Source organism: Leucoraja erinacea, chromosome 35, assembly GCF_028641065.1.
Source record: "Leucoraja erinacea ecotype New England chromosome 35, Leri_hhj_1, whole genome shotgun sequence".
In the NCBI taxonomy this organism is placed as follows: Eukaryota; Metazoa; Chordata; class Chondrichthyes; order Rajiformes; family Rajidae; genus Leucoraja; species Leucoraja erinaceus.
Window position 1 is genome coordinate 3039491 of NC_073411.1, and position 72089 is coordinate 3111579.

A 72089-nucleotide genomic window follows, 5' to 3' on the forward strand; every position below is an offset into this window, starting at 1 on the left:
TCCAGGAGTTGTGAATCTGTGGAATTCTCTGCCACATAAGGCAGAGGAGGCCAATTCATTGGATGTATTCAATAGAGTTAGATATTAGGGTCAACAGAATCAAGGGATTTGGGGAGAAAGCAGGAACGGGGTACTGATTTTGGATGATCAGCCATGATCATATAGAATGGCGGTGCTGGCTTGAAGGGCTGACAGGCCTACACTGGCACCTATTTTCTATGTTTCTATACTGTGAGGCTGTCGAATGACCAAAGGCCTGAGTGGAGATATCTGGGCTGACATTCCAACACGGAGCTGGGTGAGGGCCACTTAGTTAGAGGACCTGCATTGGTTCAAATATTAAAACCGCCTGCTGGTATGAAAAGTTTCAATTATGTTGTTTTGAAGAGAACTTGGGCAAGGAAAGAAGGGGTGAAAACTAAATTGTAGATTAGTTTGAGTTTAGTTTCTTGTCACGCGTACCGAGGTACAGTGAAAAGCTTTTGTTGCGTGCTAACCAGTCAGCGGAAATACTATACATGATTACAATCGAGCCATTCTCAGTGTACAGAGACAGGATCAAGGGAACAATGTGAATAATGATCAGTGCAAGATAAATCCAGTACATCCGATCAAAGATAGTCCATGGGTGTCCAATGAGGTAGATAGTAGTTCAACACTGCTCTATGGTTGTGGTGGGATGGTTCAGTTGCCTGATAACAGCTGGGAAGAAACTGTCCCTGAATCTGGAGGTGTGTGCGTTTTCACACTTCTATACCTTTTGCCCGATGGGAGAGGGGAGAAGAGGGAGTGGCCCGGATGCGACTGGTCCTTGGTGATGCTGCTGGCCTTGCAGAGGCAGCGTGAGGGGTAGATGGAGCCAATGGAAGGGAGGTTACACAAAAAAGCTGGAGAAACTCAGCGGGTGCAGCAGCATCTATGGAGCGAAGGAAATAGGCAACGTTTCGGGCCGAAACCCTTCTTCAGACTGATCGGGGGCGGGGGTGGGTGGGGACAAGAAAGGGAAAAGGAGGAGTAGCCAGAAGGCTGGGGGATGGGAGGAGACAGCAGGGGGGCTGCGGAAGGGGAGGAGACAGCAAGGACTAACAAAATTGGGAGAATTAGATGTTCATGCCCCCGGGGTGCAGACTCCCCAAACGGAATATGAGGTGCTGCACCCGCTGAGTTTCTCCAGCTTTTTTGTGTAACCTTCGATTCTCCAGCATCTGCAGTTCCCTCTTAAACAATGGAAGGGAGGTTGGTTTGTGTGATGGTCTGGGCTGCGTCCACAATTCTCTGCATTTTTTCCCCCCCCCCCCATTATATATCTGACCAGGTTTTTAATGTGAAGCTTTGTGTCAGTTAGTGATTTGTTGACTGTCCCAACTTGTTATAAATTATCCACACATACCATGGTCAACAGTATGTTTGCCAAATGTAATAGAGATGTGGCTGGGAGTGAATAAACAAACTGCTTCAACAACAAGCCTGCCATCTCCCCCAGATGCTTGAAGTGGCCTTTTGGCACGTTGCTTCATTCCTCAGTGTATGTTATCTACCCGCTGGGTCAGTGAGATGGAAGGTCTGTGATCATCCGTGGGGATGAGGGAACTGCATTACGTTATACATTTGTATGAAGATAGGCACAGAATGCTGGAGTAACTCAGCGGGACAGGCAGCATCTCTGGAGAGAAGGAACGGGTGACGTTTCGGGTGGAGACCCTTAAGGGCGGTGGTTCTACCAGCGTCCAGCTACACCATCCAGAGTCTCGGCAAATTATGGGGGTCGGCAAATTATCTTTTGTGGGGAAACAGATTGAAAGAAATGTGCAGGAAGGAACTTCAGATGCTGGTTTACGCCGAAGATAGACACGAAATGCTGGAGTAACTCAACGCGCCAGACAGCATCTCTAGAGAGACGAGCCTCGACCGGAGACTCAACCCATTCCTTCCATCCACAGATGCTGCCTGTTCCGCTGAGTTACTCCAGCATTTTGTGTCCAAAATAGATGGAAAGAACGTCATAGCCAAAGCTGAGTATTAAATCGACTGCCCTCCCACTACGGCACCTGAGAGAAATATCGAAGATGACTGTCGATAGCAAAAGATTATTTCCTTCGCTCTGCAAGCCGGGAATATAGATTTTATATTATCTGTAAAATATCTAAACCAGACATAATGATTTGGGTTTTTTTTCACTCGGCGCCTTTGGATGTCAAACTCTGTAGCTGGATAGGGAGTGGGAGCCCGTACTATTAATAACTATTAAGATAGCAATGTTGGGTGTTGTGGACAAAATAATAAGAGCTCCAACCACCCACACCTCCCCCCCCCCCCCCCCTCCTGCCCCCCTCCCCCCATCTTTGCCCCCCTCCCCATCTCTGCCCCCCATCCTGCCCCCCATCCCCTCTCTGCCCCTTCCCCCTCTCTCCCTTCCCCCCATCCCTCCCCCTCTCTGCCCCCCTCCCTGCCCCCTCCCCCATCTATGCCCCTCTCCCCCCCCCTCCCTGCCCCCTCCCCCATCTCTGCCCCCCGTCCTGCCCCCCCCCCCATCTCTGCCCCTCTCCCCCATCCCTGCCCCCTTCCCCATCTCTGCCCCCCCTCCCCCATCTCTGCCCCCCCCCCCCCCCCCTCCCTGCCCCCTTCCCCCATCTCTGCTGCCCCCCATCCCTCACCTCTCCCCCCCTCCCCGCCCCCTCCCCCATCTCTGCCCCTCCCCCCCTCCCTGCCCCCCTCCCCATCTCTCCTCCCCTCCCCCCCCCCATCTCTGCCCCATCCCCATCTTCCAGTACAGTAGACCTCCCCTTAGCGTTGTATTGATTAGCGCGTTCCTGTATCGTTTTCATGCCTGCATTATGTAATTTCTTCTCAGTGGGAATGCAGAACTTGTGGACTGAAGGTGGGGGGGGGGGGGGGGGGGCGGTAGGGTATATTTCATTGCTGAACCAGTGGCTGAAAGCTAGCCTGGCTCTGAGAGGTCGAGTCCTTTTGATCCGTGTCAGAAAATGCTGCAACTTCTGAATTATATTATAAAATGAAGCACGTCTTTGCCAAGGGTACAATGTAAAGCAAAGATCGTAGAAGGCTTGCTCGAGTATCTTTGGTGTAAAGGGCTGTGTCCAGTTCTGTTCATTTGTTAGTCACTTATCTGGGAATATTGGCTCTGTAACTGGACAGACCAGCTGCATTCTACAACTGGAACTTACTGAACTGTGCTGTCTGTGTATTAACTACTTACATCGCAGTTTACCTACACTTCATAGTTTGATGGTGAGCAGCCCTCCGTCTCCATTCTAACCAACGCCAATCTTTAGTTTAGTTTAGGAAGGAACTTCAGATGCTGATTTACACTGAAGATAGACACAAAATGCTGGAGTAACTTAGCAGAACAGGCAGGATCTCTGGAGAGAAGGAATAGATGACGTTTCGGGTCGAAACCCAACATCTGAAGAAGGGTCTCGACCCTGAAGCATCACCCATTCCTTCTCTCCACAGATGCTGCCTGTCCCACTGAGTTACTCCAGCATTTTATGTCGATCTTTCATTTAGTTTGGTCTGGTTTAGTTCACTATTATCACGTGTATCAAGTACAGTGAAACGCAGTGTGCAGGTACAGGATAAAGTCTATCATGTTTAGTGCAAAGATAAAGGGGGATTTCAGTTTCGTTTTAATTTAGTGATACAGCTTTGAAATCGCCATTTGGCCCATCGAGTCCATGCCGACCATCAATCACACCTTCACACTGGTTCTATGTTATCCCACTTTCTCATCCACTCCCAACACACCAGGGACAATTTCACAATTAACATAAAACCCACATGTTTTTGGAACTTGGTAGCAAATCTGAGCACCCGCTGGAAACGCGTGCTTTCACGGAAGAACGTGCAAACTCCACACAGACAGCACCCGACGTCAGGATCGAACCGTCTCTGGCGCTGTGAGGCAGCTGCTCTATCAACTTTATGCTATAAATCCGCAGTAAACCTTCATTATAACAGACCATGGGGGGAGTGTCGGGGACTGGTGTCCGTTATTGCCTATTGTCCGCTATAACCAAGTAAGACATTGTCATTGTGTAAATAGTTGAAACAAACAACTGCAGTTGCCGTCTAGTGCACAAAGGACACCAAGTGCTGGAGTAACTCAGCAGGTCAGGCAGCATCTCTGGAGAACATGGACAGGTGGCGTTTCGGATCGAGACCCTTCGTCGGACTCTCGGTCTGGAACTGGGCTTGGAATCCAGGTGAGTCTGCCGGCCGTCGGTGGTCACGGCCCGCGGGCAGGTGAGGTGGCAGTGATGGCAGGTGCGGGCGGCCTGGAAACGGCAGCGATGAGCGGAGGGCAACGTTGATAGCAGTCGCCAGGCGCGCCCGCTACAACCGAAGTCCATTATAAAGAAGTCCGTTAAAAGAATGGTTTACTGCAGTTAATATATCTTGTATCCTAGGGCAGCTAGCCACAGGGTAAAAGCAGATGGCATTGCCTATTTATTTAATCTTTGTGCAACCCATGGAGTGGTAATTCTACTGGTCATAGAATCGTAGAGTCATAGGGCGTGGAAGCAGGCCCTTCGGCCCCAGTTGCCCACACCGGCCAACATATCCCATCTACACTAAAGACAGACACAAAATTATGGAGTGTCTCAGTGCGACTGGCAGCATCTCTGGAGAGAAGGAATGGGTGACGTTTTGGGTCAAGACCCTTCTTCAGGCTCTTCTTCAACCCATCTACACTAGTCCCACCTGCCAGTGCTTGGTCCATATCCCTCTAAACCTGTCCTATCCATGTACCTGTCTAAATATTTCTTAGTGCCTGCCTCAACGACTTCCTCCATTTCATCTTGGATCTTGGTCCTCCAAAAATATTCCAAATGGAATTTAAACTGGAGGTGGCGGAGGGTGGACTTAAGCAAAAAGGGTTCTTGCGGAAGAAGAGCTACCTTCAATTCAGTTGCGTCTGGTTGGGTAACTAAGCTAGGGTGAAGACTATTCCATGCTTTAATGGTGCGGGGGAAGAATGATTGCTGTATACATCTGTCTTGGTCGCTGATATCCGGCAGCTCTTTCCATACACCCACTACCCTTTGTGTGAATATGGTATTTAATAATTTTGCAAGTGTAAGTTTTTAGTTGTGTCTTTAGACTCAATAGATTGTGAGCTTTCCTCACACTTCCACTTTCCTGATATCTCTGGTACACTGAAGATGCAAAAGATATGTTTAATTTTGTTTAATTAATTGTCACGTGTACAGTGAAAAGCTTTTTGTTGTGTGCTAACCAGTCAGCAGAGAGATTATACATGATTATAATGAAGCCGTCCGCAGAGTACAGAAATATAACAGGGAGAATAATGTTTAGGCAAGATAAGGGCCTGTAAAATCCAATTAAAGATAGCCCGAGGATTTTCAATGAGGTAGATGGGAGGTCAGGACTGCTCTCTAGGTGTTGGTAGGCGGTTCAGTTGCCTGATCACAGCTGGGAAGAAACTGACTGACCAATACAAGGTCTAAAAATGCCAAGTTGGCAGTTTAATTGTCTTTAGACATAATTTCGCCTTTGAGTTACAGTGTGGAAACAGGCCCTTCAACCCACCGAGTCTGTGCCAAAGCCCCATACACTAACCTACACACATTAAGTTTTTTAAAACTTACCAAAACCAATTAGCGGATAAACCCGCATGTCACTGGAGTATAGGATGTAACCAGAGCACCAGGAGAAACCCCATGTGGTCACAGGGAGAATGTACAAACTCTGTACACACAGCACCCATAGTCAGGATCGAACCTGGGTCTCTGGCAATGTAAGGGAGCAACACTACCGCTGCGCCACCGTGCCGCTCCAAAGGCTGGGGAGAAAAGCTACCTGTCTGCATCCTGGCTAATGAAGGAGAATTACAGGGAGGGTGATGCTGGCAAATGTTTCGCTTCTGCCCTTATAATGCACCACAAGGGTTTCCTCTCCAGAGACCAGCGTGCAGGTGCAGCAGGCAGTGAGGAAAGCTAATGGAATGTTGGCCTTCATAACAAGAGGATTTCAGTATAGGAGTAAAGAGGTTCTTCTGCAGTTGTATAGGGCTCTGGTGAGACCACATCTGGAGTATTGTGTACAGTTTTGGTCTCCTAATTTGAGGAAGGACATCCTTGTGATTGAGGCAGTGCAGCGTAGGTTCACGAGATTGATCCCTGGGATGGCGGGACTGCCATATGAGGAAAGATTGAAAAGACTAGGCTTGTATTCACTGGAGTTTAGAAGGATGAGGGGCGATCTTATAGAAACATATACAATTATAAATGGACTGGACAAGCTAGATGCAGCAAAAATGTTCCCAATGTTGGGCGAGTCCAGAACCAGGGGCCACAGTCTTAGAATAAAGGGGAGGTCATTTAGGACCAAGGTGAGAAAAAGCTTTTTCTCCCAGAGAGTTGTGAATTTTGGGATTTCCCTGCCACAGAGGGCAGTGGAGGCCAAATCACTGAATGGATTTAAGAGAAAGTTAGATAGAGCTCTGGGGGCTAGTGGAGGCAAGGAATATGGGGAAAAGGCAGGCACAGATTATTGATAGGGGATGATCAGCCATGATCACAATGAATGGCGGTGCTGGCCCGAAGGGCCGAATGGCCTCCTCCTGCACATATTTTCTATGTTTTCTATGACCAAAGAGCATAAATTTAATGTGCGCGGGGCAAAGTTTAAAGGAGTTGTGCAGAGAAAGTTCTTTTTACATACGGTGTGTATCTGGAACATGCTGCCAGAGGTTGGTGGTGGAGACAGATATGATAGTGCTGTTTAAGAGACTTTTAGATATGCAAAAAAATTCACAAAGCACTGGAGTAGTTCAGCAGGCCCTCAGGCAGTATCTCTGGGAAGGAACTGCTGTTGTTGGTTTATCCAGAAGATATACACAGAATGCAGGAGTAACTCAGTGGGACAGGCAGCATCTCTGGAGAGAAGGAATAGGTGATGTTTTGGGTTGGAACCCCATTCAGACCGAAGAAGACTTCCAACCCAAATAGTCACCTATTCTTTTTCTCCAGAGATGCTGCCTGACCCATATAACCATATAACAATTACAGCACGGAAACAGGCCATCTCGGCCCTTCTAGTCCTTTCCCGTCCATATAACTATCCAGTTTATTTTTAAATGATAAAATCGAACCTGTCTCCACCACCTTCACTGGAAGCTCATTCCACACGGCTACCACTCTCTGAGTAAAGAAGTTCCCCCTCATGTTACCCCTAAACTTCTGTCCCTTAATTCTCAAGTCATGTCCTCTTGTTTGAATCTTCCCTACTCTCAGTGGGAAAAGCTTATCCACATCAACTCTGTCTATCCCTCTCATCATTTTAAAGACCCTCTATCAAGTCCCCCCATAACCTTCTGCGCTCCAAAGAATAAAGACCTAACTTGTTCAACCTTTCTCTGTAACTTAGTTGCTGAAACCCAGGCAACATTCTAGTAAATCTCCACTGTACTCTCCCTATTTTGTTGACAACCTTCCTATAATTTGGCGACCAAAATTGTACACCATACTCCAGAATTGGCCTCACCAATGCCTTGTACAATTTTAACATTCCATCCCAAATTCTATACTCAATGCTCTGATTTATAAAGGCCAGCACACCAAAAGCTTTATTTACCTCCCTATCTACATGAGATTCCACCTTCAGGGAACTGTGCACAGTTATTTTCAGATCCCTCTGTTCAACTGCATTCCTCAATTACATTCCTCAACTTACTACCATTTACCATGTACGTCCTATTTTGATTTGATTTGTCCTACCAAAATGTAGCACCTCACACTTGTCCGCATTAAACTCCATCTGCCATCTTTCAGCCCACTCTTCCAAATGGCCTAAATCTCTCTGTAGACTTTGAAAATCTACTTCATTATCCACAACACCCCCTATCTTAGTATCATCTGCATACTTACTAATCCAATTTACCACACCTTCATCCAGATCATTGATGTACATGACAAAGAACAGCGGACTCAACACAGATCCCTGTGGCACCCCACTAGTCACTGGCCTCCAACCTGACAAACAGCCATCCACCATTACTCTCTGGCATCTCCATTCAGCCACTGTTGAATCCATCTTGCTACTCCACCATTAATACCCAACAATTGAACCTTCTTAACCAACCTTCCATGAGGAACCTTGTCAACCCGCTGAGCTACTCCAGCATTTTATGTCTATCTTTAATATTTGTAGGGACATGGATGGGCAATGTTTCGGGTCAGGATCTTTCTTCAGGCGAATAATAGTGGGGGGGGGGGGGGGGAGAAGGCTGGTGAAGAGGGGTCGGGGGCAAAGCCTGTTAAGAGATAGGTGGATACAGTGAAGGTGGTTTTGATCAGCTGAAAGGGATATAAGTGGAACGGGTTGGTCTAAGGGGGGTGGGGTGTGGAAGCTGTGACTGTGAACCAGGGTGGGTCAGAAAGAGGGGGAAAGGGGGAGGGTATCTAAGTGCTCTAAACCACTTAAACAGAATACATGACACTCTGTAATCCAGCATCTGCAGTTCCTTTCAGATAGGGAATAGGGGGAAATGGATTGCACGCAAGCAGGAGGCTAACTTAACCTGGCACCGTGTTCAGCACGGACGTTGTGGGCTGAAATGGCCTGTTCCTGTGCCTTTAACCTAAACAGTACAGCACATGAACAGGCCCTTCGGTCCACAATGTCTCCACCACACATGGTGCCAAGACCAACTCTTATTTTTTCTTCCAATAACTTCTATATAAAATCGCCAGCCGATTCCACTCCCCGCCCAGAAGGGACAGTGATAATTGACTAATAACCAACAGATATACATTCTTTATTTATTTATTTGCCTCTGTACTCCACAGTTTGAGATGTGTAAGAGAATAAACCCCACATATGGTTAAAGTGCACATTGTCTGATTTTATTAAAGGCCATTTTTATACATTTTGGTTTCACCATGTAGATATTACAGCTGTTTTCACAGGTGTTTGTAATTGCTCAGGTGTGTTTAATTGTCTCCTTAATGCAGGTATAAGAAAGCTCTCAGCACCTAATCTTTCCTCCAGTCTTTCCATCACATTTGGAAACTTTTATTGCTGTCTATCAACATGAGGACCAAAGTTGTGCCAATGAAAGTCAAATAAGCCATTATGAGACTGAGAAACAAGAATAAAACTGTTGGAGACATCAGCCAAGCTTTAGGCTTACCAAAATCAACTGTTTGGAACATCATTAAGGAGAATGATGTGAGCTTACTAATCACAAAGGGACTGACAGGCCAAGGAAGACCTCCATAGCTGATGACAGAAGAAATCTAACTATAATAAAGAAAAAAATCCTCAAACACCTGTCCGACAGATCAGAAACACTCTTCAGGAGTCAGGTGTTGATTTGTCAATGACCACTGTCCACATGAGACTTCATGAACAGAAATACAGAGGTTAAACTGCAAGATGCAAACCACTGGTTAGCCACAAAAATAGGAGGCTGGGTTACAGTTTGCCAAGAAGTACTTAAAAGAACAACCACAATTCTGGAAAAAGGTCTTGTGGACAGATGAGATGAAGATTAACTTATATCAGAGTGATGGCAAGAGCAAAGTATGAAGGAGAGAAGGAACTGCCCAAGATCCAAAGCATGCCATTTCCAACACTTCCCTACCATTTCTTCACCTCACTATCTCCATCGCAGGTGATAGACTTCTGACCAACATCCACTATAAACCCACTGACTCCCATGGCTATCTAGACTACACTTCTTCCCACCCTGCTTCCTCTAAGGACTCCATCCCCTACTCCCAATTCCTCTGTCTACGCCTCATCTGCTCCCAGGATGAGGTTCCACACCAGGGCATCTGAAATGTCCTCATTCATCAGGGAACGTGGGTTCCCCTCCACTACTATAGATGAGGCTCACACCAGGGTCTTTTCAATACCCCGTAACACTGCTCTCTCTCCCCATCTCCCCACTCGTAACAAGGGCAGAGTTTCCCTAGTCCTCACCTTTCACCCCACTAGCCGTCACATACAACAAATATTCCTCCGTCATTTTCGCCACCTCCAATGTGACCCCACCACTCGCCACATCTTCCCATCTCCCCCCCCCCCCCCCCCCATCTTCTTTCTGCAAAGACCGCTCCCTCCTTAACTCCCTGGTCAATTCTTCCCTTCCCTCATACACCACCCCCTCACCGGGCACTTTCCCTTGCAGCCGCATGAGATGCTACACTTGTCGCTTTACCTCCCCCCTCGACTCCATTCAAGGACCCAAGCAGTCGTTCCAGGTGCAACAGAGGTTCACCTGCATCTCCTCCAACCTCATCTATTGCATCCACTGCTCTAGATGTCAGCTGATCTATATTGGTGAGACCAAGCGTAGGCTTGGCGATCGTTTCGCCGAACACCTCCGCTCGGTCCGCATTAACCAACCTAATCTCCCTGTGGCTCAACACTTCAACTCCCCCTCCCATTCCGAATCCGACCTTTCTGTCCTGGGCCTCCTCCATGGCCAGAGTGAGCACCACCAGAAACTGGAGGAGCAGCACCTCATATTCCGCTTGGGCAGTCTGCACCCTAGCGGCATGAACATTTGACTTCTCCAATTTCCGGTAGCCCTTGCTGTCTCCTCCCCTTCTCAGCTCTCCCTCAGCCCCTTCTTCTCCCCCCCCCCCCCCCCCCCCCCCACCCACCCCTCCCCCACACTACATCAGTCTGAAGAAGAGTTTCGGCCCGAAACGTTGCCTATTTCCTTTGCTCCATAGATGGTGCTGCACCTGGTGAGTTTCTCCAGCACTTTTGTCTACCTCCAAAGCATACAACCTCTTCTGTGAAACACGGTGGTGGGGATGTTATGGCGGGCATGTATGGCTGCTGAAGGTACTGGCTCACTTATCTTCATTAATGGTAGCAGTAGCATAATGAATTCTGAAGTGTAGAGACACATCCTATCTGCTTAAGTTCAAACAAATGTCTCAAAACTCATTGGCCGGCAGTTCATTCTACAGTAAGACAATGATCGCAAACATACTGCTAAAGCAACAAAGGAGTTTTTCAAAGCTAAATTCTTAAGTGGCCAAGTCAATCATCTGATCTGAACCCAAATGTGCATGCCTCTTATATGCCGAAGAGAAAACTGGCCGCCAAAACAAGCAGAAGCTAAAGGTGGCTGCAATCCAGGCCTGGCAGAGCATCACCAGAGAGTATACCCAGCAACTGGTGATGTCCATGAATCACAGACTTCAAGCAGTCATTGCATTGAAAGGATATGCAACAAAATACTAAACATGACTACTTTCATTTACATGACATTGCTGTGTCCCAAACATTATGGTGTCCTGAAATGGGGGGGGGGGGGGGGGGGGGGGGGACTATGTATAAACACTGCTGTGATTTCTACATGGTGAAACCAAAATGTATAAAAATGGCTTTTACTAAAATCTGACAATGTGCACTTTAACCACATGTATTTTTTTCTATTACAAATCTGAAATTGTGGAGTACAGAGGCAAATAAATACATTAATTAATTATGGGTCTTTGTCCCAAACATTACTGTAGCAATATCGACAATGTACTCACCTCAAATATGCAATCTTGTACTTAACTTTTGTGACACAACGATAGAGATTTAGGAGACAGGCCGATCGGCCCACAGAGTCCGCACCCGCCCCGCAAAATCTCCATACACGAGTATCTACCCTGCACACTCGGGTCAATTTATAGAAACCAATTAATCTACAAACCCACTCGTCTTTGGATGTGGGAGGGAACCGGAGCAACTGGTGGAAACCCACGCGGTAATAGGGAGAGCGTGCAAACTCCACATAGACAGCACATAGATCGAAATGTGTAGGAAGGAACTGCAGATACTGGTTTAAACCGAAGATGGATTCGGTGGGCCGAAGGGCTTGTTTCCGCGGACACAAAAAATTGGAGTAACTCAGCGGGACGGGCAGCATCTCTGGAGAGAAGGAATGGGTCTAGATCCTTCTTCTGCCTGTTGTCAGCTGCCTGTTCCGCTGAGTTACTCCAGCATTTTGTGTCTATCTTCAGCACATTGATCGAACCCGTTTGGTGCAGCGCGGAAACAGGCCCCTTCGGCCCACCGAATCCCTCCGCCGACGACCAGCACCCTCCCCCACCATACTCAACACTACCCCCCCTCCCACCACCCTCAACCCCCACCCCCCCCCCCCCCCACCCTCACTCACCATCACCCTCACTAGGGCCAACGTCAACCTATATTTGTAAGTCTTAGCAGCGTGGGAGGAACCTGAAGATCTCACCGGGAAAACCCACGCAGGTCACGGGGAGAACGTACAAACTCCACACAGACAGCACCCGTAGTCAGGGACGAACCCGGGTCTCTGGCGCTGTGGCCGGGGCAGCAGCTGGATCGCTACGCCGCGGCCCCGCTCGTTTGGAAATAAATCACTGAACTGAGATAGCGGTATCGTCACATGCCGTTGGTTTATTTGGAGAATGGTGTTTTTTGTTGGTTTGCATCCTCGCTTTCCGTGCACACTCTCACCCCTCACCCTCACCCTCACCCTCACACCTCACCCTCCGCCTCTCCTTCACCCTCTCCCCTCCTCTCCCCACCCCACCCTCACCGCCACCCTTACCCTCTCCCTCAACTTCTCCCCACCCTCATCCTCACCTCCTCTCCCCACCCTCACCCTCACCTTCCCCCTCTCCCTCTCCCTCACCCTCCCCTCTCCCCGCCCTCTCCTCCTCACCCTGACCCTCTCCCTCTCCCTCACCCTCACCCTCTCCCCACTCTCACCCTCACCCTCACCCCCACCCCCCCCCCCCCCCCCCCCCCCCCACCCCTCGCCCCCCCCTCCTACACGCGGTACAGAGAGCCCGTGTGTTCCCGGCAGAGGATCCTCCTGAAGGCTCTCCTGAAGTCCTGGTTGAAGATGGTGTAGATGACGGGGTTGAGGGAACTGTTGCAGTAGCCGATCCAGAAGAAGAACTTGAAGATGGCGGGGGGGATGGAGCAAGTGGCCGGGCAGATAGCGGTCAGGCTGTAGGAGAAAAAAAACGGGAACCAGCAGAGAACGAACACGCCAATGACCACGGACAAAACGAAGGTGAACCTCTTCTCGCGGTTCTGGATGGCTTTCTTCCTGATGGCGTTGGGCGTCAGTGGAGCTTGCCGCTTGGCCAGGTGCTCGGCTTGGCTTTGGCAAGAGCAAGCCGCCTGCTTGTGGGATCCCCCAGCTTCAGTCCTTGTCTGGGACTTCCCTACGTTGGAACAATCCTCCTGTTCCGAGGACGAAGAATCTCCAGCTCCCTCCTTCCCCTCGCCTCCGATCTCCTGAACCTTGTCTCCGCGGGCCGGCGAGGTCGGCTCGGTGGACCGACGCTTGTTGGAGGCGGGGGCGGTGGCGTTGACCAGCCCCGCTTCTCGGTCGCCCGGTGACCGCCTGGTCCTGGTCTTGGCCACCTGGTAGATCCTGATGTAGACCAGGACCATGATGACACACGGGGCGAAGAAGGAGCCGATGCTGGAGGACAGGATGTACCAGCGCTCCTCGTTCAGCCGGCACACGGGGATCTCCTCTCGGCCCAGGTTTTTGTCCATGGAGATGAGAGGGGGGAAGGAGATGACGGCCGCTATGAGCCACACGGTGAGGATCACACAGCGGATTCTCTTGGGTGTCCTCTTGGAGTTGTATTGAATGGCCTGGGTCACCGACCAGTACCTATCCAGGCTTATGGCGCAGAGATGGACTATGGAAGACGTGCAAAACAGGACATCCAGCGCCAGGTAGACCTCGCACCAAACCTGCTTGAAGTACCAGTAGCCCATCAGTTCATTGGCCAAGGAGAATGGCATCACCAAAGTGGCCACCAAGATGTCGGCGGCGGCGAGGGACACCAGGAAGAGGTTTTGAGGGGCTTGTAGCGACCTGCTGGTCAACACGGCGATGATGACCAGGACGTTGCCAATGATGGTGACGCCGATGATGAAGCTGATGGCGGTGGCGATGCCCGCAGTGGTGCGGGCCGAGTAGGGCAGGGAGAGGAGGCGCTCCCCCAACACCACCTGTTGGCTCCCGTTACACAGCGAGCTGGCGTTGGCGCGGGTGGTTGGGCACTCCATCGCTCCTCCGGCCGGGAGAGCTCACACCGGTCCTGTCACTGCTCCATCCACAACGCGGCTCATCCCGCAGCCCAACAGCGGGCAACTCATTGCAAAGTGTACGTCCCGCTCTCCTGTCCCATGTCGACTCGCAGCGCACTCGGGCTAAACTCTGCCGAGCACAGCTAGCGGAGCGGATCTGGCAGCGAAACCCTGCCTGCGCTGCCTGATGACACGCTCTGGTTCATTGACTCCACTGCTTCCACAAGCTGCTTTAAGAGGGGGAGCTCCGCACTCACACACACACACGCTCACACTGAGACACACACACACACACACGCTCACACTGAGACACACACACACACACACACACTGACACACACACAAACACAGAAACGCACACACTCACACACACACACTCACACACACACACACACACACACACAAACACACACACACACACACACACACACACACACTGAGACACACAAACACACACACACACACACACACACACTCACACTGAGACACACACACACACACACACACACACTCTGAGACACACTGAGACACAGAAACGCACACACTCACACACACACACTCACACTCACACTGAGACACACAAACGCACACACACACACACACACACACACACACACACACACACACCCACTCACACACACACACACTCCCACCCACTCACTTACACACACTGACACACTCACACACACACTCACACACACTGAGACACTCAGACACACACACACACACGTTCACACACCGAGACACACGCACTCACACACACACACTGAAACACACTCACACACACACTGAGACACGTACACACTCACAGACACACACTGAGACACGTACACACTCACAGACACACACACACTCACACACTCACACCCTCAACTCACACGCTCGCGCGCGCGCACACACACACACACACACACACACACACACAGCCCCTCACACTAACGTAAGAGATCACGTTTGCTTTTCAGTTTAACCTCCCCAACTGTTAGCAGAAACCTTCTCTTCCACGCTTTCAATATTTGGTGCAGAATTATCAGCGAGTCGAGGAGATGTTTGATCTCCGCTCCGCTCGACTGTAGTGTGAGGTCCCACAGTGTACCAGGCGCTGCGCACAGCAGGGCCGCCGGGGCTTTGCAAATTGCCTCGCAGCCGATGGAACCGACCCGGGATCACGAGAGAGAACATGCGCTGTTTGCATCGACTTTCCCTGCATTTTTAACTCCAGGTTGTACGTAAATACTCGATTATCCGCCGTGTTCGATCCGAAAAGGCTGTAGCTGTAGAGATAGTGTGTGATAGAGAGACACAGAGAGAGGGAGAGAATTCACTCATTTCCATGAACCGCAATAAATAATTCTGATTATTATTTGTACGTAGATGTATCGGACGTTTAAGTAAAATATTTGATTGGAGCTTTCATCAAAGTCAAATAATCAGTAATAATTTAATCTGAAGTGTTATTTCAGTTTTAGTTTAGTTTAGATTTACAGCACGGAAACAGGCCCTTCGGCCCACCGGTCCGTGATCCCCGCACATTAACACTATCCTACACACACTAGGGACATGTTTTACATTTACCAAGTCAATTAACCCACGTCTTTGGAATGTGGGAGGAAACTAGAAGATCTCAGGGAGAACCTACAAAGTCCGTACAGACCTCCTCTAGAATCTTTGGTACAGACAGCACCCGATATCGGGATCGAACCCGGGTCTCCGGCGCTGCATTCGCTGCAAGGCAGCAACTCTACCGCTGCGCCACCGTGACTGGGGGAATTCTGGTGGAATCTCTCCGTTATAGGCAAATAGACACAAAATGCTGGAGTAACCCAGCGGGTCAGGCAACTTCTGTGGAGAAAAGGAACAGGTGATGTTTCGGGTCGAGGCCTTTCTTCAGACCGGGAGTCAGGGGAGAGGGAAACGAGAGATGTGAAAAGGTCCCTGGGATGGCGGGACTGTCATATGAGGAAAGATTGAAAAGACTAGGCTTGTATGCACTGGAGTTTAGAAGGATGAGGGGCGATCTTATAGAAACTATCAAATTATAAAAGGACTGGACAAGCTAGATGCAGGAAAAATGTTCCCAATGTTGGGCGAGTCCAGAACCAGGGGCCACAGTCTTAGAATAAAGGGGAGGTCATTTAACACTGAGGTGAGAAAAAACGTTTTCACCCAGAGAGTTGTGAATTTATGGAAATCCCTGCCACAGAGGGCAGTGGAGGCCAAGTCACTGGATGGATTTAAGAGAGTTAGATAGAGCTCTAGGGGCTAGTGGAGTCGAGGGATATGGGGAGAAGGCAGGCACGGGTTATTGATAGGGGACGATCAGCCACGTTCACAATGAATGGCGGAGTTGGCTCAAAGGTCCGAATGGCCTCCTCCTGCACCCAGTTTCTATGTTTCTATGGTACATAGAACAAATCAGAACCCGCATCGATGACCAAGGAAAGATGGAGCCCACAATGGTCCATTGTTTGCCGTGGGGAAGGTGATAACGAGTAAAAGAGACAGTGAAACTCAGCAGGCCGACTCAGTCCGAAGAAGGGTCTCGACCCGAAACGTCACCCATTCCTTCTCTCCAGAGATGCCGCCTGTCCCGCTGAGTTACTCCACCATTTTGTGACTTCTCCAGTGTAAACCAGCATCTGCAGTTCCTTCCAACACAGCTCGATTATAGGTTATTTTTCTCTGATCTCGGGGGGGTCGGTTTATGTAGATAATACCCATTCTCCCTCACCTTCCTGCCTGCAATCAGAGTGAGGAAGGGTTCCTGTTAACCCGCTGAGTTACACAGGCAGTTTGTGTCCTTTTTTCACACAGATGTTGGTGGGTGCCTGGAACACACTGGCGGTGGAGGCTGGTGCCATAGTGGTGTTTAAGAGGCTTTTTGGATATGCAGGGAATGGAGGGAATGCAGAAGGGAGATCCTTCTTCCCGGTGGCTATCAAACTTACAACTCCTCCCCCTTCTATTGTTGGGATTAGACTGAGACTGACTCCCATCCTCCCCCCCGCCTCCCCCCTACACCCCAATCTTTGCACATCCTCAATCCTTTCCACTCGTCACTTTAATTTCATGTTTCATGTATTTTGTTTTTATGATTGTCGGCAGATCAATTTCCCTCCTATGAAAAATAAAGTTGTATCGTATCGATATGGATTATGTGCGGGCAGATAAGCATTGGGTTTGGCATCATGTTTGGCAGCCTGCCCCTCTGCTGCACTGTTCTAATGGGAGGAAGTAACTGCAGATGCTGGTTTAAACCAAAGACAGACTCAAAAAAACTAGAGTAACTCAGTATCTCTGGAGAGAAGGGAATAGGTGATGTTTTGGGTCATAGGGAGAAGGCAGGAGGATGGGGTTGAGAGGGAAAGATAGATCAGCCATGATTGAATGGCAGAGTAGACTTGATGGGCCAAATGGCCTAATTCTGCTCCTATCACTTATGACCTTAGGAAAGGAAACAAGAGATATTGCCGCTCCCCATCCAACCTGACATAGCTTGAGAGGGTCTGCAGGGAAGAATGGGAGAAATGACCCAAATACTGGTGAGCCAAGCTTGTAGCATCATACCCAAGAAGACTAGAGGCTGTAATCGCTGCCAAAGGTGCCTCAACAAAGTAAAGGGTCTGAATACTTATGTAAATGTGATATTTCAGTTATTTCTTTATAATTACTTTGCAAAAAATTTTAAACACCTGTTTTAGCTTTTTTATAATAGGGTATTGTGTGTAGAATTATGATTAAAAAAAAGAATTGAATCCATTCCAGAATAAGGCTGTAATGTAACAAAATGTGGTAATAGTGAAGGGATGTGAATACCTTCTGAATGTACTGTAAATTGTATAAGTGACAAGTATCGTGTGAGTGGGTACAGCTTGTGATTGAATTGAAGTGGATATTGTGTTAAACGTCATTGCTGCAACTCTGTATAATATGTGATCATCTCTACATCAGGTTGCTTGCTCTGCAAGGTCTGTGAAGAGTCTGATCGGAGTCCGAACAGATACCTTGAAGTTAATACCCGCGGACGGGAAAATCTGTTGGACTCAACCACTGTATTCGACTCAATTATCATTGAACCAGACTAAAGGTAAATGTAGCGGAATTCACATTTGGTGACAGAAGTGGGATCTCAACGGACAAGTCACTGCGAGTTGGCGATTAAGGAACAGAGTGGTCTCGGACCGTAGAGAGAGGTAATTGGGCCCCCATTGTAAGTCATTTTCTTTTGCCACTTCGGTTTTCCTCTAATCCGCTGGCCTGACGACAAATCGGCCATTCGCTAACTCTCGTGTGGTGTCCCGGCGAGATTCAGGTTAGTCTGATGAATACTGGAAGAGGCAGATAAACAGGTCAGTGCTCCTAGTGGCAGCATGCTGTAAAGGTTGTAACTTTGTAAGAGGGAACTGCAGATGCTGGAGAATCGAAGGTTAACAAAAAAGCTGGAGAAACTCAGCGGGTGCAGCAGCATCTATGGAGCGAAGGAAATAGGCAACGTTTCAGGCCGAAACCCTTCTTGCGAAGGAAATAGGCTACGTTTCTTTCAATGTTCGAGCGAAGGAAATAGGCAACGTTCGGGCCCGAAACCCTTCGAGCTTGTTATTACTAGGTTTCCGAAACCCTTGAAGCGAAGGCGAAGGCAACGGTCTAACCTTTCCGAAACCCTAAATTTCCTTGATAAACTTTTAACTTCTTTTACCACTCTTTAATGCTTGTTTCAATTGCTTGTGTAAAATGTTGATAACACTTTTATACGCTTCAATTGTGTAAAGGATGGGGGCAAGAGGAAAAACAGCTTCTCCAAGGAAGGAGCATGGGGAAGGCACAGCTTCCGACTCTGGTATCTTAGAGCCAATATCGAAAATGAACGGATAAATGAAAACAAGATTCTGCAGTTTGGAAGAAATGATGAAAGGAATTTCAATCATATTGAAGGAAGTTCAAGACAAGCTGATTATGATATGCTGAATCACATGAACAGAAGGAACAAATTGATAACTTGCAAACCTTGGGCCAGGAAAGAGATTTGAAGATTGAAACACTGGAATGGAAAATGAATGAAAATACTTGGGCACACCAGCAATCCAAGATTAAAAAACATGGATCTGGAAAATAGAAGCCGTCGACTGAATTAATGTTATAAAATATGTTATAAAATATGCCTCTAAAATGATAAAGGAGACTTTCAACAACGAGCACTATGAAAATCTTACAATTTTGAACAACGCACACAGGATCGGGAGGAAATCTGGTCCCCAAGATAAACCGAGACATTTGATCGTTCGGTTTCACTTTTTGCAGATGAAGGAGAATATCCTCCGAGCAAAAAAATGTTGGGCATGGTTGAATATGAAGGATGCAAGTTTCGGTTTGTTCCTGATTATAGCCATGAGCTTATGGAATTGAGAAAGTCTTTCCGTAATGTAATGTCTGAGTTGTTTAAGAAACAGCTGCGCTCCTCCGCCTTGCTCTAACCAGCTGGACTGTGTATACGACTCTTTAATGGTAACAACTGATTTTTTTAACAATCCGTAAGAAGCTTCCAGCCTTCTGGAGGCTTATGGGGCTGAAGCCCGACGGGGAGTTACTGATAGTCGACTAATCTACAATTGGAGATTTATTGTTCCTATTTTGACAATATATCATTTTGTAAATGCTCATGAATTTAATTGGATGAGTTATTCTTTAATTACCTTTTAGAATTTTAGTATGATGGTATCAAACCATATCAAACATAACTTCTCTAAGATACTGTTAATTTAATGTAATGGTATTATATATTAATTTTTAAGATCTTCTTTCTTAGTTCTTCTACTTTTAAAATGTCGGGGGGCGGGGACTTTTGCTTTTAGTTTAGTTTTTTCTACCTGGGCAGAATTTGAACTACAAAAATGTCTGAAATGTCGTCACTTCTGGCTCTGCAGATTCTTCTCCTTCCAGCATTATGAACTGTTATGCTCTAAGAAATTAACCCTTTACATTCCACATGTACAAACAATATGGATAAAGTTATTAACTTCCTTTCATGGAATGTGAATGGTCTGAACCATCCCATTAAGAGGAATAAATGTTTTAAAGTTCTTCATAGATTAAATGCGCAGATTATCTTTGTTCAGGAAACTCATGTAAGGAAAGACGACAATCAACGATTCTTTAAGTTTTGGAGAGGACAGCAAATTCACAGGCAAAGGTGAAAGGAGTCTCTATTTTTATAGACTCCTCAATTACATTTGTTTATTATGAAACAATTTCTGATCCATATGGTAGATTTTTGATGATCGCTGGTGTTCCTCATAACCAAAAAATTGTTATGGTGAATGTTTATGCACCTAATATTGATTACCCTGAGTTTTTTTAAACAGTTAATCGCATCCTTTCCTAATTTAAATGAACATCTTTTGATAATGGGTGGAGATTTTAACTGCTGTTTGAACCCCTCGATGGACAGATCTGCATCTGATCATGTGCTTACAAACAAATCAGATAGTTTTATTAATAATTCTTTTTTACTAGACTCTGGAATGTTAGAAGTCTGGAGATTCCTACACCCAAATGACAAAGAATTTTCTTTTTTCTCTCATGTATGCCAGTTGCTCTAGGATTGACTACTTTATTATAGATTCTCGGCTAGTTTACGGAAGATCACTGACTTTGGTGCCTTCCCTCACAGTGGGAAACCTTTGATTTCGCTGGGTGAGGATGTTTTGTGTTGAACTCTATCGCGTGTTGTGTTCCTTATTTTTGATTGTATGGCTGTATGGTGATCACACATTTCACTGTGCCAACTGGCACGTGACAAACAAGTGTCTCTTGTTTCATCGGTCACTGCGTGAGTATGATGCAATTGCTATTTCTGATCATACACCATTGAAACTATCAATTAAACTACCTGATTCCAAGTTTAGTGCTAAACAATGGCGATTTAATACTACTCTGCTTCAAGATCTAAATTTTGTTAATTTTATTAAAGATCAGATTGCTTTTTTGTTCTTACCAAACTCTACTGAAGAAATGTCCAATAGCGTAGTCTGGGATGCTTTTAAGGCATATATTCAAGGACAAATTATTTCATACTCCGTGTGATTAAAAAAAACAAAACTCAAAATGAAATACGTATATTGGCTGATGAGACTAAAGAAATTGATAAAAAATATTCAAAAGCTCCTAGTCTAGAGCTCTATAAGAATAGCGTTGAACTTCAATTGAGACTTGATTTGTTATTACTATCACCGATTGAGAATCAGCTACTTAAAACCAAAAGTCAATTTTATATACATGCTGATAAATCTGGCAAATTACTCGCCAATCAGTTGAAAGCTGTGTCAGCCGAACGTCAGATTATTAAAGTGAGTAAACGGGATGGTACATGGTAAACCATGATGAAATTAATAAATCCTTTCAGGAATTTTATACCTCCCTATAATAATCAGAATTCCTACTGATTCCAATATAATGCATGAGTTTTTAAAGAAACTGAACTTGCCAAACTTAGCACATAATGAGTCTCTGTTGTGAGATGAACCCATCACGGAGGAAGAAATACAGAAAGCAATCCTCTCGATGAATTCTGGTAAAGCTCCTGGTTTAGATGGGTTTACAGTGGAATTCTTTAAGTATTTCTCAAGTTAACTGTCTCCCTGGCTATGCAAGGTTTTTAAAGAAGCCTTTTTAATGAATAGATTACCACAATCCTTTTATGAAGCATTTAATTCTTAAAAAAGATAAAGACCCTACTGAAGTGACATCATATAGATCTATATCACTGTTAAATAGGCGGCGCGACTCTGGTCAGCAGCGGCCTCTGCAGCCTGTCCGCGTTTTTATTATTTTTTGTCTGTGTTTTTATGTAGTTTTTGTTATTTTATGTTGGGGTGTGTGTGTGGGGGGTGTGGGTGGGGGGGAAAACTTTTGAATCTCTCCCTGCACTGGAGACCCGACTTTTTCTCGTCGGGTCTCAGTTGTCGTTGGGGCCGCAACGAGGAGCGGCCTCCAACAGGAAGAAGCCGGGGACTCTGGTGCTACGACTCACCGTCGCCGTCGCGGAGCTGGCCGAGACCGGAGCGGGTGGAGCGGTGGAGGAGCGCTGCTGCTGCTGCCGCTGCTGCTGCTGATGCGGAGGCTGCTACTGCGGGTCTGGCGGACGGCGGCACCGGGAGCCCGCGGATCCCTGGAGGGAGACCGCTTTTCGGGGCTCCTGCAACGGCGACTTCTCCCGCCCGAGTTGCGGGGTCGAAGAGCTCCTGGAGCGGGGCCTAACACCACTGCCCCGCGCGGCTTGGAATGGCCGCGGGACTCTGCGAGCGCACACCGGGGTCTTTAACACCAAGACCCGGTGTGCGACCTCGCACCACCCGGCGTGGCTTTAATGGCCGCGGGGACAATCGCCATCGCCAGCCGGGGGCTTTGACTTTGACTCTGACATCGGGGGGGGGGGAGAGTGCAGTGGAGAGATAAGTTTTTTTGGCCTTCCATCACAGCAATGTGATGGATGTTTATATAAAATGTATTTATGTTGTGTCTGGGGTCTATTTGTGTGTAATGTATGGCTGCAGAAACGGCATTTCATTTGGACCTCCAGGGGTCCAAATGACAATTAAATAGACTATTGACTATTGACTATTAAATGTAGATTCCAAAATTCTTTCCAAAATATTAGCTATGAATTTGGAAAATATTTTACCGCAAATTATTTCTGAAGATCAGACAGGTTTTATTAAAAATCGTTACTCAAACTTTAACGTTAGGAGGTTAATGAATATCATATATACAGCGTCAAATTAAACTTCAGAATGTGTCATTTCACTTGATGCTGAGAAGGCATTTGATAGAGTAGGATGGGAATACTTATTCAATACACTTGAAAAATTGAAGATTGGTCTAAAATGTATCTCTTGGATCAAGATGATATATTATATACCTCAGGCTTCTGTACTTACCAATAATCAGATCCCCTTTTTTCAGGCCCTTTCGAGGTACTAAACAGGGCTGTCCTTTAAGTCATTTACTATTTGATATTGCTTTGGAACCTTTGGCCACAGCTATTAGGGAATCCTCTAATATTTCTAGTATTGTCCGTGGGAATAAGACACATAAGTGATCTCTCTATGCAGATGATGTGTTATTATTCCTCTCTATCCCTGAGAAATCTATTCCGGCAATAGTAGCACTACTCAGTCAATTTAGTAGTTTTCTGGTTATAAAATAAATCTTAGTGAGAGTGAGCTTTTTCCATTAAACAATCTAACTCGAATTATGGACAGTTTCCATTTAGATTGACTACCGAATGTTTTACTTATTTAGGTATTAAGATTACCAAGAAATGCAAGGATCTATTTTGAAGCCAATTTTAGGCCTCTAATTGACCATATCAAACAACAGTGTACTAAATGGTCACCAATGTCCTTATCTTTAATCAGCCGAATCAATGCTATTAAAATGTTTATCCTACCTGAATTTTTGTATTTATTTCAGACGATACCAATTTTTATTGCTAAATCTTTCTTTGATATTATTGGCTCCACAATTTCTTCATATATATGGCAGAACAAAAATTCCAGACTAAGTAAAAAATACTTACAGAAATTTAAAAAAGATGGTGGTTTGGCATTGCCGAACCTTAGATTCTACTATTGGGCAGTTAATGCTCACTATCTAACATTTTGGACAAAAGATTTAGAAGATACCCAATGACCAGGATGGATAAATCTTGAACATGATTCCTTACAAGGGCTATCAGTGGCTTCTATTCTAGGGGCCTCGTTACCTTTTACAATTACGAGATTGAATAAATATATGATTAACCCAATAATAAGACATACGTTCCGAATATGGTTTCACTTTCAAAAGGTTTTTGTATTTAATGATTTTATCTTATTGAGTCCTATCTATTTTTTTCTTCCAACCTTCTAGTACTGATCAAGCCTTTCTGTTATGGAAGAGGAAGGGATTATCAGCTTTTCATGATTTGGATGGTTGTCTTTTGAACAACTCTCCAATAAATATAATCTACCTAACTCACATTTCTTTAGTTATTTACAAATTAGACTTTTTTGAAGGCTACTCTACCCATTTTTCCATTACCACATCAAACTGAAATCTTGGAAAAATGTTTATGTTTGAACCCTTATCAGAAAGGTTTAATAACAACCATTTTGAGTTGATTTTGAAATTACAAAAAGATACATTTGATAAAATTAAGATTGACTGGGAAAGAGAACTCCAAATTTATCTACCTATAGAGAAATGGGAGAGGATTCTTCAATTAGTTAATACTTCCTGAATGTGTGCAAGACACGCTCTGACACAATTCAAGGTGGTTCACAGAGCTCATATGTCAAAAGATAAGTTAGCTCATTTTTATGGTCATATGAATCCTACCTGTGACAGATGTAATTCTGAAGTGGCCTCACTGACCCATATGTTTTGGTCCTGCCCACTTTTGGAAAAATATTGGAAATAAATTTTTGATACTATTTCTGTAGTTTTAGGTATTGATTCACACCCTCATCCTATTACTGCAATTTTTGGGCTACCAATGTTAGATTCTACTCATTTGTCCCGTTCCGCCCATCGGTTGATTGCTTTTACCACATTAATTGCCAGAAGATCTATTTCATTTAAATGGAAAGACTCTAATCCTCCGACCACACTCCATTGGTACTCTGAAACGATATCATGTTTAAATTTAGAAAAAATTAGGAGTGACATTGTTGAACCCTTGGTTAAATTTGATAGGACTTGGGGAAGATTTATTCAACACAACATAAATTGTCCCCTCTCCAACTGTTATAATAATTATTTTACCTTTATACCACACACGGTGCCTCAGGAAGGCCGTCAGCATCCATAAAGACACCTCACACCCTTGTAATGGACTGTTCGAACTACTTCCCTCCGGCAGACGTTACAAGGCCTTCTACGCCCACACCTCCAGACTCAGGAACAGCTTCATTCCCAGATCTATAGCGGCTCGGAACCGGCCCTGCTGAGTGCCCCCCACCCCCCTGGACTGTCTCCCTCGGATGGCCACATCGCACAGACACATCTGCACTTTAGTCTGTTTGAACTGTTTTACTGTTATAATGTTATTTTTACAAACCATGTTTCTCGGGATATCTAAATCTAAATTTTATTAGTTATTTAAGTTATGACATTGGATGTGAAGTGAAAATAATTGGCAACTGTGTTTGATCTGAAATAAGTTGAAATGATAAGTATCTGTGTTGTTTGAACTTGTAAAGTAAGCAGATTGGGTAATTGTGTAGATATCACGACCGAACCAAACACTGCTTTGCAAATCCTATGAGAACGACATCCTGAGAAATCGAAACACCTCAGACAACTGTCGGAGCGATTAACTACAAAATTGGGAAATTAATTGTGGCCATTGGGAGGAACTAAGGATTTAGATGTTGTTATAAAGCATCAGGAGATAATTTGGAAGAATAATAGGGGTACCACGGCAAAGGAACTTATTGCCCTGAGGAAACTGCAGATGCTGGTTTAAATCAAAGATAGTCTCCTCTTTTTTAGTTCATGTAGCAAGCTGCCTGGGGTCAGGGAGAAACAAATAGAAGGACATGTTAATAGGGAGAGTTGCAGTGATGGGATTGGTATAAAGGCACAAATACCTGCATAAACCATTAGAGTCAACCAGTCTGCTTCTGTGCTATAAATACTATGTCGTTCTGAAAGCTTGCTCAGTCGATCGTTCTCCTGGGCTCAGCAGGGCTTGCGTGAGGAGATGAGGAGATATCAACCGCGGTACAAAGAACAAACGCCACAATTTTTTAGGAAAATATTTATTAATATTTGTTTTACAAAATTGATGTGCGATGTGCAAGAGAGGAGGATTAAGGCTGTAGGAAGGAAGTGCAGATGCTGGTTGCAACCGCATATAGACAAGAAATGCTGGAGTAATTTTGGGTCTGAAGAAGGGTCTCGACCCGAAATGTCACCCATTCACCTCTCTCCAGAGATGTTGCCTGCCCCGCTGAGTTACTCCAGCACTTTGTGTCTATCTTCGGAAGAATAAGGCATGTGTCTTTGAATCGGTGATGATAATCACGGGCTTTTGTTTCCAGCATGTCATGACCTCAGTACCTTACCGGCTGCAGAATGACACTTCACTGTTGAAGACAATGGTGGATTTGCTTTACTTTCTGTTCTTGCCAACTGCACTCTCGCTGTAAACAGCCGAGAGGGTGATAAGCATCTGGGCCAAATAATAGGTGGCCGCGATCATTCCGGAGTGGTACACCGGGAAACAGAAGGCACTGATGGTGTAGGTGAAATCGGAGACCGCGAGGAGCATTCCCCCAACAGTGGCAAACAGTTTGACCCAAGACCACTGGTGGTTGAACAGTGCCCCAGCACTGGCACGCCACACCATGGTTCCAATCAAGCCGATGTAGATGTAGGCTGCCCACTGCAATGTCTGGTGCTCCCACAGGCATCTACTCAGGAACAGCAAGTAGACGGCGCCTATAGCCAGCAGGAAAACGCCTGCCAGCAGGTTCAGAGGCTTCAAACCAAACATCCAGATGTAGCAGATGTGTGCGAGTCCAAACATGAAGTCACCTGAAAGAACAAGGTGTTCTTATAGAGTTTATGCTGATAAATGTGAGGTGCTACACCTTGGCAGGACAAATCAAAATAGGACGTACATGGTAAATGGTAGGGAATTGAAGAATACAGTTGAACAGAGGGATCTGGGTATAACCGTGCATAGTTCCTTGAAGGTGGAATCTCATATAGATAGGGTGGTAAAGAAAGCTTTTGGTATGCTAGCCTTTATAAATCAGAGCATTGAGTATAGAAGCTGGGATGTAATGTTAAAATTGTACAAGGCATTGGTGAGACCAAATCTGGAGTATGGTGTACAATTTTGGTCGCCAAATTATAGGAAGGATGTCAACAAAATAGAGAGAGTACAGAGGAGATTTACTAGAATGTTGCCTGGGTTTCAACAACTAAGTTACAGAGATAGGTTGAATAAGTTAGGTCTTTATTCTCTGGAGCGCAGAAGGTTAAGGGGGGACCTGATAGAGGTCTTTAAAATGATGAGAGGGATAGACAGAGTTGATGTGGACAAGCTTTTCCCTTTGAGAATAGGGAAGATTCAAACAAGAGGACATGACTTCAGAATTAAGGGACAGAAGTTTAGGGGTAATATGAGGGGGAACTTCTTTACGCAGAGAGTGGTGGCGGTGTGGAATGAGCTCCCAGTGGAAGTGGTGGAGGCAGGTTCATTGGTATCATTTAAAAATAAATTGGATAGGCATATGGATGAGAAGGGAATGGAGGGTTATGGTACGAGTGCAGGCAGGTGGGACTAAGGGGAACAAAATTTGTTCGGCATGGACTTGTAGGGCCGAGATGGCCTGTTTCCGTGCTGTAATTGTTATATGGTTATATGGTTATATGGTTAACAACAGAATTAACAGTTGGAAGGAGCTGCAGACACCGGTTTAAACCGAAGATAGACACAAAATGCTGGAGTAACTCAGCGAGACAGGCAGCATCTCTGGAGAGAAGGAACGGGTGACATTCCGCATCGAGACCCTTCTTCAGAATTAACAGGTTTTTCCAAGTGAGTTGCATTGACGAATGTACCGACAAATGAACTATGTCATTCTTACTTGCAGCAGCATAACAGCAGCAGTAAATACAATACAGGAGCCGGGAACTGCATGAAGCTGGATCACAGCAATAGAAAGACCCAAAGCGCTGGTCTCTGGAGAACATCTCTGGAGAACATGGATAGGCGACGTTTCAGGTCGGTACCCTTCTTCAGACTCGAAGATAGACACAAAATGTTGGAGTTACTCAGCGGGACACTGCCATTCAATATGATCATGACTGATCATCTAAAATCAGTGCCCCGTTCCTGCTTTTTCCCCATATCCCTTGATTCCTTTTGCCCCAAGAGCTAAATCTATCTCTCTCTTGAAAACATCCAGTGAATTGGCCTCCACTGCCTTCTGTGGCAGAGAATTATCCAGTTATTTTCCTTATCTTAACTGCCTCACATAATTGTGGCACATTGCAGCGGGTAGAGCTGCTGCTTCAGAGCGCCAGAGACCCGGGTTCGATCCTGACCTCAGGTGTTGTCTGTGTGGAGTTTGCATGTTCCCTGTGAGCAGGTGGGTTCCTCCCACTTCCTGAAGACATGGCAGGTGCATGAGACGAGCTGCCAGAGGAGGCAGTTGAGGCAGGGACTATTGCAACAGTTAACAAACATTTGGACATGGACAGGACAGGTTTAGATGAAAATGGGCCAAATGCAGGCAGGTGGGACTAGTGTAGATGGGGCATGTTGGCCGGTGTTCGCAAGTTGGACCATGTGTGCTACATGTGTACGACTGAGAGACGTCTATAAACGGGTGATCGGTGGTCGGTGTGGACTCAGTGGGCCGGATGGCCTGTTTCCATGCTGTAGCTCTGAAACTAAACTAAATCACTCTTAAAATGTTCACCCTTGTGGACAATGAACAAGATGGATGTGGGTCTCTGATCAGAGGCTAAAGCCTTCCATTCTTGTTGCTATCAATGTGGGTCAATGCTCGATCTATCTTCCTTGAAATTCCTGCATCATAAACTATGGCCTTACCAGTACCAAAGTGTAAATTGTCCCCAATGTGTGTGTAGGATAGTGTGTGGTAATGTGGGGGAGGGGATCACAGACTCGATGGGCCGAAGGGCCTGTTTCCACGCTGTGTCTCAAACTAAAACAAACTTGTGTACGTCTGCTAATGCTTTCCCCCGCTTACCGTGCAGGAGATGGAACTGCGATGAGAGGCTGCGGAGGATGTCTCCAACTGCGGAAAACAGCAGGCCGGCAAGGAGCTTTGAAGCCTTCGAGTGTGTGTGCAGATCTATCCGAAGGGTCAAAATATAGGCACAGAGGAGTAATATCGGCAAACATTTCAGGAAGGCTCTCAGCCAGACGGGACAGGAAGACTGTGACGCCAATGCAAAGTAAATGAAGACACTCAGCAGGAAAGGTGCCAACCTGGAAATCTCCTTCAGTACCTTTAGTGAGAAAAAGAATAGTTAGATTTACAGACAATTATTTAGGGCAGTTTTATGATATTGCAATACTCAAACTTAATTGTATAAACTGTAGTTTAATTTCCAGGATTTACCAAAGGATAACAGTGCATAGCATTGCCGAACTTGCTTTTAATACCAGTGTTACAGCTGGTAGAACCACTGCCACAGCACCAGAGACCCAGGTTCGATCCTGACCTCAGGTGCTGTCTGCGTGGAGTTTGCACGTTCTCACTGGGACCACATGGATTATATGCGGGCATCATGTTCAGCACAGACATGGTGGACCAACGGCCCTGTTCCTGAACTGTTTTATGTTCTATATAGTACCAGGAGGAGGCCATTTGGCCCTGCTAGCCATTCTATATTCAGGACGGCACAGTGGCGCAGCTGGTAGAGCCTCTGCCTCCCAGCCTCAGAGACACAGGTTCAATCCTGATGGCGGTTGCTGCCTGTGTGGAGTTTGCATGTTCTCCGTGTGACCGCGTGGGTTTACTCCGGGTGCTCCGGGTTTCCTCCCACATCGCAAACATGTGCGGGTTTGTCGGTTAATTGATCCTCTGTAAATTGCCCCCTAGTGTGTAGGGGATGGGATTACATAGAACTAGTATGAACAGGTGATCGATGGTCGGAGTGGACTCGAAGGGCCGAAGGGCCTGTTTCTATGCGGCAACTCTAAAACTGAAACTAACTTCAACATTTTTTAATCTCTTCACTGTTCTCCCCTTCAGGTTATATTGTTCTCTGACTGTGGGTCAGTTCCACATGATGTAGCCCCCCCCCCCCCCCCACCCCCCCCCCCCCCCCCCCCCCCCCCCCCCCCCCCCCCCATTAGCATCTTGATGTTCATTTCTTGATAGGTACACTTAGGTAGTAGGTGTTATCTTAGTGGATCATCACAGGGCCACAGCTGGTAGACTCATAGAGTCATACAGCACGGAGACAGGCTCTTTGGCCCAACTTGCCCATGCCAACTAGGATGTCCCATCTACATTAGTCCTAGTGTTAAAGAAGGAACTGCAGATGCTGGAAAATCAAAGGTACACAAACATGCAGGAGAAACTCAGCGGGCTCCATAGATGCTGCTGCACCCGCTGAATTTCTCCAGCATTTTTGTGTACCTTACATTAGTCTTATCTGCCCGTGTTTGACGCATATCCCTCGAAACCTTTCCTATCCATATACCTGTCCAAATGTCCTTTAATGGTTATATAACCTGCCTCAACCACCTCCTCTGGCAGCTTGTTCCATACACACACCACAGATCCTGATTCAGTCCACTCTCACTCTCTATGTCTCTCATTTTAAAGCAGGGGTCACTGAAAGCAATACTAGACGCCTAGCGACCTCTGCTGGTCTCTGGGGCTCTTTACAACACTAGACAATGTATTTATTCCATGAATTGGCATTTATTGTATTTAAAACAATTACAACATGTCGTTCAGTGATTCAAATCAGGATCAAGGATCTGAGCTTATAACCTTACAGATACAAAATGGGATTTATTGGTAGGTTTCAGAACAATATGTAAAGACTTTGGTGAGAAACACAAAGTGCTGGAGTAACTCAGCGGGACAGGCAGCATCGCTGGAGGGAAGGAATGGTTGACGTTTCGAGACCCTTCTTCAGACCCGAAATGTCCCCCATTCCTCTCCAGAGATGCTGCCTGTCCCGCTGAGTTACTCCAGCATTTTGTATCTATCTTCGGTATAAACCAGCATCTGCAGTTCCTTCCTACACAAGACGTTAGTGAGGCTGCATTTGGAGTATTGCGTTCAGTTTTGATCACCCCCGCTATAGGAAAAATGTCATTCAGCTGGAAAGAACGCGGAGAAGATTTACGAAGGTCGGAACTTGTGTGCCTGAGCTACAGGGAGAGGTTCTATACTGTTCTATGTCACGGCCTGAAAGTGGATAATCAGCCATGATCACAGTGAATGGCAGTGCTGGCACAAAGGGCTGAATGGCCTACTCCTGTACCTATTGTCTATTGAATGGAATAATCAGTAATGTATCTGCCGAATCTGCATCTATTTTCGCCAATGTTTAGTTTAGTTTAGAGACTTACAAACCTGTATGTCTTTGGAGTGTGGGAGGCAACAGGAGCTCCTGGAGAAAACCCACGCAGGTCACGGGGAGAAGGTACAAACTCCGTACAGACAGCGCTGTAGCCAGTATCGAACCAGATACTATGTTCAAGACACCTCAGACACTCTCCGTCGTCTCCGCGCATTCAATTCTCTAGGCCCTCACCCCCTCATCTTCACCATGGACGTCCAATCACTCTACACCTCCATCCCCCACCACGATGGTCTCACAGCCCTCCGGTTCTTCCTCGACCAGAGAAGCAACCTATACCCAGCCACTGACACTCTCCTCCGCCTAGCGGAGCTGGTCCTTACCCTCAATAACTTCACGTTCGACTCCTCCCATTTCCTCCAAATACAAGGCGTAGCTATGGGCACACGCATGGGCCCCAGCTATGCCTGCCTATTTGTGGGTTACGTCGAGCAATCCTTGTTCAATACATACCAGGGCCCCATCCCCGACCTCTACCTCCGCTACATCGACGACTGCTTTGGTGCCACCTCCTGCACCCGCACACAACTGACTGACTTCATCCACTTCACCACTAACTTCCATCTGGCACTCAAATACACCTGGACCATTTCCGACACTTCCCTACCATTCCTTGACCTCACTATCTCCATTGCAGGTGATAGACTTCTGACCGACATACACTATAAACCCACTGACTCCCATGGCTATCTGGACTACACTTCTTCCCACCCTGCTTCCTGTAAGGACTCCATCCCCTACTCCCAATTCCTCCGTCTACGCCGCATCTGCTCCACGGATGAGGCGTTCCACACCAGGACATCTGAAATGTCCTCATTATTCAGGGAACGGGGGTTCCCCTCCTCCACCATAAATGAGGCCCGCACCAGGGTCTCTTCCATACCCCGCAACACTGCTCTCTCTCCCCATCCCCGCACTCGCAACAAGGGCCGAGTCCCCCTAGTCCTCACCTTTCACCCCACCAGCCGTCACATACAAAAAGTAATCCTCCGTCAGTTTCGCCACCTCCAACGTGACCCCACCACTCGCCACATCTTCCCATCTCCCCCCATATCTGCCTTCCGCAAAGACCGCTCCCTCCATAACTCCCTTGTCAACTCTTCCCTTCCCTCTCGGTCCACCCCCTCCCTGGGCACTTTCCCTTGCAACCGCAAGAGATGCAACACTTGTCCCTTTACCTCCCCCCTCGACTCCGTTCAAGGACCCAAGCAATCGTTCCAGGTGCGACAGAGGTTTACCTGCATCTCTTCCAACCTCATCTATTGCGTCCGCTGCTCTAGATGTCAGCAGATCTATATCGGTGAGACCAAGCGGAGGTTGGGCGATCGTTTCGCCGAACACCTCCGCTCGGTCCGCAATAACCAAGCTGACCTCCCGGTGGCTCAGCACTTCAACTCCCCCTCCCACTCCGTCTCCGACCTCTCTGTCCTGGGTCTCCTCCATGGCCACAGCGAGCAGCACCGGAAATTGGAGGAACAGCACCTCATATTCCGTTTGGGGAGTCTGCATCCTGGGGGCATGAACATCGAATTCTCCCAATTTTGTTAGTCCTTGCTGTCTCCTCCCCTTCCTCAGCCCCCCTGCTGTCTCCTCCCATCCCCCAGCCTTCGGGCTCCTCCCCCTTTTCCCTTTCTTGTCCCCACCCGCCCCCGATCAGTCTGAAGAAGGGTTTCGGCCCGAAACGTTGCCTATTTCCTTCGCTCCATAGATGCTGCTGCACCCGCTGAGTTTCTCCAGCTTTTTTTGTGTAACCTTCGATTCTCCAGCATCTGCAGTTCCCTCTTAAACATCGAACCAGAGTCTCTGGCGCTGTGAGGCAGCAACTCTACCGCTGCGCCACTTTACCGCCCCCTATGTGCTGTAAACCACACTGTCAGCACCTATATTGCCGTGTGTTAAATTGGAAGATAATAATAAAGGCTAAACAGCGGGCGTAGGTGCTGTATTTTTAAACAGTTCCAGCAGGGGGCGCTTACTAACCTGGCCCAGAAGGTGGAACTAGTCACTTCCAACATGGACCACAGAGAAGAAAGCTCAACCTTTAATGCATCACACGTTCAGGACCCAGCCAGTGAGGCTGGGATGTGTAGGAAGGAACTATAAATGCTGGTTTAAAGTGAAGATAGACACACATTTCTGGAGTGACTCAGTGGGTCGGGCAGTATCTCCGTAGAATAGGAATAAGTGACATTTCGGGTCAAGACCCTTCTTCAAACTGGGAGTCTGGGGAAAGGGAAACGAAATATAGACGGAGATGTAGAGAGATATAGAACAAATGAATGAAAGATGTGCAGAAAAGTAACGATGAGAAAGGGAACAGGCCATTGTTCGCTGTGGGCTGGGAGAGAACAGTCGAGTCTGGGTTAAAAGGTGGTCGTAGAGTCGGAGAGAGCAGGAGGAATCGCAGAGGGGGAGCAGGGAGAACACACGTCGGAGAGAGGACGAGAATGTCTTCAAAGGAGGCAGAACTTGAGGAGATTTCACAGTGGAGCAGACAAAATGTGTAGGAAGGAGAGAAGTGTGTGAACACCACGGTATTAAAGCAGCAGGTTGGGAAGCAGAAGGATCCCTCAGTGTAGAAACACATTGATGTAGATCAAAATATAGATACATTAATCAGAATGGACCCAGGATTTATGGATGGCTAGCATCTCGTTTAAAACAAATGCTGTTTCACTTGCTGCTCAATTTAGTTTAGCTTAGCTTCATTTCATTTAGTTTAGTTAGGTTAGGTTAGTTTAATTTAGTTAAGCATAGTTTAATTTAGCTTATCTTAGTTTAGTTTAGCAGTGATACAGCATGGAAGCAGGCCCTTCGGCCCACTGTCACTGGCCATCAATCTCCAGACACTAGTTCTATCCCACACACCAGGGACAATTTACAGAGGCCAATTAACCCAAACTCACACGTCATTGGAATGTAGGAGGAAACCAGAGCACCCGGAGAAAACCCACACGGTCACAGGGAGAAGATACAAACTCCATATGGACAGCACCCGTGGTCAGGATCGAACCCGGGTCTATGGCGATGCGAGGCAGCAACTCTACCGCTGCGCCACCGTGCCACAGTCTTGAAAAGCAGAGAGTAAAACTGATACCAGTGCAAGGTAAAGTGAACTTGAGGCTTTTGCAAATCTCATTAGTGGATGATTATTCATTGAGCCTCCACAGTTGAATTCATGATAAGTAATGAACCTGGGAAAGAGAACATCCATTTACAAAGTTGCAGGATGGATACATAGTATAATTGTGTCGGAAGGAACTGCAGATGCCGGTTTACACCGAAGATAGACACAAAATGCTGGAGTAATTCAGCAGGCCAGGCAGAATTTCTGGAGGGAAGGAATAGGTGACGTTTCGTGTCAAGACCCTTCCTCTCAACCCAAAAGGTCACCCATTCCTTCTCTCCAGAGATGCTGCCTGTCCTGCTGAGGTACTCCAGCATTTTGTGTCTATCATCATAGTAGAATTGTAGTGAGTTCTGGTTGGTGACATGTGTTGGTTGGCACAAGGAGCTCACAAGAGCATAAGGGGGCGATTAGATAGCTCTGGCAGATAATGTCAAGGAACATCCAGAGATTTTACAAACACAATAAGGGAATGAGAGTGACTACAGACAGAATAAGGTCCCTTAGAAACCATAGCGGTCATCTCTGTGTGGAGCCAAATAAGTTGGGCAAGGTTGTGAAGACTGGGGAACTTGGGGCAGTTCATGGAAGTGTCTTGAGGATAGTCAGGATTACAGTTGAGGAGGTGCTGAACATCTGAAAGTGTATGAAGGTGGATTAATCTCCTGGGCAAGATCAGATTTATCCAAGGACTCTTGTGGGAAGCTGGAGTAGAGATTGTGGGCTTTCTGGCTGAGATTTACAAATCAACATTAGATACAGGTGAAGTGGCGGAAGACTGGAAGTTGTTTAATGTTGTGCCTCTACACAAGAAGGGCTACAAGGAAAAGCCTGGGAACTATAGGCCAGTGAGTCTAATATCTCTTCAATATCCCACAGCTCTCCTCACTCCACCTCCCCGCCATTGGCAACAGGGACAGTCCCCCTTGTCTTCACCTTTCATCCCATACAGCACATAATCCTCTGACATTTTCGTCACCTCCAACGGGATCCGACCACTAGCCACACCTTCCCATCTCCGCCCCTTTCTGTTTTCCGCTGAGACTGTTCCCCCCGCAAATCCCAGGTTCACATCCCTCCCACCTAAATCACCTCCTCCGCAGGTACCTTCCCCTGCAACCCAGACGATGAAACACCTGTCCCTATACCTCTGCCCTCGACTCCATCCAAGGACCCCGACAGTCTTTTCAGGCGAGGCAGAGGTTCACCCGCACCTCCTCCAACCTCATCTACAGTATCCGCTGTTACCAGTTGTAGACTCCTATATATCAGCGAGACCAAGCGCAGGCTCAGCAATCATGTCGTTGAACACCTCCGCTCAGCCCTTCTGAACCTACCTGATCTCCCGGTTGCTAAATACATTAAGTCCCCCGCCCATTCCCACACTGACCTTTCTGTCCTGGGCCTCCTCCACTGTCAGCGAGGTCATCCGTAAATTGGAGGAACAGCACCTCCTATTTTGCTTGGGCATCTTACACCCCAGAGGTATGAACATTAACTTCTCCAACTTCAGGGAACCATTGCTTTCTCTCTCTCAACTTCCCTCCCCCTTCCCAGTTCTCCGACCAGTCTGATTGTTTCCCTGAATACATTTTCCCTCAGCTTTGTTGTCATAGAAACATGGAAACATAGAAAATAGGTGCAGGAGGAGGCCATTCGGCCCTTCGAGCCAGCACCGCCATTCATTGTGATCATGGCTGATCGTCCCCTATCAATAACCAGTGCCTGCCTTCTCGCCATATCCCTTGACTCCACTAGCCCTTAGAGCTCTATCTAACTCTCTCTTAAATCCATCCAGTGACTTGGCCTCCACTGCCCCCTGTGGCAGGGAATTCTATAAATTCACAACTCTCTGGGTGAAAAAGTTTTTCCTCACCTCAGTCTTAATTGACCTCTCCTTTATTCTAAGAATGTGGCACGTGGTTCTAGACCCGCCCAACATTGGGACCATTTTTCCTGCATCTAGCTTGTCCAGTCCTTTTATAATTTTATATGTTTCTTTAAGAAATCCCCCCATCCTTCTAAACTCCAGTTGTCACCTTCTCCAAGCTAACAATGATCTATTCTATATTTTCCTTGATCCTCATCTCTTTCAGTCTTGTTTTGACACCTTCCCCTTCCTTATCTCTGTGTCTCCCTCTCCCCTGACTTTCAGTCTGAAGAACGGTCTCGACCCGAAACGTCACCCTTTCCTTCGATCCGGAGATGCTGCCTGTCCCGCTGAGTTACTCCAGAATTTTGTGTCTATCACATCAAGATGTGAGCAGGGAGAGGTCAAATATCCAGGGATACTTTGACTTGAGAATTAAGGGACTGAAGTTTAGGGGTAACATGAGGGGGAACTTCTTTACTCAGAGCGTGGTAGCTGTGTGGAATGAGCTTCCAGTGAAGGTGGTGGAGGCAGGTTTGTTTTTATCATTTAAAAATAAATTGGATAGTTATATGGATGGGAAGGGAAAGGAGGGTTATGGTCTGAGCGCAGGTATATGGGACTATGGGGAGATTATGTGTTCGGCACGGACTAGAAGGATCGAGATGGCCTGTTTCCGTGCTGTAATTGTTATATGGTTATATGGTTATATGGTAACATTTCTCCCTAACCACTTGTCTGGTCAGAGCCAGTCTAGGATACCTGTATGATTATGATTAATGCTACACTACACGAGTACAATACATGGTTTGCATCCAGTCAGAACCAGGTCCAGTGAAGGTCTGAAGAAATTCAGTGAATCAATGTTCATCAGTTCATACCAGTGTGTGTAGTTCTGGTCGCCCCCTTACAGGAAGGATGTGGAGGCTTTGGAAAGGGTGCAGAAGTGGTTTACTACAATGATGGCCGGATTAGAAGACATTAGTTACAGGGAGAGGTTGGACAGACTTGTATTGTTTTCTCTGGAACACCTGAGGTTGCATGGAGACCTGATAGAAGTACATCACACGATGAGAAGTGTAGATACGATAGACTGCCTGAAACTAAGTCCCAGGGTGGAAATCTCAATTCGACACAAACGGACACAAAGTGCTGGAGTAACTGGATGTGGAGAGGATGTTTCCACTAGTGGGAGAGTCTAGGGCCAGAGGTCACAGCCTCAGGATAAATGAACGGTCCCTTAGGAAGGAGATGGAGGAATTTCTTTAGTCACAGGGTGGGTGAATCTGTGGAATTCATTGCCACAGAAGGCTGTAGAGGCCAAGTCAATAGATATTTTTAAGGCAGAGTTAGATAGATCCTTGATTAGTGCGCGTGGGGAGAAGGCAGGAGAATGGGTTTAGGTGGGAGAGATAGATCAGCCATGATCAAATGGGGGAGGAGACCCGATGGGCCGAATGGTTAAATTCTGCTCCTAGTGCAGAATTTGAACATAAACTCAACAGGTCAGGCAGCATCTTTGGAGAACATGGATAGGTGACGTTTCGGGTCGAGGTCCTTCGTCAAAGACCGTTGGTCTGGAACTGGGCCTGGAATCCAGGTGAGGATTGGCGGAGTGGCTTGGCGTGGCAGGTGAGGGTGGGTGGTGGCGGTGGCAGTCACGACCTGGAAGCGAATGAGGAAGTCGTGGTGGCTTCCCCACCCTGGAAGGTTCATAACAACAAGGGAGACTGTATATGCTGGTGGTGGCGGGGACTGGGCAGGAGTCCAGCCAAAAACTAGCCGGACACAAGTGTGTGCTCTGGATGTGTTTATTCTTCTGCATACAGCTCCCAACTCCTCAGCTGACACGGGAGTTGCCCGGCCTCAAATAACAACTCAGATACCGACCCCGTGACTCGCACCTCGCCAGTACACTGAAGTCTTTAGCAAAAAAACAAACAAAATGCAGGAGGAACTCAGCAGGTCAGGCAGCATCCATGGAGGGAAATGGACAGTTGACAGTGCAGGTCGGGACCCTTCTACAGAGTGTTGGGTGGAGAGCTGGTAGGGAGAAGTCAGGGTGGGGGATGGGGCTGAGTTGCCAGGTGATGGATGGAGGCTGCCCCAGGCACCGAGACAACACACGTGCCCGGGGCAGCAGGTCTGGGTTACAACATGGTGGTAGAGCCGGGGAGCAGGAGGAATCACAGAGGGGGAGCAGCGAGAGAGGATGTTGCTGAACTCACGTCGGAGAGACGAGGAGAACGTCTTCAAAGTAGACACACCTTGAAGAGATTTCGCAGTGGAGCGGACAAAATGTGCAGGAAGGAACTGCAGACGTTGGTTATGCACCGAAGATGGATCTGGGTAACGAGGTTCGGCACAAAAAGCTGCAGTAACTCAGCGGGTCAGGCAGCATCTCTGGAGTAAAGGACCAAGTGACGTTTCTGGTCGAGACCCTTCGTCTTGAAGTAAGGAGGGATTGATTGGCAGATGATGGGACAGAGGGGAGGGTGGAGACGGGGATGGGTGCTGAAGACAGTTGTCTGTACTTGCGAACATTAACGTCAGTGTCACTCAGCCACAGGCAGCTAAAATTCAGCCAGGGTTCTTGCTCCTGATCCCGGTTCTCCGGCTCTACTTCCAAGACTGAGTATCACAGCAAAGGAAAAACGTTCCTGGCACCGCACTGTACTGTACTGCATTTCGCAAGAAATGAACTCTCGAAATGAATTGACGAGAGAGAAAGATCAGAGGGAAAAGCACAGCCGGCATTCATTTGGAGAGAAGCCAGCAGATCTGGGCTAGTCCTGGCCAAAGATCTTAGAGCAGAGCTCTGCTATAAGATCTTTGGTCCTGGCCGTGACATTATGGGTGGAGCAGGCACATAGTTTAAATACACATTCCTTACTTGGAACCAACATCTGGGCCACTTCACCCCCATCGTTGTCTGATCATCTCCTTGCACGGACAGGACCCCCCGACAAGACCAGAACTACCTGTTGATGTCTGTCAGCGTCTCGGTCCCGTCTCTGCTAATGTTTGCTACAGGTTCAGGCAGGAAGCACAGAGCTCCGGGAGTCTGTCTCTGGCAACTGGGTAAACTGCGGCTCAGAGCTCACTCCCACCCTGGCCTCCAGCAAGCTTCTGCTCGTAGGATGTTTGCATTTGTGGGTGTTCCCTGTGTGGGCCTGGGGATTGGCTCGGTCTGCACAAGGCAGGGCTTGTTCCAGCAGATTGGGAGCACACTGAATGCTGATTGCAGTGCTGTCCTGTACCCTTTTGGCGTAATTTGACGACATCGCCGATTCAGAGATCACAGACAGGCACGCACACACTCACATAGAAACAAACAAGAGGAGAGTTTTAGTAATATACTACATTAAGTGGGACCCGTTGGGTCCCTCTCACACGGGAGGCCTGGTCCCCCAATGCAACCCGTTCCCCAAGTGCGCAAGGGCGACTCATTTCCCCTTATTCACCCTCCCTCATTAAACTTAAAAAAAACATCCTTGCTGCCAGGAATATAAAAAAAGGGATTGCAACATTGTAGTTTGCAATTGCACGTGCCAGGGCTGACAGGACTCAGTGTCCTGGGATAGCAGCATTGTACCGTGCAGGGCTACAATCCCATTGTGACGTCATAGCTGTAAGTGCTAGTGCAGAGGGAAGAATCTTTTTCTCAAATTGGAGTTTTGTAAATTAAAAAATGCGAATAACTTGTGAAATATAACATTAACCTGAAGGAAAATTGATACAAACCACCACATGACAATTGTGAGTAAGGTGGTCCAAAAATTGTAGCACTATCATGTGCCATTTTGGCATAATTTGATGACATCACTGAATCAGAGATCACAGACAGGCATGCACGCACACACACAAACACATAGAAACAAACACGATGACAGTTTTGGGGCGGGCAGGTGGGACTAGTGTAGCTGGGACATGTTGACCGGTGTGGACAAGTTGGGCCGAAGGGCCTGTTTCCATACTGCATGACTCCTTGACTCTATGATTCTAGAAGTTCATAAGTTCCAGGAAAATTAGACCATTTGGCCCATTAAATCTACTCTACCATTCAATCATGGCTGATCTATATTTCCCTCTCAACAGCATTTTCTTGCCTTCTCCCCAAAACTCTTGACACCCATACTAATGAAGACTCAGTAAATCATCACCTTAAACATATTAAAAATATTCCCCCGCCGTCTGTGGCAATGAATTCCACAGATTCACCAGCCTGTGACTAAAGAAATTCCTCCTCGTCTCCTTTCTAAAGGGACGTCCTTTTCTTCTGAGGCTGTGACCTCTGGTCCAAGACTCCTCCACAAGTTGAAACATCCTCTCCACATCCACTCTATCCAGGCCTTTCACCATTCAATAAGTTTCAATGAGGTCCCTCCTCTTCCTTCTAATGAAGGCCCAGTGCCTTCAAACGCTTCGGGGATGCTGCCTGCCCCACTGAGTTACTCCAGCACTCCAGTCCTGTCTTTCCAAATGTAACTCCCTTCTCTGCCAGACTGAAGAAGGGTCCCAACCCAATATGTCGTCTGTCCGTTCAATCCACAGGCTCGCTAAGTTACTCCAGCACTTTGTATCTTGCACAAAAATAACACGGATAGGTTATGTTTCAGGTTGGGACCCTTCTTCAGAACGATTGTAGTAGGGGGGAGAAAACTGGAAGAGAGGTGGGGTGTGGGACATAGTCTGGCAAGTGATAGGTGGATACAGTCGTGGGGTGTGTGTGGGGGGGGGGGGGGGGGGGTAGATCTGCAGATGGGTGGATAAAGGCCAAAGATGGAAGAAGTTGAAAGGCTTGGAGATAAAGAGAGAAAAGGCACAAAATGTGAAGCCAGAGGAAAGGATATAGGTGGAAGGGGGAAAGGGGGTAGAATATTGAGAGAAATGGGTGCAGGGACAGGGGGAAGAGGGGAGAAAGCCTTTTGTCTTCTTCTCTCTGGCCTTTGTCCACCCATTGTCAAACAAAAACCCACTTCAACTGTATCCACCTATCACTTCTGAAGAAGGGTCTTGACCCGAAACATCACCTATTCCTTCTCTCCAGGGATGCCACCTGACCCACTGAGTTACTCCAGCTTTCTGTGTCTATCTTCAGTGTAAACCAGCATCTGCAGTTCCTTTCCCCATCTATCACTTATGCATCGTTGTCCCATCCCCACCTCTCTTCCGGCATTCTTCTCCCCCCCCCCCCCACGAAACTCATCTGAGGAAGGGTCCTGACCCAAAATGTCGCCCGTCTATTCCCTCCAGAGATGCCGACTGACTCCAGCACTTTGGGCGTTGATTTGTTGGTGTTTTACTCAAGTAGTTGGTCTTAGTTTTAACGAACATTGAGGCGTAATATTTACCTCCGTTGAACCTGATTTACGGGGCGGATCAAAGCGTTGTCCCTTTGAGAGACACCAGAGACCAAAGAAACATGTGGAGCAAGAAGCAACCTGCTGGAGGAACACAGTGGGTCAAGCAGCATCCGTGGGGGCGAGATGGATGGTTAACGTTTCGTTAGGACTGAGAGAGTGGAGAGGGGAGATTGCCGGTGTAAAGAAGAGGGGGAGGGGGGAGACAGGGACTGGTAGGTGGTTGGTGGGGTGAGAGATGAGGGGTAAATGGAGCCAGGTGATCCCACTAGATCCCCTCTACCTCTGGTTCCATCTGCCCACCATCTCTTCCTCGATGTGTCCCGTTATCACCTACCCTACTTATCACATCCCAGCGCTGGTGGTCTACTAGCCCCCACTTAACACCCTCCAACAGTAGCCTCCTCATCCCCCCCCCCCCCACGCACCCCACCCCATCCATCATCCATCCCCCCCCCCCCCCCCCCCCCCCCTTTGTCTCACCCCTACCCCTGTCCTCCTCACACCACCCATCCACCTTCTCAGACCTGATGCAGGATCCCGACCCGAAACGTCAACCACTTCTTCCCTCACCTTCCATAGTAGCTGCCCAACCCACTGAGTTCCTCCAGCAGTCTGTTTAGTTCAGAGATACAGCGCAGAAACAGGCTCTTCGGCTCATCTTGTCCACGCCGACCACACACCAACATCATCTCACCTACACACACCAGGGACAATTTACATTTATACCAAGCCGATAAACTTGGCTTAATTATGTCTTTGTAGTGTGGGGGGAAAGTGAAGATCTCGGAGAAAACCCACGCAGTCATGGGGAGAACGTACAAACTCCGTACAGACGGCACCCGTAGTCGGGATCGAACCCGGGTCTCCGGCGCACAAGCGCTGTAAGGCAGCAACTCTACCGCTGCGCCACCGAGCCTTTGCTTATTATCCCAATCGGATCCATTTTCCACAAAGGATTTAAAAATCATTCTTGCGATCTCCGTGACACGGGAAGGGAAGCATTTATTTCCCATCCACGTCAATACTTCATCCCTATTAATAAAACACATAGTTACACAGTGTGGTCCATTGTCACAGTGGCCAGATGAGTCATTGTGTGCTTGTATTATGTACACTACGTCATTAGATGTTCAATCCCAAACATTCCACAGTCATTATCTTGAGGGTTCTTGACACAGGGCCAGTGTCCCGACTACGGGTGCTGTCTTGATGCCCCTCAGTGTCCGAGCCGACTGCCTGCCCCTGTTCCTGGGTTACATCAGTGCCCGCATGTCCCGTGAGAATGAACACGTAATGTCTGCGGGCACCATGCGTGGTTTCCGGGACAGCTGGGCACCGCAGGGGGTTTAACTGGATCCTGGATCAGGATTGTAGTTTAGTTAAGTGGTACAGCGCAGAAACAGGCCCTTCATCCCACCCCGTCCGCACCAACCAGCAATCCACGCACTATCCTACACACTAGGGATAATTCACAATCTTTGCCGAAGCCAATCAACCTACAAACCCGCACATGTTTGGAGTGAGGGAGGAAACCGCAGCATCTGGAGAAAACCCTTCCAGACAGCACCAGTAGTCAGGGTCGAACCTGTGTCTCTGATGTTGTGAGGCAGCAACTCTACCACTGTGCTACCGTGCCGCCCTTAGTAATAATCATTTAATATTTAGTAATAAGAATATTTGGTAACTTTGTATTATGCTGGTAGGACTGTTGGTATTGTTAGTTTTGTAAATATTATCATAAATAATTGAATAAATTTAGTTTTGATGAATAAAATTAAAAGTGTTCATTAACAGGAGAGCGTGAGGCTGCATCCTTTCTCCAAACAGTGCTTGTGACATCTGTATTAAACCTTAGCTCATCTCTCAGCTGGAACCTAAAAACGTAGCGAACAACAGCCTTTAGCTGCACATATTTCCTTGCATTGAAACTCCAACAATTGTTGGGTGCAGGCCAAAGTTTGTCCTGCTCCAATTAGATAGAGTCATAGAGTGATACAGTGTGGAACAGTCCCTTCGGCACCACTTTCCCACACTGGCCAACATGTCCCAGCTACACGAGTCCCACTTGCATGCGCTTGGTCCATATCCCTCAAAACCTGTCCTATCCATGTACCTGTCTAACTGTTTCTTCTTCTTCTTATTGGATGCAAACACAAGATTAGAAGTCGTTCAGCCAGAACACACTTCTCGGCATCTGCATACAATCTGTCTGTCTTGCGATACTTGTGCTTCTTGTGCTTGGTGGTGGAAAGATTGGTGGAAACAGGGCCGCAACGGAACGCTCTTTCCTTGACCCCAACTGTTTCTTAAATGGGACTATCCCGTCCCAGCCTCAACTACCTCCGCTGGCAGCTTGTTCCATACACCCACCACCCTTTGTGTGAAAAAGTTACCCCTCAGATTCCTATTAAATCTTTTCCCCTTCACCTTGAACCTATGTCCTCTGGTCCTCGATTCCCATACTCAGGGCAAAAGACTCTGTGCATCTACCCGATCAATTCCTCTCATGATTTTATACACCTCTATTAGATCTCCCCTCGTCCTCCTGCGCTCCAAGGAATAGAGCCCCAGCCTACTTAACCTTCCCCTATAGCTCCCTCTAGTGCTGGCAACATCCTTGTAAATCTTTTCTGAACACTTTCAAGCTTGACAATATCTTTCCTATAACATGGTGCCCAGAACTGAACACAATATTCTAAATGCATTTTCACCAACGTCTTATACAACTGCAACATGACCTCCCAAATTCTATACCCTGACTGATGAAGTCTAAAGTGCCAATAGCCTTTTTGACCACCTCATCTACCTGCGACCTGAACTTCAAGGAACCATGCACCTGCACTCCTAGATCCCTCTGCTCTACAACACTACCCAGAGGCCTACCATTTACTGTGTAGGTCCTGCCCTTGTTCGACATCCCAAAATGCAACACCTCACACTTTTCTGTATTAAATTCCATCAACCATTCCTCCACCCACCAGGCCAATCGATCCAGATCCTGCTGCAATCTTTCACAACCATTAATTTTTGTATCATCAGCAAACTTGCTAATCTTGCCTTGTATGTTCTCATCCAAATCAATGTTGTACATGACAAACAGTAACGGGCCCAACACCAAACTCTGAGGCACATCACGTCAAGGCCTCCAGTCCGAGAAGCAACCTTCCACCATCATCCTCTGCTTCCTTCCATGGAGCCGATTTGATAAACATTCAGCTATCTCCCCTTGGATCCCATGCAATCTAACCTTTATAGAAGTTATATAGAATGTATATAGAAGAAACACGTTACTTCTTAATTTTACCAATATGATTAAAACATTTAGTAAAGCTCGCAGATGTCAGCTATTTTTATGTGATCAGAAGTCGGCCTAAAAACATGTTATTGCTTAGTTTATTTTGCTTTAGTTTAGGACATCATGGTAACTCAGAGATTAGAGATAAAGGGCAAGGACAGTGAGAGGTTAAAGTTAGTAAAAACATGCATGCTAAGCAGCCAAAGATAAGAACTGAAATTATAATAAAACGCTGCTTGAAATTATAGATCAGAGAACATTTGGAGAGTGGCCAAGCTGTACTATCTCTGAATGTTCCAGGCCCAGATTTTTGCAAATTAAAGGCTTCTCATCTTCTTGAAGAATTCTCCATGTCTGTGTCATCTTATCTTTAATTTGAGTCTTGTAAACCACGACATCTTCCAGAGCATACTACTTATCTAACAAAATGCTTCTTAAATTAAACTGTCATAACTGCCTCCACCACCAACCCCAGGCACCCGCTGAAATGTCACCCACTCAATAGACAATAGACGAAAGACATTAGGTGCGGGATGTTGCCATTTGGCCCTTCGAGCCAGCACCGCCATTCATTGTGATCATCGCTGATCATCCACAATCAGTACCCCGTTCCTGCCTTCTCCCCATATCCCTTGACTCCACTATCTTTATTCTCTCTTGAAGGCATCCAGAGAACCGGCCTCCACCACCCTCTGTGGCAGAGAATTCTCACTTCACCTTCTCTCTGGAGATGACGCCTGTCCCGCTGAGTTACTCCAGCATTTTTGTGTCGATCTTCAGTAAAAATTAATATTGAAGTTTAGAAGGACTTACTGTTAGCACGGTCGATTGCATTGTAGGCCCACTTGTACTTTCTCTGCTTGCCCACCAGCTTGTTTTATGCACTTCTTTACTGTGTTTCATTAGTCAAATTAAAACAAGATCGACTGGTCTTTCCTCTGCTGAATGGAATGTTGATCCACCCAACAGGTTAACGCTTCAACCTCCCTGCAGCCACAGGCGTGTGATAGACTCACTCGTCAATTTGCTAAGTCCAGACTTGTAGATGGCCGCCCAGTTACTGAGAAGATTTACTTAGCAGAAAGTTTTTGAACTGTTCGTTATCGGGCTGGTGACTAACTCTTAATTTGTAGGCGTGATACAGTCTACAGGTCCCTGAGTGGTCAAAGGACATTAAATACCAAAGCAACATGGTGCATTTGCTCAACACATTGTACTCTTAGCTGAACATATATTTACCAAAAAATGATAAGGCTCCTGTTACATAATGCAGGGCTGGATAAGGATATCTCACAGTCCCAGTGGTGGTGGTGGTGGTGTACAATGGGCTTTAGAGCAGAGGTTTAAAATCCAAACACCAGGGTAGTGTAGCAATAGAGCTACTGCCTCACAGCACCAGAGACCAGGGTGCTTCTCTGTACAGAGTTTGTACGTTCTCCCCGTGACCTGCTTGGGTCTTCTCTAAGATCGTCGGTTTCCTCCCACACTCCAAAGACTTACGGGTTCGTAGGTTAATTGACTTGGTATAAATGCAAATTGTCCCAAGTGTGTGTAGGATAGTGTTAGTGTGTGAGGATCGCTGGTCGGTGTGGACTTGGCGGGCCGAAGGGCCTGTTTCCGTGCTGTATCTCTAAACTAACCTAACCTAAACTAAACTAAACTAAACTAAACTAAACTAAACTAAACTAAACTAAACTAAACCATGTTGGAAAACAGACTGCAGACAGCATCTATGGTCCTTCGCCTCATAGATGCTGCCTCACCCGCTGAGTTTCTCCAGCATTTTTGTCTACCTTTGATTTTTCCAGCACCTGCAGTTCTTTTAAATCAGATTTTTAAATCGTTAGCGAAAAACAAAGTGCTGGAGTAACTCAACGGGTCAGGCAGCACCTGTGGAGGGAAAGGTACAGGTGATGTTTCGGGTCGGGACCCCTTCTTCAGAGCGGAAACAGGCCCTTCTTACTGCAAATGGTGGCTTGGGTGCTTTGGCTTGAGGTTGAAAGGCACTACTTACTGCAAATGGTGGCATGAAGTTGAAAGGCACTACTTACTGCAAATGGTTGTTTGGGTGCTTTGGGTTGAAGTTGAAAGGCACTACTTACGGCAAATGGTGGCATGAAGTTGAAAGGCATTACTTATTGCAAATGGTGGCTTGGGTGCTTTGGCTTGAAGTTGAAATGCACTATTTACAGCAAATGGTAGCTTGGGAGCTTTGGTTTAAAGTTCAAAAGGCACTACTTACTGCAAATGGTGGCTTGTGAGCTTTGGCTTGAAGTTTAAAAAAATCATAATTTTCTCTGCTGCCCCTGCTGGAGGGAGGGGGAGGGACTATAAAACCAGGAAGTGGTCTGCCTTACTCAGTCGCTGCAAGATGGATGAAGCCAAGGATCACGTCTCTCTGAGCTCTGAATAACTGAACAAATGTCTACACAACTGTGAGTACCCTTAATGTGGTTTGAAAATGAAAATATCGCTTGTTTGAAGTAAAAAGGCACTGCCTGCAAATGGTTGTTTGGGTGCTTTGGGTTGAAGTTGAAAGGCACTACTTACTGCAAATGGTGGCTTGGGTGCTTTGGCTTGAGGTTGAAAGGCACTACTTACTGCAAATGGCGGCTTGGGTGCTTTGGCTTGAAGTTAAAAGGCACTACTGCAAATGCACTTACTTCCTGTTTGCACTGTATATTGATTTTAGATAAAATGTTACACTTACGGCTGTGATTTTTCGCCAACTTACTCAGTCCCCCCTCCGCTGAGCAGGTGCAGAGAATTCTTCCCATCAATGAAAAATAAAAGTGTTATTAGTGTTTAAAAAATGCTGAGAATCTCTCTCCTGTCAATCACGCCCTGAAAGCCGCACCTTTTCTGGTGGGAGAGGGAGGGGTTATAAAACCCGGAGGTATGGGTGGGGCTCAGTCACTACATGATGGGGGAGGGAGAGGTCATGACTCTGTCTGAGCTGTGAATCAACTGAACACACTGAATGTCTACTGAACTGTGAGGTTGGTGTTTTGTGTGGTTTTATGGTGGTTTCACCCTGCATGAAATGGCATGAAGCTGCATTTGAATTTGATGGCCTTGCACCCTGCTTGAAATGGTAGGAACATGGATTTGAATTTGGTGGACTTGCACCCTGCTTGAAATGGAATTTCAAGGAATAGTCATGAGTCAACTGCCAGCCCACCAGCCGTGAGTGAGCTGCCAGCAGATCAGGCTTGAGGGAATGAGCTGCCACCCCAAGAACCCATACCAGCACTACAGAAAGCCCCCCCACTGGCTACCAATATTGGAATTGGTGGAGAGGTGGAATATTGCGTCGGGAGACCAGCCCTCCCGTGTGAACATGTCTACTTAGTGCCACTTAGACATGTGTACATGTGCCACTTAGTCTAGTATATATTAAAGTCGTGACATTCTTGCATTGTTTCTGTGCAACACCGTGAGGACTCGGGAATGTAAGCACGGATGTTGGACGTCCACTATTGTTATAATTTACATTTTAAAAGTGCTTCAATCATAAGGTCATAAGGTCATAAGTGATTGAAGTAGAATTAAGCCGTTTGGCCCATCAAGTCTACTCCGCCATTCAAACATGGCGGATCTAACTCTCCCTCTTAACCCTACTTTCCTGCCATATCCCCATATCAACTAATCAATAATCTATTGTATCTATCTCTGCCTTAAAAATATCCACTGCCTTGGCATCCACAGCCTTCTGTGCCAAGAATGCCACAGATTCACCACCCTCTGACTAAAGACATTTCTCCTCATCTCCTTCCTAAAAGATCATCCTTTAATTCTGAGGCTTAGACTCTCCCACTGGTGGAAACATCCTCTCCTCATCCACTCTATCCAGGCCTTTCACTATTCTGTACATTTCAATGCGGTCCCCTCCCCTCATTCTTCTAACCTCCAGTGAGTACAGTCAGAGGGATAAAGGATTTAAGTCGGTGTATGTGACAGATGCATAAATGGATCTCTGAAAGTTCTTTATAGAGAGACAGGTTCCACATCATCACCCTTCCCCTGAGGGTAAGGATGATAATGTATCTTGCCTGTGCTCCATCTAACCCCCAGCAGTCATATGTAAAACAGCAAACATTAATATGCACTTCTTTTTGCTGTATTATCATTTGAACTGACTCACAAAATGTACATTGTAATGAGCACTTGCATTATACCATTCAGAATTAGTTCATTACTAAGCTGAGGACAAAAGAGACTGTTGTGGCTGGTATCTCGAGCGAAACACCAAGTACTGGAGGAACTCAGCGGGTCAGCCGGTATCTAGGGAGGGAATGGGAAGCAACGTTTTGGGTCGGGACCCTTCTTTAGACTGATGGTGGTGGATATATCCAACATAGATCAGTACAGCACAGGAACAGGCCGTTCAGCCCACAATGTCTGTGCCGAACATGAAGCCAAGTCTAGTTAATCTCCTCTGCCTGCATGTGATCCGTATCCCTCCATTCCCTACATAGTCATGCACCTGTCTAAAAGCCTCTTGAATGCCACCACCATATCTGCCTCCATCATCGCCCTTTGCAGCACGTTCCAGGCACCCACCGCCCTCCGTGTAAATGTTGGAGAATGGTGGATGCTGGTGGAGTGAGAGGTGTGGACCAGGGAAAATTTATACTTGTTCCGTCTGGGGGGAAGAGAGCAGGACGTGGGATGAAGAGGAGAATGGGGAAGGGCTCCATCCACAACAGCAGCAGGGAAACCATGTTTACCGAAGAAAGAGGACATCTTGGATGTCCTAGAATGGAAAGTGAAGAAGGGTCCCTCCCTGAAACATTGTCCGTCCATTCCCTCCACAGATACTGCCTGACCCACTGAGTTACTCCAGCACTTTGTGTTTTGCTTCCAGATTCCAGCACCTACAGTCTTTTTTGATTCCAGCTTCATAATGAAGTCCATTGAACTTTCCTCGTAGAGATGAGCTGGGTTTGCTGGTGAGGCTCTCATTTGATTTGAATTATTCCTTGTCAATGTCAACGGGTGATATTGTGTGTGGGCTGTGGCCTGACAGTGCCAGAGAACCCAGGCTCGATTCTGTCTGTACGGAGTTTCTTCATCCTCCCTGCGACCATGTGGGCTTTCTCCAGGTGCTCCGACTTCCTCCCACATCCCACTGAGACACGGGAAACAAATGCTCGGGAAATATATATTTGATCAATGCGGGAACCACAGCCCTCAGACCTCCGCGAAAAAGCATTGGAATCAGGGTGGAGGTTCCGCCACGCATCAACCAACTCAAAGGAATCAATCAACCCTCTCAGCTTCTTCGCTACAGCAGGAGCACACTGTGTACCAGAACGGTCTTGCACATCAATGTGCAATTAAAGTCCTCCCCCAAGGAAGCCACACTCTCCCCTATCAATATTTCTCTACAGAGCAATCACCTCCTGAAGTAGGCCGGCCTGTATCGTGCCAGAGCTGGGGGCATACACGTTAATGAAATGCATCGTCATGCCATCCAGGCTCACGGCCAGATGGAGCAAACGTCCTGGCACAACTTCTTGCACTTTTAGAACATTTGGCAGGAAATTCTGAGCCAACAGAAAGGCCACCCCACTCGAATTCGAGCTAAGATGACTCATGTGGACCCCTCCTTCCCACTCCAATCTCCAGGTGAGTTCATCACTAACAACAGTATGTGTCTCCTGCAGAAAACTCACTGCAAATTTCCCTTCCCTAAGGACTGATAAAAGCTGAAATCTACGAAAACTCGCTCTACTCCCGTTTAAGTTTAATGTGGCTACTTTGAATGTGCAGGCACACTAGATTGAGACCCTCATACTCCTCCTCGTAGGCTCCAGAACTCTCTCTCTTAGGAACTCCAAACATTCGCCAAACTGGCACTTCTCAGAGTCAGGAAGATCACTATCCTTATTGCCAAGGATAGCCTCGAGAGTTTTAACCAAAACGGCAGATCAGCCCACCGTCTCTTAGCAGCATCCGCGTTTGTTCTAACTTTTCTTTAGGAACTCTCACACCTCACAGATAACATTTGCATGAGACTCGTCCTTGGGGCCTGGGCTCTCGGCCAAGCGATTCGCACCTGGCACAACAAGCTCAGCATCATCAAGGTCATTGTCAGAAGTCGAAAGACCAGAACTCTCTGGAATTTCGCTAATCCCTCCACACAAACTGGCCCCATCACTCCGCCCCCCCCCTCCCCCCCCCCCCCCCCCCCCCCCCGGCATGACACCACCCCCAGGATCAATGCCGGGGAAGGGTCCCGAATCCCCTAACCGCTTCACGCAGCCCGCTGAATGACTGGGCTCCTGCACTCTGCCCTCACTCTCTACGTCTGGGCCTGGGGAAGAAAAAACAAGAGGCATCCCCAGGGCCTGTGGTACACTGGCACCCCCGGAATCTGAAAAAGGATCGCCACCCGAAATAGCTCCGACCTCCACAGCACCTAAAGCACCCCCTCCACTGGCAGCGCCCAGAGGCTCTCCACTTGCTTTTTGACTCTCCCCTGCCAACTCAGCCGGCAATGCAGCACACCCCCCAGCACCCCCACTGGCACAGATGTGGAGCCCATACTGGTAAACCAATGCCCCCAAACCCCACCCCCCTCCCCCTCGGGCTGACTCTGCTCATCCCCCGTCTCAGGGGCCACACTACCAGGGGAGCTTACCCCACCCTCTAGCGTGCCAACACCCTCAGTAGGCCTCTGAAGCGAGGGGACCTCCTCTGCCCCAGAGGACACACACCCAGGAGAGCTAAACTCAACGCGCGATGAGATAACTCCATCGGAGGGCCCCTGAGACGAAGGGACTTCCACCCACCCAGAGGACACAGGTCTACCCTAACACCTGATCTTGTAATACCCTCGGGAGATCCCTGAAGTGGAGGCCCAACCGCCAACCCGGAAGACACCAGTTCCTGACCTCCAACCACATCGGTGGTGGAAGGTCTGGAAAGACATCCCCCTAACTTTGGACCCACGTCCTTGCCCTTCCTCGCCAGGCCCATACCTCCTTTATGTCCCACTAGCATGCGGCGGTACGGTGACCTCCATAAAGGAAGGGTCTTCCACCTCCACACTACCCCCAGCCACTTTACCACCCGCACGTTTTACCTTCCCTACCCCCGTCAGAGCCACCTCAGCTCCTTGCTGGGCCACAGCAGTTGCACTCTGGACCTCACTGGAGCTGGCAGGCGCCCCTTGGGTGATCTCCGCTCTCGGCAGGTGCACACCCGCCTGCTTTTGACTCGCTTGTGTGGTCTTTATCTGCCTATTCCTCTTCTTCTTCTGCTGCTGCTCCCACTTCCCTCCCCCCTCACCCTGTGCCTCACCTTCAGCCACCACCACAGGTTCTAGGGAGACCCCTACACTCCACCTCGAAGCTCCCCTCATCGCCTTCCCCCACCCCCACTTTCACGAACACCCTCCTCTTGAAAGTGAAAATCCCTTTTTCCTCGGGTCCCCCCCGGGGTGCATGAGCCTAAAGCACTTAGACTGCACCTCCCCCAAACTGAGACAGGTACGGAATGAGTGTCGCATCCGGAATACATGTAGGGAAACTCGCAGGAGAACCAGTCTCACTCTGGACACCTGTGTATGGGACCCCCCCCCCCCCCCACTGAAATAAATCCCCCTCTCCAACGCTGTGGCCACATCCTCCTGGGACTTCAATATCATCTCAACCTTTCCCCTTTCGAGCTCGGAAGAGACAATAGCCCCCCTCCCAAGAAGGGCATTCATGGCCTTCGTAATTACTCCCCTGGACATCTGGGGCCCAGTTTGAACCGAGATACCAAAACCGTCCTAGTCAAAGTCAACATGAGGCTCATATTCAGATGTCCTCGCTTCTGCCGCTGATACCACCGCTGCGTAGCTCCTCTCCTTCGGCCGAGCCCCCGCCATCACCATCCGGACAGAGGCACAAACCAGCTCCCGGCACCCCAGCAGCTCAGCTCCAAATTAATTCCCAGGGACAGTCACAGTCGAAGCCAATCTTCAGAAAGCAGAAACCTCCAGCTGATGCAGGAAAGTCTCCAAGTTCATCCACAGCTGAGAACAGCTTTTGGGATGCCCTTACCCGGTCTTGCCGAACGCAAAAGCACATTCTTCACATTAAGCCAGGCAGCCGCTCTGTGCAAAATGACTTTAGGGCAGAGAAACAGTGTCTAAACATCACAAAGACACCAAAAGCTTCATACCCTCGATCTCCAGGCACTCCGCCAATGACAGCCGCTCCCTCGACAATGTAGAGAAGTCTCAGGGATTTTCACACTTGCGGAGGATTCTTAAAGCAAAAGAAAGTTTCAACAGTCCAATGATAAGTAAAACTATGAAACCCCTCTGCCTCTGTTCCTTCTCCATCGACAAAATCCTTGAAAGGCTGCTTAAAACTTCTCAGCCACTGGGGCTGAGAAAAACACAGCCTCTCTGGATGCTCCGGACATTGGATGCTCTGGACTCTGGTGCTGAATGGACACTGCTCACTGTGGACACTGGTGCTGGGACTGTGCTGTATGGCCAGAGGAGTGGACGGCAACAGCTGCTGGGAGATGGACACTGGCTTCACTGGGCAATGGCATCTCCAGCCGCTGGACTCTGGCTACTCCAGTTTTTGGATTCCATTCGGCCCATCATACTAGCCCGGGCGGTGTCCCTTCTGGCCCAGCAGGTGGCCTGTACTAGCCCCCCCCACCCCAGCCACCACCTACCCCACTGTGTGTGATGACCAGAATAGTCAAATTTGATTTTACCCAAAAAGTCATGATTTGCCTCCCCCCCCCCCCCCCCCCCACAATTGTTTTTATAAAGTGGCCCCTCCCTCAGGCTCATCAGGCCTCAGACCTCAGTGTGTGATGATCCAATAATCATAAGAGTCAAGTTTGTGATCATTGTCTTTCATTCCATTGTAATAAAATTGTAATATCACTTTAAGAGCAAGCAAAAATAATTGTTTTTTCTCAGAGACAGCGCAAGCAGCTCTCAGCCAGCATAGCTCAGCTCAGGAGCAAGCCTGGTCCTTCATTGTTGAGATCTGTAAATAAAATTAGAAAGAAAGATGAAAATAAGTCAAAAAGTCAAATAATTCACTCCTGTTCATGCAGCTTTTCCCCCTCTCTCTCTCTCTTTCTTTCTTGATCGCACATTGTCTCTCCTTGCTATGCTGTCAGCATGCTCTATGCTACCAGCTGTAATTCTTATTAAAATTATTAAAAATGTACAAATTAAAATGTTCACACTTGTCTGTGGCTCTGTTGCATTCTCGGGCCACAGTCCCAAACAGAATATGTCCATATTTCTCTCTATTTTCGCCACTTTCTGTTGTTTTGTGCAGCTTAGCTCATGCCATATGCTGCCCTGATTTGCTTGCTAGTATTGCAGACTTCGACATAATGTATGGTAAGTTTTAAATCTCTCCCTGCACGGGAGACCCGACGTTTTCTTGTCGGGTCTCCGTTATCGTTGGGGCTGCAACGAGGAGCGGCCTCCAACAGGAGAAGACCGGGGGCTCTGGTGCCGACGACTCACCTCACCGTCGTGGAGCTGGCCGAGTCCAGAGCGGGTGGAGCGGTGGTGGAGCGCTGCTGCTGCTGCGGCCCGACCTCCGGAGATTCGGAGGCTGCAACTGCGGGTCTGGCGGACGGCGGCACCGGGAGCCCGCGGGTCCCTGGAGGGAGACCGCTTTTCAGGGCTCCCGCAACGGTGACTTCCCCCGCCCCAGTTGCGGGGTCGAAGAGCTCCTGGAGCGGGGCCTGACATCACCGCCCCGCGCGGCTTGGAATGGCCGCGGGACTCTGCGAGCGCACGCCTGGGGCTCTAACATCAAGACCCGGTGTGCGACCTCGCACCACCCGGCGTGACTTTAATGGCCGTGGGACAATCGCCATCGCCAGCCGGGGGCTTTGACTTTGACTCTGACATCGGGGGGGGGGGGGGGGGGGAGTGCAGTGGAGAGATAAGTTTTTTGGCCTTCCATCACGGCGATGTGATGGATGTTTATGTAAATTATGTTGTGTCTTGGGTCTATTTGTTTGTAATGTATGGCTGCAGAAACGGCATTTTGTTTGGACCTCAAGGGGTCCAAATGACAAATAAATTGAATCCTGAATCTTGAATCTTGCTCTCTCTCGCCATACGCTCAGCTTGCCTGCCTGTCTCTGCACACACACACATACATACAATTCGCTCCAGTCTGTGGACAAATGTACAAATGCACCCTTGCACACTTGCATGTGTGTCTGGGGAAGACTCGGTATCCACTTTCCACCACAATCTCTGCCTTTGTCTCCAGTCCAGACTGGGACGGGCGGGCTCCATGTGCAGCCTCCCTCCCTCCATCTGTGTCTGTCAATCAGCGGCTGCAGCTCCCAGACCCGGGTGGCCGGGGCTCACACACAAGTCTCTCTAATCTGCAAAAAAATAAAGGGAGAAAACACCTTTTTATTTGCACCATACTCAGAGCCCCGTCTGGCAAACAGCCCAAAAGCTTTTTCACAGAATTTCCCGCTATTTAGCTCAGCTCAGGATCGATCAATCATATGATTATTAATTATAAAGATATTATATTATATCATTTATATATTATTTTACACAACCTACACGGATATTGCACTTTTCTCCGGCCTCTACAGCTCTCTTTCACCCTCTTTCTCTCTTTCTCTTTCTTTCTTTCCAGGGCTCTCGCTTAACTTTTTTCTCTGTTGCCAGCCGGGCAACCTAGGCAGCTTTTTAGGTTGCCAAATGACAGTTTAGGTGGTCATTTAAGACGGCTTGCATGACGTGTGCGATAATGTGCTCGGACGAAGTGCGTAGTTCCCAGTCGGAATTATGGTCAATGAAGCACTCACATATTATCTCTGCTTCAAATAAAGTCACAAACTGAACATATTCACCAATCAAGACATGATATTTACCACAATGCCATGCAGCAAATTTATAATACAATATATCATCTCTTTTTACACGTTGCAATGAATGCAATTTCTATTATCTATTTCCACTTCCAAACAAAAATATGGTCATTCAGGGTATGATCAACCTCGGTGAGACCAAGCGCAGGCTTGGCGATCGCTTCACACAAAACCTCCACTTAGTTCGCAATCACCAACCTAATCTCCCGGTGGCTCAGCACTTCAACTCCCCTCCCATTCCAAATCTGACCTTTCTGTCCTGGGCCTCCTCCATGGCCGGAGTGAGGCCCATCGCAAATTGGAGGAACAGCACCTCATATTTTGCTTGGATAGTTTACACCCCAGCGGTATGAACATTGGCTTCTCTAATTTCAGGTAGTCCTTGTTTTCTCCCTCCTTTCCCTCCCATTCCCAGCTCTCCCACAGCCTACTGTCTCCGCCTCTTCCTGTCTTTTTCCCGCCCCCCCCCACCCCTCCCGACATCAGTCTGAAGAAGGGTCTTGACCCGAAACGTCGCCTATTTCCTTTGCTCCATAGATGCTGCCTCACCTGCTGAGTTTCTCCAGCATTTTTGTCTACCCATTCACACAAGTTCTGTTATCCCAATTTCCTCACCCACTCCCTGCACATTAGGGGCAATTTTACAGAGATACGTTAACCTACAAAGCCAATGCGTCTTTAGGATGTGGGAGGAACTGCACACGCTTGCAGGGAGAATGTGCAAATTCAACACAGACAGTGCCCGAGAATAGGATCGAACACAGATCTCTGTCGCATGAGGCAGCAAGTTCACCAGCTGTGACACTATATTTTATTTTCCAAAACACAAAAAATTATACGTTGATAACTTTGGTTAATAAAAAAAAAGAAACAACCTATTTTCAGTCTTAAATCTCGAAGTGACGCTATGTCCCCCTTTACAGCTACTGTATGTTTTAATTCAGTTCAAGGCTATTGGGGAAGTACATTGCAAGAAATCATCAGCTATAAGAGGAAAGCCCCCCGCTCTGTGGACAATCGTCAGCTGACGAACGACCTGAATGAGTTTTATTGCAGGTTTGAAAATCAGAAATGTAACCCTGAAACCCCCTCCCCAACAAACACAGCCAGACCCCAGTCTGCAAAGAATGGACCCTGCACCCTCTCCTTCCCATTCATCACTTCACACCTACTTAAGGCCAGACTCCAGTATGAAAAGAGTGGACCCTTTCCCACCCCAACTTACACTTCACACCCACTCGCACCCTGACCTCAGTCTGCAAAGACTGGGCCCTTCTACACCCACCCTAATCCAATCACCACTTCACACCCAATTACTCATTTTGCAAAGGTGTACTGTTCCTGCCTGCTTCAAAGTCTCACCTATTGTCCCTGTACCTAAAAAGGCATGGATTACTGGTCTTAATGACTACAGGCTTGTCACACTGACCTCTGTAGTCATGAAGACCCTTGAAAGGATTGTGCTGGCCAAGCTGAAAAATAACACAATCCCCCTCCTGGACCCTCTGCATTTGCATATTGGGCCAATAGATCTGTGGATGACGCAGTCAATCTGGGCCTGCACTTTATCCCCCAGCATCTAGACCGCCAGGGGACCTATGCGAGGATCCTGTTTGTTGATTTATGTTGATTTTAGCTCTGCATTCAACACCATTGTGCCAGAGCTACTACGCTCCAAACTTTCTGAGTTGACTGTGCCTGAACCGCTCCGTCGGTGGATCACCAGCTTTCTGACAGACAGGAAACATAGAAACATAGAAATTAGGTGCAGGAGTAGGCCATTCGGCCCTTTGAGCCTGCACCGCCATTCAATATGATCATGGCTGATCATCCAACTCAGTATCCCGTACCTGCCTTCTCTCCATACCCTCTGATCCCCTTAGCCAAGAGGGCCACATCTACCTCACTATTAAATATAGCCAATGAACTGGCCTCGACTAACCTCTGCGGCAGAGAGTTCCAGAGATTCACTACTCTCTGTGTGAAAAAAGTTCTTCTCATCTCGGTTTTAAAGGATTTCCCCCTTATCCTTAAGCTGTGACCCCTTGTCCTGGACTTCCCCAACATCAGGAGCAATCTTCCTGCATCTAGCCTGTCCAACCCCTTAAGAATTTTGTAAGTTTCTATAAGATCCCCTCTCAATCTCCTAAATTCTAGAGAGTATAAACCAAGTCTATCCAGTCTTTCTTCATAAGACAGTCCTGACATCCCAGGAATCAGTCTGGTGAACCTTCTCTGCACTCCCTCTATGGCAATAATGTCTTTCCTCAGATTTGGAGACCAAAACTGTACGCAATACTCCAGGTGTGGTCTCACCAAGACCCTGTACAACTGCAGTAGAACCTCCCTGCTCCTATACTCAAATCCTTTTGCTATGAAAGCTAACATACCATTCGCTTTCTTCACTGCCTGCTGCACCTGCATGCCTACTTTCAATGACTGCTGTACCATGACACCCAGGTCTCGCTGAATCTCCCCTTTTCCTAGTCGGCCACCATTTAGATAATAGTCTGCTTTCCTGTTTTTGCCACCAAAATGGATAACCTCACATTTATTCACATTATACTGCATCTGCCAAACATTTGCCCACTCACCCAGCCTATCCAAGTCACCTTGCAGTCTCCTAGCATCCTCCTCACAGCTAACACTGCCCCCCAGCTTAGTGTCATCCGCAAACTTGGAGATGTTGCCTTCAATTCCCTCATCCAGATCATTAATATATATTGTAAATAGCTGGGGTCCCAGCACTGAGCCTTGCGGTACCCCACTAGTCACTGCCTGCCATTGTGAAAAGGACCCGTTTACTCCTACTCTTTGCTTCCTGTTTGCCAGCCAGTTCTCTATCCACATCAATACTGAACCCCCAATGCCGTGTAGTTTAAGTTTGTATACTAATCTCTTATGTGGGACCTTGTCGAAAGCCTTCTGGAAGTCCAGATACACCACATCCACTGGTTCTCCCCTATCCACGCTACTAGTTACATCCTCGAAAAATTCTATAAGATTCGTCAGACATGATTTACCTTTCGTAAATCCATGCTGACTTTGTCCAATGATTTCACCACTTTCCAAATGTGCTGCTATCCCATCTTTAATAACTGACTCTAGCAGTTTCCCCACTACTGATGTTAGGCTAACTGGTCTGTAATTCCCCATTTTCTCTCTCCCTCCCTTCTTAAAAAGTGGGGTTACGTTTGCTACCCGCCAATCTTCAGGAACTACTCCAGAATCTAAAGAGTTTTGAAAGATTATTACTAATGCATCCACTATTTCTGGAGCTACTTCCTTAAGTACTCTGGGATGCAGCCTATCTGGCCCTGGGGATTTATCGGCCTTTAATCCATTCAATTTACCCAACACCACTTCCCGGCTAACCTGGATTTCACTCAATTCCTCCAACTCCTTTGACCCGCGGTCCCCTGCTATTTCCGGCAAATTATTTATGTCTTCCTTAGTGAAGACGGAACCAAAGTAGTTATTCAATTGGTCCGCCATATCCTTGTTCCCCATGATCAACTCACCTGTTTCTGACTGCAAGGGACCTACATTTGTTTTAACTAATCTCTTTCCTTTCACATATCTATAAAAACTTTTGCAGTCAGTTTTTATGTTCCCTGCCAGTTTTCTTTCATAATCTATTTTTCCTTTCCTAATTAAGCCCTTCGTCCTCCTCTACTGGTCTTTGAATTTCTCCCAGTCCTCCGGTATGCTGCTTCTTCTGGCTAATTTGTACGCATCATCCTTCGCTTTGATACTATCCCTGATTTCCCTTGTTATCCATGGATGTACTACCTTCCCTGATTTATTCTTTTGCCAAACTGGGATGAACAATTTTTGTAGTTCATCCATGCAGTCTTTAAATGTCTTCCATTGCATATCCACCGTCAACCCTTTTAGAATTAATTGCTAGTCAATCTTGGCCAATTCACGTCTCATACCCTCAAAGTTACCTTTCTTTTAGTTCAGAACCATTGTTTCTGAATTAACAATGTCACTCTCCATCCTAATGAAGAACTCAACCATATTACGGTCACTCTTGCCCAAGGGGGCACGTACAACAAGATTGCTAACTAACCCTTCCTCATTACTCAATACCCAGTCTAAAATAGCCTGCTCTCTCGTTGGTTCCTCTACATGTTGATTTAGATAACTATCCCGCATACTTTCCAAGAAATCCTCTTCCTCAGCACCCCTGCCAATTTGATTCACCCAATCTATATGTAGATTAAAGTCACCCATTATAACTGTTTTACCTTTGTCACACGCATTTCTAATTTCCTGTTTGATACCATCTCCAACTTCACTACTACTGTTAGGTGGCCTGTACACAACACCCACCAGCGTTTTCTGCCCCTTAGTGTTTCGCAGCTCTACTCATACCGATTCCACATCCTCCAAACTAATGTCCTTCCTTTCCATTGCATTAATCCCCTCTCTAATCAGTAACGCTACCCCACCTCCTTTTCCTTTCTCTCTATCCCTCCTGAATATTGAATATCCCTGGATGTTCAGCTCCCAGCGTTGGTCACCCTGGAGCCATGTCTACGTGATCCCAACTATATCATAGTCATTAATAGCTATCTGCACATTCAACGCATCCACCTTATTACAAATGCTCCTTGCATTGAGACACAAAGCCTTCAGGCTTGTTTTTACAACACTCTTACCCCTTATACAATTATGTTGAAAAGTGGCCCTTTTTGATTTTTGCCCGGGTTTTGTCTGCCTGCCACTTTTACTTTTCACCTTGCTACCTATTTCTTCTACCCTCATTTTACACCCCTCGGTCTCTACGCTCACACATTTAAGAAACCCTTTCCCTTTAACTCCATCCTCCACTATCCCATTCGACACCCCACCCCCCTTATTCAGTTTAAAGCCACCCGTGTAGCAGTGGCAAACCTGCCTGCCAGAATGCTGGTCCCACACCTGTTAAGATGCAATCCGTCCCTTTTGTACAGTTCCCCCTTACCCCAAAACAGATCCCAGTGATCTAAGAATCTAAATCCCTGCCCCGTGCACCAGTTCCTCAGCCACACGTTCAGGTCCCGTATCTCCCTGTTCCTGCTCTCGCCAGCATGAGGAACTGGAAGCAAACCGGAGATAACAACCCTGGAGGTCCTGCTTTTCAACATTTTTCCGAGCTCTCTAAAGTCACGCTGCAGAATATTCATCCCCTTCTTTCCAACATCGTTTGTGCCGACATGCACTACCACTTCCGGATGTTCACCTTCGCCCTTGAGGATTTTCTGCACTCTGTCCGTGAAATCCTGGATCCTGGCACCGGGAAGGCAGCACACCATCCTCGCATCCCGTCTGTTGCCGCAGAAACCCCTGTCCGTACCTCTCACAATGGAGTCTCCCACTACAATGGCCTTGCCTGCCTTAGGCCTTTTTGGTTTTGGCTCAACAGCCCTATTCACATCACAGGCCAGTCCGCCACTCACGTCTTCTGTCCCAACAGCTTCTAAGCGGATGAACCTGTTTACAAGAGGTACACCACCCGGGGACGTTGGCATTCCATGCTTCCCTCCCTTTCTCACTGTCTCCCACCTTCTCTCTTCCAGTACCTTAGGTGTAACAATCGTACTGTAGGACTTGTCGAGGAACGACTCCGTTTCTCGTACGAACCGGAGGTCATCCACTTGCTTCTCCAGTTCCCCAACACGGCCCTTCAGGAGCTCTACCTGGATGCATTTTTCGCATTTGTAGCAGCCAGAGGCACCAGCGGTGTCCTTGACCTCCCACATACTGCAAGCATCGCACTGAATCAGCTTGCCTGACATCTCCTTCTTTTGTCTCTACCTCTCAAGCGTATTGCGTGGTCTCCTCTCCTCAGCCTCCTCGCTGAAGACTCTCGAGCCAAAGACTCACACTTTTCTCACAGGGCACTTCCCTCACTAGGCCGCTCACTCACTGCCGCTCGCTAAGAGCTGTCCTGCTTAAATTGACTGATAAATTGCCTGATTTACCAATTTACAAAGCAAATTCCTCAGTTTTCAACTGTTTTCACCCCTCTGACTCACTTCTCTCCTCCCACTTGGGCTAGAGCCAATCAGTCGTATCTCTTGCTAATCTGCTGCTGCTGTTGTTCCTCCCAAATCTACAGCAGTACTGTGAAATCTACAGCAGCATGTGAAGCGGGAAAGCATCTCGGACCCGCAAACGCTCAGCATAGGAGAACCGCAAGATGTGTACTCTCCCCTCTCCTCTACTCTCACACCAATAACTGCACCTCCACAGACATCTCTGTCAAGCTTCTCAAGTTTGCGGATGACACAACCCTGATTGGACTGTTCCAGGATGGGGATCTCTGTACTATTTTCAGTTGGATATCTTTCCTATAACGTGGTGCCCAGAACTGAACATAATATTCTAAATGCGGTCTCACCAACGTCTTATACAACTGCAACATGACCTCCCAACTGCTATACTCAATACTCTGACTGATGAAGGCCAAAGCGCCAAAATACTTTTTGATCACCTGATATACCTGTGACTCGACATTCAAGGAACCATGCAACCATTCCTCTGCCCACCTGGCTAATTGATCCAGATCCTGCTGCAATCTTTCACAACCATCTTCACTATTTGCAAATCCACTCACCTCTGTATCATCAGCAAACTTGCTAATCTTGCCCTGTTCTGTGCCGTTTCACAGAGTGCTGGAGTAACTCAGCGGGTCAGGTTGAGTATGGAGGTTGGGAGGTCATGTTGCAGTTGCATAAGAAGTTGGTGAGGCCGCGTTCAGAGTATTGTATTCAATTCTGGGCACCATGTTATAGGAAAGATGTCATCAAACTGGAAAGGGTACAGTGAAGATTTATGAGGATGTTGCCAGGACTAGAGGGCCAGAGCTATAGGGAGAGGTTGAGTAGGCTAGGACTCTATTTCATGGAGCACAGGAGGATGAGAGATGATCTAATACAGATGTATAAAATCATGATTTGAATAAATATGTTTGCGTCTTTTGCCCAGAGTAGGTGAATCGAGGAGCAGAGGACATAAGTTTAAGGTGAAGGGCAAAAGAATTAATAGGAATCTGAGGGGTATATTTTTCACACAAAGGGTGGTAGGTGTATGGAACAAGCTGCCAGAGGAGGTATTTGAGGCGGGGACTATCGCAACATTTAAGAAACAGTTAGACAGGCACATGGATAGGACAGGTTCGGAGGGATATGGATCAAACGTGGGCAGGTGGGACTAGTGCAGATGGAACATGCAGGGCTGAAGGGCATGTTTCCACACTGTATCACCCTATGACTCTATCTTTCCCTCTCAAACCCATTCTCCTGCCTTCTCCCCATTACCTCTGACACCCGTATCAATCAAGAATCTATCAATCTCCTCCTGAAAAGTCCATTGACTTGACCTCCCCAGCTGGCTGTGGCAATGAATTCCACAGTTCACCACCCTCTGACTTAAGAAATTCCTGCTCATCTCCTTCCTAAAGGAATGTCTTTTAATTCTGAGGCAGTGGCCACTGGTCCTAGACTCTCCCACTAGTGGAAACATCTTCTCCACATCCACTCCATCCAGATTTTTACCAGGCTGGGACAGACGGCAACAGCTTCACACCGTGTCCCAAAGCTTGTGTCCTGTCCTGCATCACCCAAGGCAGCAGAGACGTTATAGGAGAGGGCAAGCACCGTAACAAAGTAGCTCACGATAGTTTGGGTAACATTCAGGAATTTCTATGCATGTCACATCATGAATATTACTGAAGAACAGTCTTGACCCGAAATATAATCTATACCTTTTCTCCAGAGATGCTGCCTGACCCACTGAGTTACTCCAGCACTCTTTGAAACGTCGCCTATTCATATTCTCCCCAGATGCTGCCTGACCCACTGAGTTACTCCAGCACTTTGTGACTATTTTCCCTTCACCCATTTGCCCAAGCCCACTCTCCCCCCCTCCTTTCCTATGTTCCTTTCAACCCATAAACCTCTCTCTGCCTTTACAATTCACTCCTCTTTCAAATCTGCTCTAGCGATGTGGTATGGTAGCGGTGTGGAATGAACTTCCAGTGGAAGTGGTGAAGGCAGGTTCGTTGGTATCATTTAAAAATAAATTGGATAGGCATATGGATGAGAAGGGAATGGAGGGTTATGGTATGAGTGCAGGCAGGTGGGACTAAGGGAAAAAAGTTGTTCGACACGGACTTGTAGGGCCGAGATGTCCTGTTTCCGTGCTGTAATTGTTATATGGTTATATGGTTACTTATCTACATGCATTTTTCTTAACTTTTTAGTCATAGAACGATGCAGTGTGGAAACAGGCCCTTCGGCCCAACTTCCCACAGCGACCAACATGTCCCATCTACACTAGTCCCACTCGCGTTTGGCCCATATCCATCTAAATCTGTCCTATCCATGTCCGTGTCCAAATGTCTCTTAAACATTAGGATAGTCCCAGCCTTAACTACCTCCTCTGGCAGCTCGTTACATACACTCTGCACTCTCAGATTCCTGTTAATTTCTGAAATATTGGTCATAAATTTGGTGCAAAAATTCTCCAAAATAAGGCACAGAATGGATCAGAGCATCTAAAACCCCTGAGCTTCCAGGGCTCGTAAGCGGGCACATTATTTCACATTAATTTTTTTGTAATCCTGTCATGCCACCCCCCTTTTTGAAAAGCTTTGTACGGGCCTGTATAGTCTATTGTCTCTCTCCACCCCTCTCTCTCCCCATCCCTCTCTCTCCCCTTTCTCTCTCTCTCCCTCCCCTCTATTTCTCTTCACACTGTCCCCCTATCTCTCTACCTCTACCCCCTCTCTTTCCATCCGCTATCTCTCTCCCTCCCCCTCTCTCTCTCTCCCCCCTCTCTCCACCTCTCAACCCACTCTATCTCATTCTCTCTCTCCCCCTCTCCATCTCTCTCTCCCCCTCTCACTTTATTCTCCCCCTCTCTCTCCCCCCCTCTCTCCTCCTCTCTATCCCCCTCTCTCTTTCCCCCATCTCCCTCCGCCTCGCTCTCCCCTCTCCCTCCCCACTACCCCCCCTCTCTCTCCCCCTCTCTTGCTCCCCGTCGCTCTCCTCTCTCCCTTCCTATCACCGCTTTTTTCTGTCTCCTCCTTCTTCTCTCTCTCTCTCTCTCTCTCTCTCTCTCTCTCTCCCCCCTCTCTCACCCCCCCCCTCTATCTCTACACCTGTCTCTCCATCTCTCTCTCTCTCTCTCTCTCTCTCCGTTTTCTCTCTCTCCCCCCTCTTTCCCCCTCTCTCTCTCCCTCTCTACCTCTCTCTCTCTCTCTCTATCCCTCTCTCTGTCTCTCTCTCTCTCTCTCTCTCTCTCTCTCCCCCACTCTCCCCCCCTCCCTCTCTCTCTCTCTCTCCCTCTTTCTCTCCCTCTCCCTCTTTCTCCTCTCTCTCTCTCTCTCTCTCTCCCTCTCTCCCCCCTGTCTCTCTCTTTCTATATGTCTCTCTCTCCCTCTCTCACCCTCTTTCTCTCCCATCTTTCACTCTCTCTCTCTCTCTCTCTCTCTTTCTCACCTCTCTCTCTTCTCAATTTCTCTCTCTCTCTCCTTCTCTCTCCCCCTCTCTTCCTTCCCTCTCTCCCCCTCTCTGTCTCTCTCTCTCTCCCTCTCTCTTTCTCTCTGTCTCTCTCTCTACCCTCTTTCTCCCCCCCCCCCCCCTCTCCCCTCTCTCTCTCTCCTCTCTCTCTCCCCATCTTTCTATCTCTCCTCGTACCTCTCTTTTCTCCCCTTATTATATTTTTGGCTACCTTCTGTTGTTCTTTAAACATTACCCAATCCTCTTGCTTCCTGCTCATCTTTGCTACGTTGTACTTCTTCACTTTAATGTTTAGCACTGTCCCCTGACTTCCCTTGTCAGCCACGGTCGCCCCTTTCTCCCCTTGGAATCTTTCTTCCTCTTTGGAATGAACTGATCCTGCACCTTCTGTATTATTCCCAGAAATACCTGCCATTGTTGTTCCACTCTCTCTCATCGCTGCTAGTGGATCTTTCCAGTCAACTTTGGTCAGCTCCTCCCTCCCTCATGGCTCCGGCGGTGAATGTCAGGAGCCGGAGCCCGGAGCGGAGAGACTGCGGCCGCCTCTGGGATGGATGGATGCGCTCAGGGCGGGGATTTATTAATGAGCCGAAGCACTGAGGTGAGCGGATATTTCACCGCGCTCTTCACCTGCTCCCTGAACTTGGACTGGGTCACCGCGTAAATAAATGTGTTGGTGCAGCAGCTGAGATTTTTCAGCAAATACCCGACGTTGTTAAGGATATATTGAGAATCGATCCCAATAGATCCAATTCCTGTGATCTGAAAATAGACGAATTCTACAACCAGCGTCAGCCACAGAAGGATGAAGCTGCCGGAGATGGTGAAGAGTAAAACCATAGACCTCCTCCTGCTCTCCATCTCCGGGTCACTGCGGTTCTCCCCCTTGCTCTCACCCCTCAGCCCCTTACGGACCCGACTGGCCACTAAAATGTGGCGGACTGTCAGAGCGTTGAGCAGCAGGATTACAGCGAACGGGAGGATCGGAGTTAAAACAGTGTCGATCCCGTCATATAATAGCCACCCGGGGTCAGTGTAATAACTTTCCCCCGCGCCACAGTCCCACGGGACATTGTCGATGAAATATCCGGGTTCCCGTGCGAAGTAGCGGGGAACGTTTTTCAGACAGAACAGAACGCCGGCTGTAGCGAGAACAGCAGCCGCAGTTTTCCCGGTGCAATATTTAGTTTTCAGCTTCTGGCAACAAATGGCGACAAAGCGATCAAAGGTGAAAGTGACGGTGAACCAGACAGAGCAGTCAGTTGCTGCAAACTTCAGTACTTCATTAACACGGCACACAGGGGTGATGGTCAGGAAACTCCAATAAAAGTAGACCTTTCGGAGCTGATACAAAATGACCTCGTTGATCACGACCAGTAGATCGGCCGCTGCCATGGCCACCAGGTAGCGTGTGGTGCAGGTGGAGAGGCCGCACTTTCCCCGGGGCAGGATCACTATCGCCACTAAATTCACTGCGGAAAGAGAAGGGAACGGACACTGGGCATTTACTCAACACGGCCTCCGGGGCTGAACACCGGCTCGACTTTCTGCTCAAGATCAGGAGTGTTGGAGTCGGTGCGCGGCTGCTGCAAGTCTAACAATATCAGAGCCGACTCCAACTCTGCCCGACCTCAGATTCAGATTCAATTTTAATTGTCATTGTCAGTGTACAGTACAGAGACAACGAAATGCATTTAGCATCTCCATTGAAGAGCGACATAGCAAACGATTTGAATAAATAATAATAAGTGTGGGGGGGGGGGGGGGGGGGGGGGGGGGGGGTGGGGGGTGGTGATTGGCAGTCACCGAGGTACGTTGTTGAGTAGAGTGACAGCCGCCGGAAAGAAGCTGTTCCTCGACCTGCTGGTTCGGCAACGGAGAGACCTGTAGCGCCTCCCGGATGGTAGGAGAGTAAGCAGTCCATGGTTGGGGTGAGAGCAGTCCTTGGCGATGCTGAGCGCCCTCCGCAGACAGCGCTTGCTTTGGACAGACTCAATGGAGGGGAGCGAGGAACCGGTGATGCGTTGGGCAATTTTCACCACCCTCTGCAATGCCTTCCTGTCGGAGACAGAGCAGTTGCCATACCATACTGTGATGCAGTTGGTAAGGATGCTCTCGATGGTGCAGCGGTAGAAGTTCACCAGGATCTGAGGAGACAGATGGACCTTCTGACCTGCCTGCCTGCTTCAGGGGAGAAGAGATAAGGCGACGGGCGGGAGGGGTAAAGCACAGGGAGGGAAATAGCAGCCACCCACCCGCTACAATAGGCGCAATGGTCCTTTCGGTAGTTAACCCTGCTGCTGCTCACAGTCTCTGATGCGGCCACATTCACAGACTTAACCGTGAGCGCCCCTCGCGTTTAACCAGGGCTCTGGGAACTCGGCATCTAATGGTGACGAGGATGTTCCAGAGGGAAGACAGGGACAACTTAGTATCCGGCAGCAGAGTGGCTCCGTTAATGGATTCATTCCACACAGTGAGTTCGGTTCGGTAACAACACACACACACACACACACACGCCGGTAGATCCGCGGCCACTGATTCAGGAGATCGATCCAATTATTGACCAACAGGCTGTGGGTGGAATCCAATCGCGACAGACGCCACAGTGAGACACAGTGTCCACAGGAGCGGGTGTTCACTGATCAATAACTCACACACAGTGAACGTCACAATATGAACCCCTATATCCAAGTCACACCGTCCCAGAGAGCTGCCTGCCTGTCCCGAGCACTGGGACAACTGTGGGCATGGTGTCAATGATGGCAAGAACAACATTCTAGTGGCTCCCGGCCAGCAGCAGTGAGAGAAAAAGAGGGTTAGTTTCAGCTGTCTGAAAATAAGAAAAACCACAGCAACGTTCATTCAAAAATATTTCACTGAGAGGATTGATATTCTTCACATATTGTTGTACAAAGATCATCAGTTGGGAGCTTGTAACATGATCAGAATCAGGTCAACACCAGTTAAGGCAGGGAGTTATAAGACTTGAATTGTTCTGCTCACATACCAGGGACTCCAACGGCAGCAATGATCACGTACATGATTGTCTGCACGTCCAAATATTGATAAACCTGTTCCGACATTTTACTGCCCAGCGACTTGTCCCCGTGAGCTACCGGTAACGTCTCGGAATTAAATGTTGAGGCAGAACATTCCTGGAGATTTTATACAATTTCCCGCCTCCACCGGGACAGTGAAGTTTCAACAGAGTTTAAAAATAGAGATTTTGAAATGATTCGCAAACACATGACATCAGCCGAGTGAAATCCCTACTGAGACAGGTGGTGACTTATTCAGGGAATTGATTGAGAAACTCCAAAGACTGCGAATTGTGGGGATAGATACTGAGGGATGGAAATTGGGAGCGGCGGCATTGTTCCAGCAAAGGGGGTATTGTTTCAAACTCCATCAGATCCAACTCTACACCTCATGTTGTTTGTCTGAATCCCTTCAATCCGTTTCACTCTGCAAAACAATGCCAAAATCCAGGGAACCTCTCGGGGCTTCTGGTGCCCAGTTTGAAGGTGGACTGGACTGGGCGACCAATGTCCACAGGTTGAGGAATCAGTTCAACAGATCAACGGAGTAAAATGCCCCCCACTCTGCTTCAGCACCCAATATGATCTCGGCTTCACTGACTGTGACCTCAACCCCACACTCCCGCAGACCCCGGTAACAATTCTTTCCCTGCTTGCATGCAATAGATCTGACTATACCATGGGGCAATAACATTCTCTGCCTTCATCACCTCTGAGGAGGAACATCCCAAAGACTCACGACACTCAAAGAGAACAGAAACATTGCCGCCTCAGAATTGTCCTAAACCTAAATAAAACGGCGAATGATGCAGCATCTCTCCATCCTCTATTTCTCACTCTCTCCATCCTTACTGATGTCACTCTCTCTGAACTGCTACTCTCTCACCTACGCTCTCTATTCCCCTTCTCTGGGCGGCCCTCTCTCCGTCCACTGATGGACTGACTCACAGTGGGATAGCACTGATGGAGGGATGAAAATGGGGCTGAACTGACCCAGTGGCACATTGTGGAGTAATGATGCAGGGGCACACTGTGGTGGTACTGATGGAGTGACACACTGTGGTGGTACTGATGGAGGGACACACTGTGGTGGTACTGATGGAGGGACACACTGTGGTGGTACTGATGGAGGGACACACTGTGGTGGTACTGATGGAGGGACACACTGTGGTGGTACTGATGGAGGGACACACTGTGGTGGTACTGATGGAGGGACACACTGTGGTGGTACTGATGAAGTGACCTACTGGGCGCTGCTCAACGGCGGTCATTCGAAACGAGTGCGACTGTCCTCTCCTCTCCATCGAGTCGTTTACCTGTGGGTCTGCAGATGTCTGTAGCCATCGAGCCCTCAATCTCCCTCTCCTTACGGTGCTGTCACTTTGTCTCTGCGACACGGCGTAGTTACATTTTGTCACGTGCAACTCCTTCCTGCACGGATTTCCTCCAGGAGCGCCTGTCCAGTGCAATGTGCTCCCAGTTGCTCGATGTGATGTGGAATTTCTTCAAACTGTTCTTGATGTTGTCCTTGAAGCATATCTTTGTCCCGCCGGGGGCTTGCTGACCTTCCTTCATTTCAGTACAGGATTTGTTTAGGGAGACGTGTGTTGGAACATGCGAATGACATGGCCAGTCCATCGAAGTTGGTGCTGCATTATTGTGGTGGTGATGCTGATCATGTTGGCTTCCTCCAAAACGCTGATGTTGTTGTGTTTGTCCTCCCAGCTGATCCTCAGAATCTTTCGTAAGGATCATTGATGGTATTGTGCCAGGGCTCTCTCGGGCCTGCTGTAGGTGGTCCATGACGGCGCCATACAACAGGTTGGAAAGGACAACGGCTTTGTAGAACAGTCGTTTTGTTTGGGCCTTTAGGTCTCAGGTATTGTGGAGCAGTACTGAAGGAGTAACACTCTCTGGTGGTACTGATGGAGGGGCACACTGTGATGGTACTGATGGACAATAGACAAAATACATTAGACAATAGACAATAGGTGCAGGAGTAGGCCATTTGGCACTTTGAGTCAGCACCGCCATTCAATGTAATCATGGCTGATCATCCCCAATCAGTACCCCGTTCTTGCCTTCTCCCCATATCCCATGACTCCGCTATCTTTAAGAGCCCTATCTAGCTCTCTCTTGAAAGCATCCAGAGAACCTGCCTCCACCGCCCTCTGAGGTGGAGAATTCCATAGACTCGCCACTCTCTGAGAGAGAAAGTGTTTCCTAATCTTCTTTCTAAATAGCTTACTCCTTATTCTCAAACTGTGGCCCCTGGTTCTGGACTCCCCCAACATCGGAGTGTGTCCAAGCCCTTAACAATCGTATATGTTTCAATGAGATGCCCTCAAACCTTCTATACTCCAGAGTGTACAAGCCCAGTTGCTCCACTCTCTCAACATATGACAGTCCCGTCATCCCGGGAATTAACCTTCTTGGTTAACCACTACGCTGCACTCCCTCAATAGCAAGAATGTCCTTCCTCAATTTAGGGGACCAAAACTGCACACGATACTCCGTGTGGTCTCACTAGGGCTCTGTACAACTGCAGAAGGACCTCTTTGCTCCAATATTAGATTCAACTTTTTTATAAAGGCCAACATGCCATTCGCTTTCTTCACTGCCTGCTGTACCTGCATGCTTACTTTCATAGACTAATGTACGATGACCTCCCCAGATCACGTTGTACTTCCCCTTTTCCCAACTTGACGCCATTTAGATAGTAATCTGCCTTCCTGCTTTTGCTACCAAAGTGGATAACCTCACATTGATCTGCATTAAACGTCTTCTGCCATGCATCTACCCACTCCCCCAAACTGTCCAAGTCAACCTGCATTCTCATAGCATCCTCCTCACAGTTCAGATTGCCACCCAGCTTTATGTCATCTGCAAATTTGCTAATGTGACTTTGAATCCCTTCATCCAAATCATTGATGTATATTGTAAATAGGTGCGGTCCCAGCACCGAGCCTCGCGGTACCCCACTAGTCACTGCCTACCCTTATGAAAGGGACCCGTTAATCCCTACTCTTTGTTTCCTGTCTGCCAACCACTTCTCTATCCATGTCAGCACTCTACCCCCGCAAACCATGTGCCCTAATTTTGCCCACTAATCTCCTATGTGGGACCTTATCAAATGCTTTCTGAAAGTCCAGGTACACTACATCCACTGGCTCGCCCTTGTCCATTTTCCTAGTTACATCTTCAAAAAATTCCAGAAGATTAGTCAAGCATGATTTCCCTTTCATAAATCCATGCTGACTCGGACCGATCCTGCTACTACTATCCAAATGTGCAGCTATCTGATCTTTTATAATTGACTCCAGCCTCTTCCCCAGCACCGATGTCAGGCTAACTGGTCTATAATTCCCCGTTATCTCGCTCCCGCATTTCTTTAAGAGTGCTTTCTTTAAGCTACCCTCCAATCCACAGAAAGTGATGCTGAGTCTATAGAACATTGGAAAATTATCACCAATACATCCACGATTTCTGGAGCCTCTTCCATAAGTACCCTGGGATGCAGACCATCAGGCCCTGGGGATTTATCAGACTTCAGTCCCATCAGTCTATCCAACAACATTTCCTGCCTAATGTGGATTTCCTTCAGTTCCTCTGTCACCCCAGATCCTCTGGCCACTACTATATCCAGTAGATTGTTTGTGTCCTCCTTTGTGAAGACAGATCCAAAGTACATGTTCAATCCACCTGCCATTTCCTTGTTCCCCATAATAAATTCACCTTTTTCGGTCTTCAAAGGTCCAACTTTGGTC

General features: G+C 47.7%; 2 protein-coding genes across 3 annotated transcripts; both read right to left on the reverse strand.

The window, feature by feature from the left end:
- Positions 1-12810: 12810 nt before the first annotated feature.
- Positions 12811-14418, reverse strand: adra2b (adrenoceptor alpha 2B). The gene has a single exon (XM_055662032.1). The coding sequence runs from the start codon at positions 14074-14076 to the stop codon at positions 12811-12813; it is 1266 nt and encodes a 421-aa protein (XP_055518007.1). The 5' UTR covers positions 14077-14418.
- Positions 14419-25880: 11462 nt separating this feature from the next.
- LOC129713188 (lysoplasmalogenase-like protein TMEM86A) lies at positions 25881-45850 on the reverse strand. 2 transcript variants are annotated; one of them, XM_055662034.1, is made up of 3 exons: positions 45696-45850; positions 28866-29127; positions 25881-26673 (listed from the first exon to the last, which is right to left on the reverse strand). In XM_055662034.1, the coding sequence occupies exons 1-3, from the start codon at positions 45783-45785 to the stop codon at positions 26249-26251; spliced, it is 777 nt and encodes a 258-aa protein (XP_055518009.1). In that variant the 5' UTR covers positions 45786-45850; the 3' UTR covers positions 25881-26248. The 2 variants fall into 2 exon arrangements, with proteins under 2 accessions (XP_055518009.1, XP_055518010.1); XM_055662035.1 differs by lacking the exon at positions 45696-45850 and adding an exon at positions 39115-39369.
- Positions 45851-72089: the final 26239 nt, after the last annotated feature.

Coding starts and splice junctions, on each gene's coding strand:
- LOC129713188 (XM_055662034.1), bottom strand. CDS start 45,785: ATGAAACACAGTAAAGAAGTGCATAAAACAAGCTGGTGGGCAAGCAGA. Junction 29,128..45,695: donor TGCAATCGACCGTGCTAACA/GTAAGTCCTTCT, acceptor TTCTCACTAAAG/GTACTGAAGGAGATTTCCAG. Junction 26,674..28,865: donor GCAGTTCCATCTCCTGCACG/GTAAGCGGGGGA, acceptor TTGTTCTTTCAG/GTGACTTCATGTTTGGACTC.
- adra2b (XM_055662032.1), bottom strand. CDS start 14,076: ATGGAGTGCCCAACCACCCGCGCCAACGCCAGCTCGCTGTGTAACGGG.